A 72,089-nucleotide genomic window follows, 5' to 3' on the forward strand; every position below is an offset into this window, starting at 1 on the left:
GGCATTCCAGACAGCAAAACTCATAATACGCTGGGCGGTAGACTGCCAGTGCAGCAGTGTTCTTGACGAAGTGGATGCGGCATTCGGGCAGTCCGACAACCAAACTCATTATCAGACCCTCAATTATTTTGGATTCATGGGCATTCTTGTGGTGAGGGAGCTGCCTATGCAGATAAAACCACACCCACAAATACAACCAGAGCATTCCAAGGCCCTGAAGCATGACTGTACCAACAGAGAGGAGTTACCGGTTGGGGTAAGATTAAGGTACTTTGCCCAGATGTGGGAATAAAACATTAGATATCAATAAGCAGAGCAAATTGTAGGAATGGGACATCAACTAGAATTTAAATCTCACCCCAGGGAAATAAATTCATAATTACTCCTCTTCCATCAATTCTTCCAAGAAAGAGGCATTGTTAAATGCAGTGGAAAAGTCACAGTTGAAAGGGTTAGAAAGTCTTCAGGCAGATTAAGAGCAGTTCTGGATTTGAGAAGTCCAAACAAGTTATTAACAAAGCCACAGTTCCAGATAGTCTATTTACATGTAGTACATCTTCCTATATCCCAGGGAGATTTTTTTTTTAACTGTAGTCGATCTTCAAGACACATGTTTTCAGGCCCCATTTAAATAAAGCCTTACATGTTTTTCAGAGTTGTTGTGGGACTGATTCATCACCAATTTAGAACCACCCATTTGATATAATCAGTACTCTGTTGGTATTTAAAAAGATAGTTGCTCTGGTCATTGCATACTTTATTTTGAAAGGAATTCAGAATTTATCTTATCTGGATGTCTTACTGATTTCTGTTCTTTCCTTTCTGAAGACGAAGGGATGCACAGCAGTGGTCTACAGATCTCCACAATGCTTTCAATTAATATCGAACAAAGATACATTTAATTTAACACCAATGCTGCTGAGACTTCTTATGGGAGTATTATTTCAAACAAATGTAGGAAGGGTGTATCTTCTGGAGAAGGATTGTAGGATCTTCAGAGTTATCTACATTTGTTACACACAAACTGTGTATCATAGTGGTGCAAGGATTCATGCCAGCCACTGTAGCAGTTGTGAATTGCTTCTGAAGCCCTGTATTTAACACTTGCTAAAAATATTGGGATTCAGCCATACAGAGTATGCATACAGAGATTCCAATATCCATCCAACCCAGACCGATCACTATTTGGTGGAAGTTGGAAACTAATCTATTATCAACAGTGCCTTTAGACCTTCCAATTCCACATGCTATTACCATGGACGCCATCAGAACAGGTTGGAAGTGCAACTTTACACCAACAAAGAGTTCAGGGGAAATGGTCACCACCAGAAGCAAAACAGTCCTCAAGTTGGAGAGAAATAAATGCAATTTATTTAGCCGTAGAAAGCAATTCTCCTGAATATTCAAGGGAAAACAGTACTAATCTGTACAAACAACTAAGAAGTGAAAACGTACATCAAGGTACAGGGAGGTACAAAATCTCTCCATCTGGCAACTTTACCTTACCCATTGGTATAGGGGTGGAGGAGAACCTCTTGTCCTTAACTGTGATTCATATAGCCAGAGTACTAAACAAGGCAGTAGACAAATTAAGTAGAACATTTTCCTCAACAACATCACTACACCCAGTTATATTTCTGTGCATTATGGACAAAATGGAAATGCCTTAGGTGGATTTGTTTGCCTCAAAGGAGGATTCTCTATTTTTCATAGAAACAGGTGCAAAGAAGCCTGGAGGACAGGCACACCTTTCCCTGGACTCTAGGCGTCCTGTATGTATTCCCTCTTTTTCAGACACCACTATTTCACCTACCAGTGTCTCCTAGCCCTCTCCTTTGGATTCTTCTGCCACCGAAAGTCCCTGTTACTTCTAGACTTGATGGTATGGAGCTTCAAAGGGTAGCTCTTGGGTGTTTGGAAGTGGTCAATTTCAATCTTCAAGAAAGCCATAAAGAATCAAATGGGGAATCAAATTCTAGATATTGGCAAAGCTTTAAAAGGTGATGTGAAGAAAAAGATCTAGACCCTACTTAATGTAATTCTTTTAGGATCCTGGGATTTTTGAGACACAGATTTCAAAAAGATATTTTACTTTCTACTCTACAAATCCAGTGGGCTTATATATAAAAAAAAAACAACTTACCGGGATATTAAACATGATTAATTTACAAATAAATGACTTTTTACATTATTAATTCCCTTTTAATTACTTAGGGTGAGAAAAATAAGTGGAAAAACTGCTACGGCTACATTAAGTAGAGGGGTGAAGTTTGTTATTTTGAATGGCTATGAAACAACGAATCAACAGCCTCCCTTTGATGTGCTCGCTTCTTCAGCAAGAAGTATTGCAATATCTTGACCCAAGCAAAAGGTATTTCAAGACAGAAAATATACAGACCCCTGCCTGAACCTCATCTAATACCTTTGTTAATCATTACTATTTATAAGTAAATGAAAAGAATGTAAAACGTTTTTCGTTGCCTTGTAAATACGGCCTCTTTTCACGCAGCACGAGGGTGTTCCCACGCAACACCAATGGATTTTGCTGCATTCCCATGTGTCCGAATCCACCTTCGCCCCAGGGGAGACGTCCGGAGGTGCAATGAGGAGAAATACTTTTATTTCTCCTCATTTTTCTTCTTCCTATGGTTGCTGCATTATGCAGAACACATAGAAAAGCAATCATCCCTGTAATACAGGCAACCTTGCACCATGGTGCAAGGATGCCTGCGTTGGCACATGGCAGCCAATTGTGCACCCGCGCCGAAGAGAGCTCAGGGATACGTCATATTGTTGTGAATATGCAGCATCCCTTTGCTTTGAAAGTAATGCGTTTGCGGCGCAGACAAATGGCTTGGGGAACCAATCTGTGTTACTTTCTGGGACATAAGGCCTGTAAAACTAAGTAAAGAAACAATCTGGTAACTGCCAACAATCAATTTACAGGTGACTCCTTAGTTCTGGGAACAGTTTAAACGGCACACTAATTTGAAGCCTTTCTATTTCTTGCTACTCTCACAGTCAATAAGTGTGCTCTACAGGGCTTTAATTTAAATGTAACCACTACAATTGTAATATTTTCCAGGATAATAATTTATTTACAACATTTGAAGAGTTTTGTGTACTTTGGCAATTTATTTGAGCTAATCTCACTTCCAGCTGGCATTCTGTGCGCCACAGGTTCCCTGTAGGTGTACAGTTGGCTTTCTCCTGCATTCACGCCTTGATTAGAGAGGGCATCTTTTTGGAGGGGTTTGGGCAGCTGCTGAACAAGGAAAACAACATCATTTTCTCTGGGAAGCATGCACATCTTTCCTTGATGTCGTTGCATGTTTGTTGCAAGCCGAGGTAAAATTAGTGCTTATACCACTGTACTTAAAAATCTTAATTTAGAATGTTAAAAAAAACATGCTCCTTATCTCATTTTTACTTTGCTTTCTGTACAATATCAAACAATTTGTGGAGAATATTTTGCAGGTAAAAGCAGTATCATGCACAATAAATGTTCTAATGTTAAAAAGCTGTATCTATTGCTATGCAGATTGTGGTTACAATTCAGACAAAGGTGTTCTACAGACTTTGGGCCTCATTACGACAATGGCAGTCCTCCAGCGGTGCTGCCACCGTGCCATCCACTAGAGGACCACCAAGGCCATGGTGCCAGCCGAATTATAATTTGAATCCCTGGCGGGCAGGCGGTGCAGCTGCGCTATGATGGCAGTGGTCTGTTTGGCTCATGGGAGAGCCTAACATGCAGCGTGCTGCGTGAGAGCAATGACTGCATGTTCCTGCATGGGGTGGTATGCATACCATGCCGTGCAGGAACTGGGGGAGCAAATCCTTGGGTTAAGAACATGTGCCCCGCTGCATGAAGCCCCAGGCCCAGGAGTGTCAAAGGGCCCTAGTAGTGGCACTGACAGCAAATTGTTGCTCCTGACCTCTAGGATCCCCGGCAGACATAGAGGTCGTGCGGCAGTCTGACCGACACAATCGCAATACTATGAGCGGGCCCACAGCGTAGCGGTGGTCAGACCACCACCACGAGTGCAACGGTCCTACTGACTCCCATACTTGTAATAAGGCCCTATATCAAAGCACACCCTTTCTGCTCATGGAACATATTTTGAATTCCTTGTTTGAAGGTTTCCTCAAATTATTCTGGTGCCACTGCTAAGCAGCAAAAAAATAAAAAAAGCAATCCTAAAATATTCTTGTAAAGGAAAGTACATTTCCTTAAGAATCCATTTGGCGCATTATTTTGGCTAACACCAATTTTCATACTGTATCGCTAGGAGGTACATAAATAGACATCACATTGCGCTAACATCCTGTTGGTGGATGCTGATACTGATGATGAAGCAATGCAAATTATAAATTTTCTATACATTATCTAATTTTGAAGAAAAGAACGACCCTCGCTTAATGAAATACCAATTTACATCTGGTTTGTAACCTGTTCTTCACATTTTTGACTACACTCCTTAAGAGAAGTCTGCCAGGAAAAAGTTTGAGTCAAAATGCCCTCACCTTTCCATTCAAGAATCAGTGGTAATCTGGCTCCTGACTCAAAATTATTGATCTACTCAAAATATAACAAAGACTCATATAAGGAAAGATACAGGGAATGGTTGTCCTGCCAAGATCAGCATGTGCATTAGTTTTGGCCCATAACAAGCATTTTGAAGAGAGCAAAATAAACCAAGGAAGATGTTACAATTGTCCCGTTAAAGATGTCTTACTGTATACAAAGTTCATATTTTTATTTTCTATGATGTTTTTCAGCAACATACACTTAGTACATATTTTTCTAGATCTACATTGAAATAATGCCCAAATATCATAATTTTCTATACCTACACTTGCAATTAACAATCTATCTACTCAAATCATGGGCTTCATTGTCAATCTAGAAATATACATTCACTAGCAGCCCGTCCCGACGGTGTCCGGGTATGAAATAGAATGTGTGTAATGTGTGTATTTGGCAAGGGCAATTTATTTTAAAATCTCGCGGTAGACAACATTTTTTGTTTCATTAGAATAGGGATGGAGAAGGGCCAGCTGCAGCCCTGGTTGATGTTAGCCGGCGCATGTAATTGGTATAGTGATCCGCCGCCTGAGCCCCGCTACAGCCCTGGTTGATGTTAGCAGGCGCGTGTAATGTCGTTGAATAAGAGAGTTATCAGCCGCGAGTAAATCCGTTTAATGAGAGAGTTCATTGACAGCGAGTAGGAGAGGCTACAGTTATTGTCCCCGCAGACATGCTCATTTGCGTGTTCCCCCGCTTGAGGCCCAGATGCAGGCCTGTGTGATGTTAGCAGGCGCGTGTTCCCCCGCTTGAGGCCCTGCTGCAGCCCTGGTTGATGTTATCAGGTGCGTGTAATTAGTGTACTGATCCGCCGCCTGAGCCCGGCTAGAGCCCTGTTGATGGTAGCAGGTGCGTCTAATTTTGTTGAATGAGAGAGTTCAGTAACAGCACGCAGGAGAGGCTGCAGTAATGTCACTTACCAGGCCTCCAGCTGAATGCGTTTGTCATGCCCCCAGCACACGGCCACAGCAGACGATCTTCTGATTAATGTACGACCCACATGGCACGAAGGGCGGAACGTAGCACACGCCCCGAGCGGCGCAATTGCGTTCACATGGCATGAAGGCCGGACACACGCCCCCAGCGTTTCTCACGCCCCCAGCATGTCACGCCCCCAGCGTGCCCCTTGATGCTGCGCAGCAACGTAATTGGAGCTTGTATGTACGACTCACATGGCATGAAGGGCGAACACACGCCCCCAGCATTTGTCACGCCCCCAGCGTTTGTCACGCCCCCAGCACATGCCCACAGCCCACGATGTGATGGCCGTACCACACGCCCCCAGCGTTAGTAACGCCCCCAGCCCACGCCTACAGCACAAAGCAGACACGCCCACAAGGGACTAATTTGCTGGCACGGTTCTTTTACCTTTTAAATGTATATGGTGTCCTACGGTACAATTTTATGTCTTGCACTGTATGATTGTGATGAACACCACTGTTTCTTGAAAATGTAATAAAAACAATTAACAAATATATATATGGTGCTGTCTGCATAGCCTTTGTCCTTCTGCTGCAACGCTGTATTGGGTGTTGTGATTGGTGCTGTCATTAATGAGATTACCCGCCTCAAAGGTTTGGGCTCTCTCTTTATAATATTAGTATGGATTAGCCAGCTTAGAAAATAGAAATCCTAGTGAAACGTGTAGATTCTAACATTAAAATATCAAAAAAGCACTGTTCTATTTCATTCCCTTTTCCAACATCTCCCTGAGATATTTTCCAGAATACTGGGTCTTTGAGTCCTGTTCCATCCAATCTGTTGTCTTAGGCACTCTTTTTCATTGCGCTCTTCAAAGGCTAAAGTTACATCACCTATGAAAAACACTCACACATGCTAATATGGTCCCTTTAAACAATGAAACCAAAGAGTAGGTTTCACGGTAGATAGAATATCTCCAAATGTGAACTGACTATTTTCATTATTCAGATGCCAATCAGGGATAATACAGGCTTCTACATCCTGTACCTGCAAATTTTTCATACCCCAGACAGTTTTTGTCTCAATGTTGTCTTTCCAAAAGTCTAAACCTAGTCTAGACAGTTTGGCAAAGAAGGCTGCAGAATAAATCTGTTTGGTATTTGTCAACAAACTTTTCCTTCCTGTTCTGTTCACATTTCTAAAGTAAAATGTTTCTGGATTGGATACATTGTACCTTAAAAAGTATGGAAATTTCATAGCAAATGTTTTTGAGCTACCCTTTTGTGGCGTAGGACAATGTTCCCATTGGTTATACATTAATACATTTCTAGGACTTGCAGATTTGTGCAACAAATGATGACCATAATAGTAATAACAATACATTTGTTCATAGTCTGAAGAACCTTCTAAATATTCATGATTTGTGAATACTGCAGTCATTTCTAAATCTCCATCATATTATTAACAGTCTTGAAATCCCAATCATCAGAAAAGGTACTGGATGAAACAAAGTCACTCAATGGAATCTTGAATAAGTGTGGAATCTTTAACAGCTCAGACGGGCCAAAAATGTCATATTCTGTTTTGTTCCGGCTATACCATCAGGTATAGGAACGGCTGTGATGTTTACTGCTGACAAGTCTCTTTGTTCATGATGGGATGTGTTGTGTGGCTTAAGGAGTAAGTTGACGTTCTTACTTGCTTACCCCGAGTTATTACTAGAGTCAACCAAAGTAGAAGAAAAAATATTCCCAACACAATCCAAAGTTCAATCCATGGTGAAACCAGATAAGTCTATTCCAGGTGATGAAAAAGTTCAGTTGCTTGTTCTTCGAAAGTTCTTTTCGCTGGCGTCTTTGCAGGTTCACTGGGATCCTCAGAAAACGTATCAAAGTTAATGAAATAGCCACAGGCAGTTCTGTCAATGGTCGGAATTGCATCCGGATTTGTTGAAATTGCTGGAATCACTTGATCACTTGTTACTTCATTGTAGACAGGTGTATCAGGACAAACTGTTATTTGGGTTTCAAGAGGAACGAGTTCCATAGCTTTGTTGCTAAGTCCTTCTTTTCTCACTGCAGAATTTTCAATGGCGATGAGTCTCTCAGTTTGAACCTCTTGAACCTCTTGGATTGTAGCTAGAGGAGTGCGTCTGCTACTTGGTGGGAGTCCACATGGCCTACTCCTTAGTATTGGCCTCATAGTGTGGTTTGATCAGGTCGATAAACACAAACCTGTTATTCTTTTTACCAGCAAGGTGCGGCAGTAAAACTGTTCTTGTTCTGTGGATTGCTAGGACAGGTACTGGTTGTCTGTAAGAAGGCCCAAATTCCTTCTTGTCCACGATCTTTTCTCTGACTAGATCACCAAGCTATGGGATCCAGACAGGCCTTGCTGGAATGGTTGGTTTTTCCCCAGTGGTGTTTGGCTTCAGGAACACTGTATTCGCAAAGAAACAGGGTTTTGACTCACAGGGAATACTTGCGCTCTGCTCAGTTTATGACTGCCTGTCTGGCTGAATATTTATAAATGGTGGTGCCACAGGAAAGGGGAAACCCTCTCAACCCCATACAAAGGTATTGAATACAACACCTGACAATTTGAAAGCAAATTCCTAAGCACACACAATATCACATTTGACACATAGTACTATAATCGTTAGTTCGGTCAGTATGATCCTGGAAATGATTCTGTAATTCTTCTGATGAGAGCAATTTTCTCTTTATTGCTCAAACAATGTCACGCCAGCCGACACGTGTTTTATCAGAGTTCAGATTGCTCTGACTCTTCAGGGCTTAATTTCAATGAAGGCGTATATTGTACTTCCACTTACCCGGTGATAATTCCAACCCGGTAAGGGTGTCTGAATGGTTTCTTTCAGTGCCAAAGTCGCACTTCCGTCTTGATAAATCTTCTTAAAACAAAGGGTTACTCTGCAACTTAGTACGCCGTGATTACAGAGCCCCACGAACCCAGAACAAATCTTGTGTTCAATAATATCAAACTGTTATGCAAATACCATCTCAGCGCGCTCAATCATGATAGTTCTTCGTGATTACATTCCAAAAGCGTCCAGAGTCCGACGTCTAACTTCCCACTGCAATGGTGTGGAAAGAATAAGGGAACACGTTGTTTTGTTTCGTTCTTAGTTCATTTAAGTCCTGCAAAACAGCCAAACGATCTTTGATATCAAATTTCTTTTGTTCCTCCACTGATGTGTGACAATCAAGGTTTCCCTCAGGATGGAATGGACTAGAATACCGCAATGCAACGCCCCAACTGGCCATGGCCTCTTTGTAAGCTCGAGAGCTAAACGCAGGACCCTGGTCAGAATGTAGCGTGCCAATTGCGTATGTGCCGATAAAGACTCACAAATATTTTATAACAGTTTGAGCGTCAGCCGAGCGCTGAGGCCACATCCAAAGGAACCTTGAACATGAATCCACTGTGACCATGATATATTTATAGGTACCATCCCTTTGTAAGGGACCGCAGTGGTCCAGGTAAACACATGCTAATGGTTTATCTGAGATAAACAGGGGTGCCGTGCAGGACGCTTCACAGTAGAGACTTTCATTTTTTTACATATTTCACAATCCAAAATATAGTTCCGGGTTTGTTTCCTAATGCCTGGCCACCAGTACCATTGTTTTAATAATGATACTGTGGCTGAAACACCTGCATGAGCAGAGGCGAGCCCTACATGTGCTGCTAGGATTAGTCCTAATCTATGTTCCATGTTTGGTATTACACTATCCCCCACTCCAGGGATTCGAGCAAACTGAGCATTGTTTATATCAGTTATATATGAGTATTTGAGTGGAAATCCTTTAGGTAACACTGCACCGCTGCCTTTGCTTGTAGCATTGACAGCCAGCATTATTTCACTGTCTATTTTTGTTTTTGAACGAGTGATTGCAGCTACGGAAGCCGTTTGCACAGCTGCTTTTGCAGCTTCATCAGCCAATGAATTCCCTTCAGCGTGAACGCCATCACGTTGGAGACTCATAGTGTGTATCGCGTGAGTGTTTTGTAGTCCTTCTCGAAACTGCACTACTTGTTCCCAAAGCATTTTATGGTTGATATTAATTGTATGATCGGACACTATGAGTGTGGGGAATTTGCGATTTGTATCTTCAAGTGCCATTTTTAATGCTTGTAGTTCAGCTCGCTGAGCTGTGCAATCTCCTAGAGATTGCGTTTTTGTGACTATAGGTCTGAATTTGCCATCGCGCATACGACCTTTAACGATGACGCATGCAGCACTATAAGCTTGTTTACCCTCCGTAGCGGGTTGTGCTTATCCTTCAGTATAAATTATACATTCATACTGGTCTAGAGGCAGAATTTCAGTAGGCAGAGGACATTCTTGTTGGTATTGTAAAAAGGCTTGTGTTTTCAAATATGGATCAAAAGCGTATTCAACATCAGTTGCGGTAAGAGAATTAACCCATAGTATCCATCTCGGATGTAAAGCTTTAGCATTTGGAATGCTTGCTTTTTTCACTGCCTCTAAGGCAGGTACGGGAGTAATGACTATAATGCGTTTCCCTTGTGCTAGAGCTCTTTCTCTTGCTACAGCGGTTTGAACAGCTGTCAGAATTTTTTCTGTAGAAGTGAATTTCATTCCGCTTGTGTGTACAAATGTGATTTGTATGCTATTGGATCTTTTTCACCTTCGTTAAAAGTTAAGTAGGTGAATCCGCATTGACTCGGAATGATCCAGGTCACTAGATTGCGTACGTTAATGCGTGTTTGTAAATGTATGGTTGCTCACATGTCTGTATAGAGTGAACAAAACATTTCTGTGTGTTCTTTATTCCAATTAATTGTTTTGAAATCAGGTTTGATTAATTCGTAGAGAGGTTTGACACTTTCTGCATAGTTCAGAATGTAAGTTCTTCCGTAATTCAGGAAACCTAGAATGGACTGTAAGTTTTTCAGCGTTTTTGGATGTTGGAGCAGTGCATACTTTTCTAAAATGTTGGCTGCCAGGCTTTTGCCTTCACTTGATAGTTCATATCCTAGAAAGAGGACGTTGAGATGGGCAATTCTCTTTTTTAAATTGACTTTATGCCCTTCAGAGGCAAAGCTAAGTATAATGATGTTCACCCTGTTCAAGTGCCTATCCAGGTCATCGTTTGTCAGATATATATCATCGACATATTACAATGCCTCATCATCATAAGTTTCTACTCCTCTGTTACCCTTGCTGAAAATAACCCAGGACTATTCTTGAATTCCTGAGGGAGACAACAGAAGTGACGTTGTGTCCCCATTATTGAGAAAGTGGTCAAATACCTACTTTCTGTTGCAATGTGTTGACAAAAGAAACCATGTCTAATGTGGTTTTATATTTTTTACACACAATGTTATTTATTAATGCTGTACTGTGTGCATTTTGCACTGCAAATGTTTTGCAACAAGAGTTTAGATGTCTGTAATCCAGTACTAGACGATATGTATTGTCTGGTTTGGAGACAGGAAACAAAGGATTGTTCATTGATGAGGTGCAAGTTTCAATCACCCCTTGATATTCAAGTTGATCTAAGATCTCCCTTACCTATTTTTAGCTTCTTGCTTAACTGGGTACTGCCTTCACGCAGTTGGTTGATTTTTCAACTGGATTTTATGGTGAGGAGAATCTTCATCCCATCCTACATGATTTTTGTATAATGCTGGGGCTTGGGGGACTTCCTATTTCCTGGCATAAGTATATTTAAATGTATTGGAATATGATTAGAGAAGGCTGGCATAATGATGTCTTCTCCATGTGGGCACTCCCTGACAAATTCTGGTGGCCAGTCTTGGTCATCTAGAAGTATATCATAGCCTTTAGAAAGTCGCTCCCAAAAGAGTGCTTTCACTTTTCTTGGTATGTCTCCCTCCATCCGGAGCATTATTTCATGTAACCTATGTGGAGAATTAACCCTGGTATCTGCAGTTTCAACTGAAATATCCTCATTCAAGTCCACTGTCACCAGAAGTCCCTTCAGGTTCTGGCGAGCTATAGTTAATTCTGCTGCACTGTCCAACATTGTCTGAGCCCATTCTCTGTTCTTGAGTTGTTGTGTCCTCAAGATCCTCGGCATGTCTGATTTTTAGACCTGCTACCTTCTTTTTGGTGAATTGAGGTTTTTTGTTTTTCTGAACGTGTTGATCGTCTTTGGACTTCACTTTTTTATTCCTTGTTTTCTGACTGTCCTCTTCTTTTGGATTTCTGATCCGATGTCTGAAAGGTACAAGAGGATTATGTTTCAGTATCTTGATATCTATCAGGTTTTCTTAAATTATCCCTATTCCTGAGGTTGTACCTCTTTTCAGAGGGCTCCTTTTGAGGAGACCTACCTCGGGAATGAGAACGCTTCTCTTTTGAAGTTTGTTTGCTATTTTCCCACTACTTTTTAGAAGATGTAGAAGTGTTTTTAGAAAAGGCCTTTTCAGGACTTTCGGACAGTTGTGTTTTCACTGGTTTCCCACCCAAACTGCCTCTGCCTATTTCTTCATAGGATTTTTCAATTATTCTGGCTAGTTCTTGTGGTTGCTCTGTTACATCAAATTCCCTCAACTTCTGGCGGACCGCCACTGATGCTGCTTCTCCTTTAATATTTGATAATATTATTGATGAGACGTGGTTAAAAACTTTTCAGTAATTTCATACCTAAATTTAGAGCAGGTTCTTCACCCTATTTGTTTTGAATCTGTTTCAGTACGTCAGGTATTACCGCCATAGATGGAACACTGTGTGTTTTAGTGTATATTCCAGCGAAGACTGTATCCCAAGTGGGGCAGTCCTCCAGATGTGGCGTGATCCCGATTGGTTAACAGATTGTTACAATTCTGTGTTTTTCATTAGGGCTAGTATTAGGAAATACTGCTTCGATCTGAGTAATTTTGTGTGCTATCCAGAATGGAATTTGTAATTTACCCATGACCACGTGTAAAGTCTGTGGTGTAATTTTTAGTGTATTTCCCTGGTGAAAGGTTTGTTGTGGAATAACAATTGTAGGTTGGACTGTAAGAGTTTGCATGACATATTGGACCAATTGTCTGTAGATTTTGAGTAACTCTTTGAGCTGAGCTAGTAACTCTACGTCTGACAGGTCGTTAATGTGAGGATGTGGTGTAGAGCCGGCTAAAACCGGCAATGTTGCTCCTGGTCTACCTAGTTGACCGAGCCTGGTAATGTGATTTAAATGTTTTAGGGCGCCGTTAAACCAGAGCTCATGCTCCTGGTATGTGAGTGGAATTTCAATATCCTCAAAAGGGATATATTCCTCTGGTGGATCATCTTCTTTGTAGAAGTGAAACATACATGTTACTGGATTTGCTTCAGGGAAGACTTTCCTTGAATAGAATACGTCTGTCTGGTGATATTCATGTGCCTCTATCACAAAATCTGCCCTAACACCTCTTGATGTTAGGCCATGTTTTATAAGTTTTAGAGTGATGGCTTTCCTTAAATTTGGAGGAATGCTTATAGCATTCGCGTCGGTTTCATTGAAACCTGTAATGTTTAAAACTCTTTCAGTGTTGTCGCCTGTAGCTGCAGTCGAGGCGTTATCCTCGCCCGCCATTTTAATGAAAGTTGCAGAGCAAGTTTCAAGGAAACAAAGATAAAGTGCACACTATTTGGAACACTGTATCCTTCAACGTTGAACAAACCAAAAATCTAATACATAGGATTTTTCTTCCTACTCAGCTATGGCTGATATTATCCCTTACCCACTCCAGACGTCTATTGGAGTATTATGGGTAGGGGGTCTCCGAGAAGAGCACGACTGAGTTAGTTCAGTATCTAGTGTTAAATTAGTGCCTTACCAAACGTTGGGCGCCATGTAGTGTAGTTCCTACAACCCAAATAGGCTCTGCGCATTGGAATAATATATACTATAGATGTCACATACGACTGAGGTCAGTATGTCTCTATTGAGTAAATTAAACTTAATTGTGTGTGCCAGCTAACTTGGGGGTCAGTAGAAACTTTCTCGTATGAACAAGAAGGGATTAGTCCCTGACAACCGCATAAAAATGAGAACTTTGTTTCCCTTAGAGTCGGAACAATATCTTCAGAGTCATGGAAATCATTATTTCACTCAGTCAATTGTGCATGTTTCATTTCCACAGAGTTGCACAGAAATAGAGAGACAGGCGTTTCAATAAAAAGGGTTTATTGAATAGTCTTATTTCTCATGCAAGAGATATGAACTGCTACAATCGTAATACAGAATGCGAAGTATAATGCGTACAGCGTAAACAGTGATATAAAATAATACTGTAATAGCATGGTCTGATGCTATGACATCTATAAAAATACGTACACAAATAACACAGGCTAAAATACTCAACTGGTGCTTCTAAAATACGCCTACCCCTGTGTACCTAACCTAGGTCTAGTACGAGGGAAGAAGTAGGTGCTGGTTTAGCATAGGTTTTAGTTTTGCCAAGAATTGCCAAAGATTTCTCTAGGTTCTAATCAGCCCCATACCTTAGAATGAGAGAGGTTGGTATCTCTTTCCCGGGACTCGATTTCTCAACACCCCGCAAGGGGATTCTGAAACACTGGAGCTTGATTCTCGGTAGGAGGATGACAGTTTCTGGTCAGTGCGTCAGCTGGGGAGTTGGCTTCCGTCAGTACTTGCTGTGGCAATCTGCGTCGTGCAAGTAGGTAGTCGAACTGTACCGAACCACACCGTGCTTTGTAAATGTAAATGTAGTGCTTATATAGCGCACGAATCACCCCCGAAGGGGTCTCAAGGCACTGTACACATACCGCTGTGGAACCCTTCCTGGCCTTTCCCTGTGAAGTGCCCACTCCTGGGCACCCCCAAGGTGAAGTCAGGCATCCTAGCGCTGTTGGGGCCGTTGTGGAGATTAAGCAAGCTACTGCCCAGAGTTGCAGAGTGGGACCCATAATTAGAATAGGCACCGAGGCGAGAAATATCAGGTCCGGGAAATTGAGCTCAAGACGCGCCGAGGCGGGAATTGAACCCTGGTCCGGGCCAGACCTCTGCATCAGGGTCTGCCGCTCTAACCATTTGCCATAACAAGGGAAAGTATATTTATACCTTGAAGGTGTTTAGGAATGCCAGTATTGACGTAAGAGTCGGGCATATGAACGTCATGAATGACCCTTTAAGGAATAGATGTTCATGCATAATAATGAGTTTCTTGGAGAAATCAATATCCAGGCCAGGAGAAGTCCCTAACGGCTTAAGAGTCTGTTTTTCCAAGAAATCGTTGTGACGTATATGAATGGATGTAAGTAGCCATGCCTGTATTTGGGTAGCATGGGCAATGCCTAGATAAGGACTGGATTTCTAAGCCTATATAAGGGCAATGTGAATTGTACCTATATAAGGGCATGAATCAGGAAACTCATGTTATGTTATGTTGTATTGACTTATATAGCGCTCAGCTGCCCCAGCAAAGGGGCATCCTGGCCCTTCTGGCAGCACATGAACAACTGACAATGAAGGAGCTCCGCAAGACAACATCCGAAAGGCTTAGTGTAAGGGAAAGAGATGGGTCTTGATTGTTTTCCTAAAGGCCAGCAGATCTTCCAGTTCTTGTATGTGTGGAGGTAGTGAATTCCACAGTTTTGCTGCCATAAAGCGGAAGGAACGTCCTCCCGCTCGGCAGCGTTTGATCCGAGTTATACTGACCAAGTGTTGTTCCGCTGAGCGTAATGCACGGGTAGGAACATATGGGGTCAAAAGGTTACAGAGTAGTTTGGGAGTTGAAAGTTTTAGAATCTTAAAAGAAAGACATAGTGTTTTGAATTTAATTTGCTGGGCCATCGGGAGCCAATGCAGCCTGCGGATGGTGTCAGTGGCGGAACAGAACCGTGGAAGGCCAACCAAGGCTCTCGCAGCCGCATTTTGAATGCGTTGCATCCGCATGATCTCGGCTTGATTGGTACCCAGAAGCAAAGAGCTAGCATAGTCTAATCTCGACGAAACAGTGGATTGGACTATTAGCTGTCTAGTAGGTGCATCAAAGAACTTCAGGGTAGGTTTAAGGCCCCGAAGGATACCAAAACATGTGGCTGCTACTTTTTTTGTGTGGAGACAGAAGCTAAGAGAGGAGTCCAACCAGACCCCTAGGTTCTTGACTTCACTCTTAGGCTCCGGGACTTTACCCAGGGCCTCGGGCCACCAGTGACTGCCCCGGAGTGTTAGTCTTCTTGCCGACCAACAGTATTTCAGTTTTGTTTGCATTTAATTGCAAACAGTTAGATGTCATCCAGTCGGCCATGGCAGTAAGGCCGCTTTTGAACCTGGAGACATTTGGAGTTGCTCCCTCCGTTAGTGCCACCACTAGCTGCATGTCGTCCGCATATGACACTATAGTGAGGTCCCATTGCCTGGCGACCGCAGCCAGTGGCAGAACATAAAGGTTGAACAACGTGAGGCTCAGTGCTGAGCCCTGGGGGACCCCTTGCTCAATCGTGTGCGCCTTGGATGTAAACGGAGGCGTAGAGATGTGAAAGGTCCTTTCTGTCAAGAAGGATCTGAACCACTTAAGAGCAAGGCCCCTGATCCCTACCTCCTTGAGCCGGTGAAGCAGAATTTCATGAGAGACCTTGTCAAAGGCGGCACTGAGATCCAACAGGATCAGTGCCGCCGTTTGCCCATGGTCAAGAGTGGCTCTGAGGTATTCCGTCATGGCCAGAAGAGCGGTCTCAGTGCTGTGGCCTGCGTGGAAGCCATGTTGCGTTGCGTCTAAAATGTTATTAGAATGCAAGTAGTTGGTGAGTGTGGTATTAACATGGGCTTCCGTGACCTTTGCTGCCCAGGGGAGGAGAGAAATAGGCCTATAGTTTTCCGGGTTCATGGGATCCAAACTGTTTTTTTTCAGGATGGGGGAAACCCATGCCTGTTTTCATTTTACCAGAACAGTAGCAGATGAAAAGCAGGCATTGATTAGCTGGTATAATGGTGTCATACAAAGCAGAGAAGATTCTATGAACTGCGCAGGTTTGAGTGGATCGGCTGGAGAGCCGGTTTTAATTTTCCCTGTCAGCCTGCTAAGTTCCTCAAAGGAAATCTCGGGGATAGCTGTCAAGTTGGAAGCTGGGCCCGGCCTGATAAGGGTAGATGGACAAAGCATAGTCCTAGGAGGAAAGGATTGATGAATTGCCCGGATTTTCTCCACGAAGAAGGAGGCTTGCTCTTCACAGTGGAGTTCTGACACAGGTATAGGCGCCGGAGGTTTTTTGACACTGAGTTCCTTGAGGATTTTGAAAAATAAATTTAGCGGGGTTGGGGCTAGTTTTAATCCCGCTAGCATAGTACTCCGCTCGTGTCCTGCACACGGCTCGGTGATAAGCTTTAAGTTCGGCGAGATAATAAGCTTTTTTTCCAGGATCATAATTTTTCCTCCAGCTACGCTCATGTCTTTTACATGCCTTCTTCAGTACGGTCAGAGTGTCATTATACCAGGGGCTAGATTCCTGCGTACGCCCCTTGATCCAGGTTGCCGGGATAAGAGAATCGCATGCGCGGGTGATCCAGGCGCAGAAAGATTCATAGCCTGTCTCAATATTGTCAAATGGACCTAAAGGATCGGCTCTTAAGAGTGCATGGAAGTCGTCTAGACGAAGCTTGCGCCAAGGCCGTTTGTATGCCGAGCGTTGGGTGTCGTTACGTGGCGTAATTAATATGGGGATGGTCATTTTGACTAGGAGATGGTCGGACCATGCTATGAGGGTGGGGGTGGGTACTGTCGCCTCCTCGATGTTCGAAAAAACAGGGTCTAGCAGGTGGCCGCCTCTGTGTGTGGCGCTAGCAACTAGTTGATGAAGTTTTCAATTCAATTCAAATAACTTTATTTCGATTCGACAAAGGAATCATAAAAGTATACACTAATATAAAATACATAGATTGTCATAAAAGTTCATAAAATATACAATTCACAATCCAGATTATGTTAAAAACACTTCAAGAGACCAAGATACAGTACGGTAGGGTCCCAATCATAAAAATTATTTTTCACTGCAAGGTTTGAGACAGGATCATAGGGGTTCATGGTTAGTCATTGTTACATGTGCAGATGTTTTTCCAAAAAGTCATGGTGTATTTTATAAATCCTGCCACATAGGGTATGATTTCGGAAGAGGAGGAAAACACGGGATATTTGGATAAAAGTCATAAAAATCCCAAATAGATATTGAGCCATCTCTTATTTCAGGCGGCCAAGTTTTCAAATACGGGACAATGTTTCTATCTCTAAATCGCACAAGTACTAAGTCCCCAGTAACATCTTTGGGGAGGGAGCCCAACCAGTCCACCCTTCTGACACTCCTTATTGCTCCGTATAGATAACGAGGCAGTGGCCTATTTTTTGACAGCCAGAATTTGGTTTTATTGACTAAATCGTGTTGTCTCTCAGTTTTTCCAGGTGGGAGAGCAGGTACACCCGCAAGAATGCACACGTATGGGGCCGCTTCCGGCGGTAAATGAATAGAATTAGCTTTGTTGTGACCTACTCTAGGTGCGGTCAACCGGGGAAGGGAAACTTTAGCGGGGTATTTAGCTATTTTTTCCCCTGATACACTAGGGCCAGCAGGTTGTGTTTGACACCTTTTATCCTGCACGAGAGGTTTAGAGCCTAGGTGAGAAGGAGATGGCTTAGGGCGGTTGGGTGTGTCACTACATTTGTCAACCAGCGGGTTTGACTTGAAGGCTTTCTCTATGCCAGAGAGGCTTTCCCCTAACATGTTAATTTTTTCTAACAGCGGAGCTAACATGGAGCTAACCAGTTGTTCGATAAGGGGTAGTATGTGCAAGTGGGGAGGAGGTGTTATGGTCTCTGGATTTTCAACAGTCGGTGGAATCATAGAGGAATTAACAGTGGATGGACTTAGACACAAATTTTGGGGTCGTTTCCTCCTTGATTGACACCGTTATTTTTCCTTTGCACAGATAAGACCTGAGGGGGTTCAATGCTTTGAGTTTTCGGACTGGAGGTTTTATCAGACAGTATGGGGGGATCTAGGCGTATAGCCTTGTCTGATAGTATGCTAGCGCTTTTGGGCGGAGGAGGAGTTACCAATATGGTATAATTAGTTTTACATAGGAAATTTAACTCATCTAACAGAGAGAACATTTGCCCATTACCTGCTACGCTAGTTAAATGGTCCCCCTTGGAGGTCATGGTGATATGGGACGGCAATATATGTTAGACCGCACAAATATGAAGACAAACCGATTAGAGGGGGTCTTAACCTTTGTGATAGTTGACCTTCAGTGTGGCAGCCAAAGGGGGTGGCCCGTCCCGTCCTTATCCGGCCATTGACGGCCTCAGACGGCCCGCCCTCTGCCCGGGCTCAGCCCGGCGCCGCCCTCGCGCGTCCCGGGGGGGGGGAGGCACTCTTTGCTCTTGTGGCGCCTCCGGGCATTTCCAGAACTGGGAGCGGTAGTCCGCAGGTGGACACACAGGACACACAGGTGAGTTTGCCTGGAGCCGTTTCCCTCACGGCGGCGTCAGGCTCTGGAAATGCCCCCCAGGAGCGCTCGGCGCTCGGTGCTCTTGTGGCGCCTCCGGGCACGGGGAGAAGTGTCACGCCCCCTCTGGGGCTGCTGGGAGCGGTAGTCCGCAGGTGGACACACAGGACACACAGGTGAGTTTGCCTGGAGCCGTTTCCCTCACGGCGGCGTCAGGCTCTGGAAATGCCCCCCAGGAGCGCTCGGCGCTCGGTGCTCTTGTGGCGCCTCCGGGCGCGGGGAGAAGTGTCACGCCCTCTCCGGGGCTGCTGGGAGCGGTAGTCCGCAGGTGGACACACAGGACACACAGGTGAGTTTGCCTGGAGCCGTTTCCCTCACGGCGGCGTCAGGCTCTGGAAATGCCCCCCAGGAGCGCTCGGCGCTCTGTGCTCTTGTGGCGCCTCCAGGCGTGGGGAGAAGTGTCACGCCCTCTCCGGGGCTGCTGGGAGCGGTAGTCCGCAGGTGGACACACAGGACACACAGGTGAGTTTGCCTGGAGCCGTTTCCCTCACGGCGGCGTCAGGCTCTGGAAATGCCCCCCAGGAGCGCTCGGCGCTCGGTGCTCTTGTGGTGCCTCCGGGCGCGGGGAGAAGTGTCACGCCCTCTCCGGAGCTGCTGGGAGCGGTAGTCCGCAGATGGACACACAGGACACACAGGTGAGTTTGCCTGGAGCCGTTTCCCTCACGGCGGCGTCAGGCTCTGGAAATTGATGAAGTTGGAATGCAGCTAAGTCAGCCAGCAGCGTATGAATTGTAAGGTCGGCGCCCAGATCGAAATGGAGATTTAAGTCGCCAAAGATGCTAAAGTTGGCCGACTTCACAGTCAAAGTTCCAATTGTTTCTAAAAAAGCCTTTTTAAAACCTGTGGCAGGTCCAGGAGGCCTATAAATCAATAGGCCAGAGAGGGAGAGATGGGGGTTCACTGAAATGTTAAAACGGGCGCATTCACTTCCCCCCATACTAACTTTGTTAAAAAGACAGGTATAACAGGACCTAGTAATCACAGCAATACCACCTCCCCTGGTCTCTCTATTCATCAGAGAAATCGCATAATCGGGGTGTAAAGCCAGATTAACCACGGATGTCAGGTCATCACTAAGCCTTGTCTCTGTCAGGAAAAATATGTCAGGACTTTCATCAAGGATGAGGCCGTATATTTCGGCGTGGTGTTTCACTAATGACCTAACATTCAGCTGCAGTATTTTCAATCGCTTCTGCGGGAGAGTGGTTGACGAGACGACTAATGGCACGGGGGTATAAAGTACAAACTTGCCACCTGTGCAGTAGACCGGGACACTCATAGGATGGAGTCGCGGGGCATTGCACTCGAACGGTATAGGGCACAGGTTTAGTAAGGCCTTTCTAGAATAAGTATAAGTTCCAGGAGGTTTACGGCCAGCATTTCTGGCGAGAGGCGACGTACTGGCGCGGACGGGCGTAGACGGGCTTGCCTTTGGCGCGCCACCGGCGCGACCGCTGAGTGCGTCTGCTGTGTTTGCGCATCATGTTGGACATAAATAGGTGACGGGGGCGTAGAACAACTAGAGCGCCGACCAAAATGGCGCGCTACCGGAAGTGAGTGATTCCTAACTCTCGTCTATGCCCTCCACAACAATCAGCCACAGGGCTGCGGGGGACCAGAGCACAAGAGTAACCAAGCAATCAGGTAGGTGTTCAGGGCGATCATTCTTATTTTAAGAACCAGAGCTTCATATAAAAACAAAGTGACTCTCCACCCACTGATCTGGGGACTGAATCTCAGAGATCGTATATGCAGTGTTACCTCTTGTCAATCAGTTTGGGTACTGCTCAAACAGTCTGTCCATGCAATCACTACACTTTAAGTACTAAAATGCGGCAAAAACAACTACAGCGCCGACCAAAATGGCGCGCTACCGGAAGTGAGTGATTCCTAACTCTCGTCTATGCCCTCCACAACAATCAGCCACAGGGCTGTGGTGGACCGGAGCACATGAGTATCCAAGCTATCAGGTAGGTGTTCAGGGCGATAGTTCTTATTTTAAAAACCAGAGCTTCATATAAAAACAAAGTGACCCTCCACCCACTGATCTGGGGACTGAATGTCAGAGATCGTATATGCAGTGTTACCTCTTGTCAATCAGTTCGGGTACTGCTCAAACAGTCTGTCCATGCAATCACTACACTTTAAGTACTAACATGCGGCGAAAACAACTAGAGCGCTGACCAAAATGGCGCGCTACCGGAAGTGAGTGATTCCTAACTCTCGTCTATGCCCTCCACAACAATCAGCCACAGGGCTGCGGTGGACCGGAGCACAAGAGTATCCAACCAATCAGATAGGTGTTCAGGGCGATAGTTCTTATTTTAAAAACCAGAGCTTCATATAAAAACAAAGTGACCCTCCACCCATTGATCTGGGGAGTGAATCTCAGAGATCGTATTTGCAGTTCGGGTACTGCTCATACGGAATCTAAATCGATACACAACACTGCAGCAGCCCCGTGTTCCAGCCTCCAGGGGGCCCATCAGCGCTGTAGCACACACAGACAGCACTGCACTTCTCTCTGCATTGGTTGCACCAGTTAAGTTGCCTCATAGCAGTCCTGCCTCACAATAAATGGTGCGTGTGGTGGGTGCAGGTGACCCAAGCTCCCAGGCCCAGCAGCAAGGGGGTTGAAGGTAACTGTCTCGAGGCCAGAGACCATTTGCATATTTTTATTTGCATATTTACATACCTTTGTAAACTAGTTACTGAGGCTTAGTTTTTTTCAGGTTCCAGTAACCCCTGGGCCCCCAATCTGCCTTTTCCTTACATTTGAAATTTACAGTTACTGCTGTAGTGTGAGAATGCATTTCATGTAAAGGAATATAAAGTAAGGTTGCCAAAAGAAAAATGCCAGCAAGTTATTGTTTAAAGAGCCTGGAAAGACCTTGTGTTGACACTAAATAGGGGTATAAGTGAAATTGTATGTATTCATTTGTAATGTGTCATTTCTGTCTTTGTCCCGTTAATTATCAGTCATGGGTCATTCAGGCAGCCCTAGAACACAACTAAAAGTACTTTCTATTTATATTTGCTGTTCGAACTATGCACAGATAAGTACTGAAAATACTGCTATAGGTGACTGCTAATTTTTGTACCATCTGGGACATCAAAATAATGAGGTGGCAACCCTAATCATAAGACTGGAAGTTTGTTGCAGGATCAACTCATTGTTTAATTCCTCCACCCTCAATCTTTATTTCCTCCACCCTCAATCCCTGATTAATGCCATAATAGCAATAATTTAACCTATATCTGAAACCCTATGCCACTTTCAATAACATGCTGAGTTACTTCAAGTGTCTGGTATGCACCCTGCATTCAGACAACTCACTCCCCATTCTCGCCCTTCACTTTCACACTCACACTTCACTCCCAGTGATCACTGCACTCACAATGCACTTGCGCTGTTCACCCTGTACCTCACCCTGCAGTCACACAAGCACACTACTCACCCTTCACTCACCTGTCCCCCTCACTGCTCAATCTGCAATCTCATTCAAACAAGCCCATCACTAACCATGCGTACTTCGTCTCACTCTGCACTTAAATCCGCACCCAAATTCATATGGTCACCTCACTCACCCTGCAGTCACTCCTCTTACCTTACTCTCACACTGTTGCATCGCTCACTGTGCACTCACATGGCCACTCCTGCCACCCACAAAGCGCAGAGGGTAAATGTGTCTGCTACAAAGAACGTGTACCATGCAGATCACAGAACTGAGTGTGAGTAAACTATGAGTTATGCTACAAAAAAATTAAATGTTTGTCAGGCACGTGCTATAGTTAACCCTGGGCAGAGAACTTTGCTCCGCTGGCAGAACTTGTGGATTTTTGCATACTCTGCGTTCCACTGCAGATGCAAAGTTTATGCACAACTCCGATGCCGTAGCGGCGCGGAGTTCATCCCTGGACCCTCCCCGCCTCCACCCCACCTCAATAAATATTTTGAAAAGGAAAATGAAAATGAAGGTAAAAAACACACTTAACTTTATCGCGGTATCTCCGGGCTGCGCTCCTTCTCCACGCCGTGGTCTCTCCTTCAGAATCCCCTACGTCAGACGTACATCATGGTAGGACTGCACATGTGCGCGCAGTCCTGCCCACGACGGATGTCTGACGTAAGGGTTTTAGTTTGCAGAAGAGACCATAGTGAGTAGGAGGAGGGCATTCCAGAGACGCCGCGATAAAGGTAAGTGTGTTTAATTTTTACCTTAATTTTAATTTTAAAAATATTTATTGATGGGGTGGAGGCACGTACCTGAGCAGAGTTTTTGCCCAACTCTGTGGAGCTCCGCATAGAGCAACTACACCAGCTCTGCCCGGGCTTAGCTATAGGGAGATGAGGTGCATTGTTGGTGAGTGGTGGGGAGGGAATTAATGGAGAAGGAGAAATGGGGCAGGGGGTGCCAAAAAAGACTGTTGCACCATGTGCTACCAGTGCTAGGGCCAGCCCTGGCTGGGAGTGGTAGCCCCCCCCTGAAGTTCGAGTCTAGTTGTGCCCCTGGTTTCAATCTCCCAGCCAACTCAGGACTTTCATTCTCGCTTCTATGATTTGTTACCTGAGGCTTAGGTCAGTGATGGCCACTGAGGAAGCAAGGGGCAAAGCCAATCCATGAATGGGCACAGGTGTGCCACTCCAAGTGCCACATCTATTTGATCTCATAGTATAGATATGTCTATCTCTGGACATTATATGGTACTTTCTGCATTTTGAACCATGAGTGAAAGCTCACGGAGTTGAATATGGAATTAGATTTTTTTAAGCACACTGCTCTGCTAACACAGATTTGTCAACCATGTTGAAAATAACGAGTTGCTCGAGTTGAAAATGCATATTTTTGGGTGACAACATTGTGTATAATGTAAGGGCACATAAGTCTCCTCTCAGTACTGATGGTAATTATTCACGAAATGTGCTATACTCGTATGGATTTTTGAAGATCAGGAATTCATCTTCACATACCCTCTCTGTTGACAAAAGGATGTGTCCATGACTGCATACCCAACCCTTTGATATAGTTTGCTTTACTCCCTTCTAAAATTCTATTGCATTCATCGGCAAAGTGATCGGAATCTTACTTTTCCCTTTAACAGCTAACCACGTTATCATCTCCAGTTTTACTCTGAACATCCTAAAACACTTCAATATAGACTTTCTCAGACGGAGAACTGTTAGACGGGAAGGGAGTGTATTGGAAAAAACATTTCTGCACGTATTTTAACTACTATTTGTTTGAAATCCTTTACCGCTTAAGCAGATTTGGATGCTTCTAACTAAAATGTACATGGCTTTGCTTTTCCAAGTTGCAAACCAACACAGGGGGCTGAAAGACATCCTTTCAAATGATTTAGGTGCGCTGGTTTTGGTGCCCTTAGCCTGCAGGACTGTCTCTGGCCACCCTGTTACTTCCATTTACATGCCCAATATTTCGTGATGGGCTGCTATCTTCCCTCACAATACCTTTCATGCGCAGTAAATTCGCAGCTGCTGTTGCATGCCAGGGCCCAGGCCTGATTGTAAGTGCTCTTCCACGTATCGGAGCCATATCCATGGGATCACCTCTAGCGAGGACTTCCTTTACCTTCCCCAGGTCACAATTGCAGCCCCTTTAGCTGCCATTACTGGATGGGAGATTGTTGCACCCATTAAGTGCAGTTGCCATCCAGAGACGTTTTAAGGCATGGGCAAAGTGGGCTTCGGCTCCTTCTTGCACAAATAAAAAGGGCATTGTTTGACTGGACAGGTTTAATGTTTATGCTGCTAAATTGTTTTTGCTTTACCAGGCACTTTATATATTATTTATGCCTTCATGCACAAACAAAAGGGGAATAGGTTTGCTGCTGCTTGTTTTACTTGTTACTGTTGTGCAAGTCACTTTGAAATATTTGAGCCTTCAAAAAGGGAATTATTAGCCTAAACTGGTTTGGTTATTTTATGGTGCTGTAGTTGTTATTGTTTACCAGTTGCTTTGAAATGTGTGCCTTAATGCACACACCAAATGGAGAATTGTTTGACCAACGTAGCATCCTTTTTTTATACTGCTGGACTTGTTTTTATCATGCACTTTGAAAGTATTTTTGCCTTGATGCAAGAAAGTTGGATTGTTTTACAAAACATGCTTGATTTTTGTATATTGCTTGACTGGTGATTGCTTCATTATGCACTTTGGAAGTATTTGCACTTTTCTTTTGCTTTACCAACTACAGTTTGTATAGATTCTGTACTTGCTGATAAGGTTTGTTTTTATTCTTCATGTGGTGTTATTTATGGTGTTGCTTGCACTTGTCTGTAATACATGTGCCTTAGATCTTGTATTTAGCATTGTTCAAACTACAGAAATGATAAATTCAGACAAATATCTGCATCAATGTTCTGAAGCATCCAAACAGTTTTCATCTTCAGCCTCTTTTGCCTTCCTCTTTTGTAATGCTAACTAATAAAGACATGATGGTAGAAATTTAAAATTGCTTCCTTAGTTCACGGTATTATCATTCACAACACTTGACATTCGCTAGTTTGCGGCATGCAGATAATTAACCAGTCTATTTCTCTTGACGTTTGGAGGATACTGAGTTATATATTGTGTACTCCTCATGTATATTGTCAGTTGAGTTTTTATGGAATTGCACGTTTGGGTTTGTATTTTTAAATTTATTGTCCATTAATGTCAATTCTAATTCAGACCCTTCATAGTTGTTCCTTGTTCTTCAGCCATAGGCAGTTCGTCAGACAATAGGATCGCTCCTTGGCATTGTTGTGATTGCTGCCTCAGTAAAATTAATCTGCTTTTGACAGTATTGTTACAAATGGCGTAGCTTATATGTTAAGAGTTTTCCCCACTTTCTCATTAGAACTTTGAGTCGAGACAATATAGAGGCATTTCATTAAATATTGGAGGTTTCAAATAAAAAATATACCAGATTTTTAGGTGGTGGGGAAAAGTGGTGGGTGGTGGCCCTGCACAGAGGGTTAAAATGCCTGCTGCTCAGAGGGTTAAACTGCCTGCTGCTAAGAACGTGTACTATGCAGATAACAAAGTGCATATAATTTAAATAGGCCAGTAGGATAGTGCTTCAGTAAGAGAGTTCTTTTTGTAACTTTTTGTTTATAAGACAAAATCTAAATATAGAACATTAAGCTATTAACTGTCATCAAAGAACTGCATTCAACTGCAAGGTATATGTTAGAGCTATATGTTTTTCTGCCCAGTCTTTCATCATCCTAATTTTGCTAAAGGGGTTCATTTGGTTAGAAAACAATTCTTATTATTAAAGAGAAACCCCTAACAATGATAATATTTACATTTTGAATGTGTGCTTTTCCAGAATAAGTACTCTTAAAAGGTATTGCCTAAGAGTATCGATGACATGTCACTCCTACACCTTTTAGTCCTGTCTGATGTAACATTTCCTATACATTTCTTTACATACATATGTGTGTGTGCTGTAAAGTGCTCTGACACCTTACACTGGTATGAGCGGTGCTATTAAAGTAAATTAATCGGAGACATAGTTAATATGGAGATTTGAGGGGCACTGTTAAAGGGTGCTAGTGAGGGAATCCATAGCGGAAGTAGCCATTTGGGGGGCGCCAACAGGCATTGTAGAACAGGGCGCCACCAGTGTTAAAGCCAGCCCTGTCCTTTCTCAATAGATTTCTTTGCATCCCAGTTAAACATCCAACTTAATTATTATTACAAATAGAAACCAGAAACAATGGTCTTCACCCTAGATGTTTTTTCTCAATAAGTTATTCCCCAGGCCTAAATTATGCCTTTATTCATTTCTGATGTTATGTGCTCAAGTTAGGCCCACGTAGTGAAGCAGCTTATTTCATTGTCCTATTTTTGACAAAACATTTCTGCTGTGACTTTTTGCACATATTTGTGTGCACGGCAACATTGGATTTGTTTATCTAAAACTATTGTTTACACATCTAGCTTTGCACAACATTATCACGATGCCTCGGACATCATGAACAAGGCCCTTCTGAGCACTAGGTAAAAATGTCATTCTATCTTCATGCACGGGTTGACAGGGTTATATATAAATCCATAACATTGGTAATCTTTACGCACATCACAAGGCTGCTTTGTATTATAAATAAAGAGCATACTACGTGATTAGCAGACTTGAGCTGACACTGAGGCTCCCTGCATGCATAGAGTTTGTCACGCAGCGGACTGACATCTCTGTGAGGGGTGTCCAGTTCGTGACCAAGACAGGGCCTACATTCTCTCCTGCCAGATAATGGGGTTGGATCATCCCTTGGGAAGATTCTTGGCTTCATGCCTACACACACTCTAGCTACACCTAGATTAGGGTTTTGCATAGTAGGAGTATGCCTGATTACTGCCTCATTTATATGCCTGCATATATACACTGGTTTAGCACCATGGTAGAATTGTATCTATTATTTACGCTTTTGGTGCTTGTAATTACTTTTATGTGGTTCTTTCTACCTATTATCGCAGCACATGTATTCTATATAAGAATACCGTCGATTCAATAAATATATTGAAAAACGTCCCACTGTGTATTTTCCGTGTATTTCCGTGAGCACAAGTAAGCATGAGTGACTGAGTGAAAGGTTCTTATGTGTCAGGGTTGTCATGCTCAGTGATTGCCAGAAACCATACGCTCCCTGGGAAGATTAGGGGGCTTACAGTGGCACTGTGAGCTAGCTGGCGTCTAGCCAACTTATCCTGCGGGGTGCCTGAAATCAGTCTAGGCCCCTCACCCAAAGTTTGTTGTGCAAAAAACATGCAGGTCCTACAGATTAGTAGGAACTACATGGCAGTGATGATTTGGCATTGTTTGGACCTAGTCAGATGAGAACAATTAGTTTGATAATACTAACCGATTAGAACGACTAGAAACACACCTCGCACTCAACCCTCCGACCAGCCCCACCGACCCCGAGGAGGGGGCCCGCTCCCTCAGACGCTGGATGGAGGACTGCGCCAACACTGTAGCACCCATGAAACAACCCACCGACAGAGACACCAGCCAGAGAGCCTGCTGGTTCTCCCCGGAGCTCCTAGCCTCCAAGCGCACCTGCCGAAAACTCGAGAACATCTGGCTCAACGATAGAACACCCGCCAACCGCACAGCCCACAAAGACGCCATCCGCAACCATCACCACCTCATCAGGACCACCAAAGAAGCCTCATTCAAAGACCGCCTCGACAACAACGCACGCAACAGCAAAGAGCTATTCAACATCATGAAAAAACTCTCCACTCCCAGCTCATGCACCAACGACATCCCGCCTTCACAGCCCTGTGCGACACCCTCGCTGCCTTCTGCCACAGCAAGATCACTGACATCCACAACAGCTTCAACCCCCGGACGCAACCCACGGACCCCACCACGACGAACACCCCGAGCTCCACCAACCACGATCCCCTGGCCTCTTGACCAACGTGAGCACCGAAGACGTAACTAAGACCATGAGCACAGTCCACTCAGGCTCCCCGTCTGACCCGCTCCCCCACCACATCGCCAACAAAGCAGACAGCCTCATCGCACCCCACCTGCGCAACATCATCAACCTCTCCTTCGAGACCGCCACCTTCACGAAGAGCTGGAAACACGCCGAGATCAACGCCCTCCTGAAGAAACCCAAGGCCGACCCGAGCGACCTCAAGAACTTCCGGTCCATCTCCCTGCTCCCGTACCCCGCGAAAGTCATGGAAAAGATCGGACACATCCAGCTCACCCGCTACCTAGAACACAACAGCATCCTGGACCCCTCCCAGTCAGGCTTTCGCAGCAACCACAGCACCAAGACCGCCCTTATCGCCGCCACCGATTACATCAGAATCCTACTCGACAACGGCGAGACAGTGGCCCTCATCCTCCTGGACCTCTCTGCCGCCATCGACACCGTCCGCCACCACACACTACGCACACGCCTCTACGACGCAGGAATCCGAGACAAGGCCCTGGATTGGACCAAGTCCTTCCTCACCGACAGAACCCAGAGAGTCCTCCTCCCACCATTCCAATCCGGAACCACCAAAACCATCTGCGGCGTCCCCCAGGGATCCTCCCTCAGCCCAACTCTGTTCAACGTCTACATGGCCCCCCTTGCTCGCATCACCAGGATACACGCCCTCAACATAATCTCCTACACCGACGACACCCAGCTAATCCTCTCCCTCGCCAAATCCAGCCTACACCTGGGCATGAAGGCCGTCGCCGACTGGATGGAAGCAAGCCGATTCAAGCTGAACACGGACAAGACGGAGATTCTAATCCTTGGGCCCAACCCCTCAGCCTCGGATGACTCCTGGTGGCCCGCATCACTGGGAACCCCCCCGGCACCAACCAACCACGCACGCAACCTAGGGGTCATCCTCGACTCCAAGCTCAGCATGACCAACCAAGTCAACGCGGTCTCCTCCTCCTGCTTCCACACCCTCCGTATGCTCCGCAAGATCTCGGCAGATCCTTCTCTAGCACTGTCCCTCTGGCATGGAATCTTCTCCCGGTTGAACTCAGGAAGGAAACAAACCTATTGCTGTTCAGGAAAAAGCTGAAGACAGTGCTTTTTGCGGAGGCGTGGGGACCTCTGTGATCTGCTTTTTCACCTACTGATGTTGTGTATCCGCTGATAGCGCTTAGATACCCCTGGGTGATATAGCGCTCTACAATCTTATAATAACATAACGTAACATAACATCTACAGATGGATCCCGACGGACACACGCAAAACCGTCACACACGCCCTCGTCAGCAGTCGACTCGACTACGGAAACGCCCTCTACGACGGAGCTCCGTCCAAACTCATCAACAGACTCCAAAGAATACAGAACGCCTCCGCACGCCTGATCCTCAACGTCCCACACCAAGACCACATCACCCCGCACCTAAGAGACCTGCACTGGCTCCCCGTAGACAAAAGAATCACATTCAAACTCATGATCCACGCACACAAGGCACTCCACAATATCGGCCCTGCCTACCTCAACGACAGACTCTCCTTCTACGTACCCAACAGGAAACTCCGCTCCGCCGACCTGTCCCTGGCCACCGTCCCGCGCATTCACAGAACCACTTCCGGGGGCAGATCCTTCTCCCACCGCGCCGCCAAGTCCCGGAAGCCCCCCCCCCCTCCTTCTACGTCAGACCACAGACCTCCCAGCCTTCAGAAGACTGCTCAAGACCTGGCTTTTCGACTACTAGCTGCAGCCCCTCCCCCCCCCAGCGCCTTGAGACCCTAGCGGGTAAGTAGAGTGCTCTACAAATTCTTGATTGATTGATTGATTAATTCACAAACATAGGTGGAAGATTTTGAAATGTACACTAAGTCCTCTTCCCTCTGCTTTCTGCATAATCTATTAGGTCTCCTTCATGATCAATTCAGATCAGACTATCTCCAACTGATGGCTTAGAAAGTCTTAAAACAAAATGGTCAGCCTTTCACCAGAATCCATCCCCTCCTCAGAAAATTAGTGGGCTCCAGGTAACACCAATGTCTATAACTCTTGTTGGAATATTTGATCATCTTGGTGAGTGTAATTGAATTTCAACCCTATTCCAGCAGATGTCATGATTAATTTCCTGAGTTGTCTGGTTTCACAATTTAAATCTTACAAAACCACTAACACTCACTGACAGGCCATCTACCTTGAAATCCATTTTGTCATTAGAAACAAATTGGTGCTCCCCTTGGTGTGCAGACTCTTTAAATAAATCATACTTTCTAATCCTCCTTGCCCAAAATATCAATACTCCAGGAGGTAAATTAATGTTTCAATTGTTCAATTTTTAGAATGATAACACAGAACACTTTCTTACAGCACTTTCATTAAAGCTTACAATGGTTTGTTTAAAATAGATTTGATTGTTAGAGCCTCAATTATATTCCCGACAATGTACCTGTTATTTCCCAATCTATTCTTGTGTAACTTTATTTCTGTATCACATTATTTTTCATAAGCATTCCAAAGTACTGTGCAATTTGTTTTTTTAAAGAGTGAGCTGCACTAGTTGTGAAAGTACATCTTCTAATCATCAGCTAATTTGTTTCAGAAAACTCAACAGTTCTGTTACTTTTTGCACTTCAGCCGGATGCATTAAATGGGCCATGAATTTAGATGGTATAGACAATCCTTCTTTAAGGGTTCATTCCGACAGAGGTGTCATGGAGTCAAAAGCATTTTGAGCAGAGTCCCATACTAATGGCTCTCTGAGAGCAGTTGATGAATAGAATAATTCTGCATTTCATATTTTGAATTGCAAAAAGTTTACATTTATTTTTCGACATTAATAATTTTAATAATTTATAATTTTGAATTAGTTAACAAATATGTATGAATGGTATAATATTAAAAAACAAAATCAATGAAAAAGTATTTCATTTAAAAAATACAAAACAATGTTAACTATATAAACATTATTTTTAATAAAGTAAAGTAGTTATAAATATATACCATTTTAAACTTATAGTTTATGTAATAAATAAGTTTTCAAAATACAAACGTCAATTATTTTGTTTTAAATTTATGCTAAAATATATTTTTATTTTTTCAAATTTAAAAATTTGTTTTATAGATTTATTTTATGATTGCTTATTTTGTATTATATTACATTTTTTATATTATCTTTTAAAGTTTAGGAATGATAGTAAATATTTTAGTAGTAAAAACATGTTTTTATATCTTAAAGTTTAAATACGACTATAAAGGTTTGAAGCCTTGGTTAAAGTTTTTTAGATTACATTTTAGATTATTTGATAGATAAAACATTTAATGTGAGTCTGGAGTTGATTGTTTATATAAAATCTTTAGTTTATATTCATTTGTATAAAATATTTTAGATTGCAGTGGAATTAGAAAATTAAACCTCTTTAGTGTCCAAACCTTTCTTCATATAGGCTAGGGGCCTTATTACTTGCGCAACGGTCTTCAGGGTCACCACACTAGTGCACCGACCACCACCACACTGCGGGTCCACCTGCAGTATTCTGAGTGCAGCAGTCAGACTGCCACAAGACCACCCACTCTGCCGGGATCAAGGATCCCGCTGGTCCAACGATCTGCAACCGGCATGAATATGCTGGTGGTGCCACTGCCAGCATTGCTGAGCATATTGCAATATCCCTTATAAATGCCCTTTTCATGGTGGTGAGCCCGCCATGAACAAGGTGGCAGAGAGGCAACCAAGGGGGTCCTAACAGGCCCCCCTGCCGGATCGGAGCTTGGAGGTGTAAGCGAGATGGCTGCATGTTAGGCTCTCCTATGAACCTAATTGCCCATCACTATGGGACCACCAGAGAACCCCCCGGTCCGACCTGGATTCAATTCTGAATCCAGTGGATGGGAGCACCACAGCCTTGGGGATCCTCTTGTGGACCGAGTGGTGGTGGCGCCACAGGAGGACTGTCAAAGTTGTACTAAGGCCTTTCATTGATGTGAGGATGTAAAATATTACCACTTTAGTTTCGAAGACCAGCTACCCATTTTAGTTAGAGTGGGAATAGTAAATGTCACCTCCTTTATGTCCAACACCTTCCCAAATTGGTATACTGAGTAAGTGGGGATGGTAAAGGTCACTCCTTTAGTGTTCAACACCTTCCACAAATTGGATAAGATTGGAGTAGGAATGGTAAATATCACCTCTTCAGCGTCCAATAACTTCCCCTAAATGGTTAGATTGGGATGGGAATAGTAAATGTCAACTCTTTAGGGTCCCTACATCTTCTCCTCATAATATGGTTAGATTGCAGTTGTAATATTAAATGTCACTGTAGGAGGCTGCCTTAGTATATGGTGAACACTTATTCAAGTGAAGCACCTTGCACTAATCCAGACAACTCAAATGGTAATTTTAGTGGCCTTAGACAATCATAGAAAGCTCTCTAAGTGGTAGTTGTGGAAAGCAGCCTTCAGGCTTAGTCCAGAGGGAGTGTAAAGCAGCTTGTTTGACCAGTTTCTAATCTTATAGTATAGGTTAAGTGAAAAAGAACCACACAGTCTAGTTATAAAAATATGTATTTATTATAAATACTCACTAACACATTGCAACTTCCCCCAACAGGGGATAAAATCACAATACACACAATAAGTAGCACAAATACACAGAGGTTCCCAGGGGGAGAGCAAATCATATACTAAGAAAGTGAAATGCGAACCAGGACCTAAGTTGAGACTGGACCCAGAAGACTTAGAAGAGCCAGGGACCCAATAAACCACCCAAGGTAAGTACCCAGGAACCCCACGGAGGCCGTGTGCAGAGTGGAAGCACGACCATGTGTCAATACAAGTCAACGGGGAAGTCGCAGTTGCAGTTTTCAAGAAGAAGGACCCTTCCCAGTGGACCCTGAAGAAATCCTGTACAAGATGGAAGATTGGAGAGTCACCCTAACCGTGGATATATTGGAGACCAGGATACCTACACCAGAGAAGCTGGGTGCATAGGTGCGAAGTGACATCAGAAACTGCCGAAGACCACAATGGAGGGCTTCAGTAATGACGCCACTGGCAAAGAAAGTGGAAGAGTACGGTGGAACTCAAGGGTGGATTCAGGAAGAGAAGTACCTGCAAACTGAGGGGACAGAGTATATGCGCACAGGAGTGACCAGGAGGCACGGAACACGAATACCCACCAATATTATAGAATGCAGGAAAGTTGACAGTGACTTTGTCGCAGTAGCTGAGTGGACCATGCGATGCTGTGGAAGAACGAGAGTAATTCACAAGCTTTCCCACATCAGATGTCACGAGCCAAGGGGTCAGTGTCCAACAGGAGCGCCAACAACCCTTGGCAGCGGCAACAAACGAGGCAGAAGAAAAAGGTGCAATGTCGAGGCCAGCAAGGTTCAAGGGACTCACCACATCCAGGTAAGGCAGAGTAGGCCGGAGCAAATGGGGGAACCCACAGGAGCCAAGGAAGACCCTCAAGAGGACCAAGAGGCCAGAGGCACAGGAGTCACAAGAGGAGCCCAGCAGCTCAACAATGATGCAGGCCCACGGTTCAGAGGATGTTGTGAGGACAAAGATCTTGGTAGCAAAAGATGCTGGAGGTTGCAGCTTCTAGGAGCCCGAAGATCTCTGTTGAAAAGAGTCAACAACCCTTGGCAGCGGTAATTCAATGCGGTGCACTGGGGTACTGCTCTAGAGGTTCCAAAAAGGGATACTGGCTTCAACCTTACTGTGAAGACAGTGCAGACCTTAAGGGAATTACAGAACCACCACTTGTCTTACTGGACCTTTCAGAGTCCATGGGATCTCAGAAACAGCAGACTGGTCAGCTACATTGTGGTGCCTGCATATGCAGGGGAGTCACTCCTTCACAACAAGGGAGAGTCCCTTGTGTGTCTTGGACGCCCAAAAACCTTGAGAAAAACCTATATGGAGCTTAGGTACAGATAACGGAGAAGACTGGCATGACAACAAGATTAGGAGCAGCAGGAGTCTTCCCAGTGCAGTCTCAGTTCCCAAAGCGAAGTCCAACAAAGTCCAAAGTGATAGTCGGTTCAAGAAGAAGTGGTTTCAGATCTGAATCTTATCTCCCCCAGATGAGGGGCTCGACAGTGGTGAGGATACACCATGTCCTTTGTCCAGTTTTGTGCCAAAGCGGGAGCCAATGGCTCCCTCAACCGATTTCATCTGGAGTATGCAAGGAAGGCACCAAGTGTGCCCTTCAAAGCAGTCTGGTGGCGCCGGAAAGTTCAAGTTCAAGTTCCAGCATTTGTATAGCGCACTACTCACCCAGAGGGTCTCAAGGCGCTTGAGGGAGCGAGGTGTTTTACATATCGAATAACCACGTTTTTAGTTGCTTTCTGAAGGAGAGGTGGTTCTGTGTAAGGTGGAGGTGAGTGGGGAGAGAGTTCCAGGCTTTGGCTGCCAAGTAGGAGAAGGATCTCCCTCCCATGGTGGATCTGTGAATTCGCGGAATTGCGGCGAGGGCTTGATTGGACGATCGTAGCTGGCGGGAGGGGGTGTAGAAGGATAGTCGCGTGTTGAGGCATTCGGGGCCTAGGTCTTGGAGGGCTTTGTGTGCGTGGGTGAGGAGACGGAACGTTATCTCTTGTTGACAGGGAGCCAATAGAGATCTTTCAGGTGGCCGGAAATGTGAGCTTGTCGAGGGATGTCCAGTATGAGTCTGGCTGAGGCGTTTTGGACGCGTTGGAGTTTTTTCTGTAGTTTGGTTGTGGTTCCGGCGTAAAGGGTATTTCCGTAATCCAGACAGCTTGTGACCAGTGCATGGGTGACCGTCTTTCTTGTTTCGGTGGGGATCCATCGGAAGATTTTTTTGAGCATGCGTAGGATGTTGAAGCATGATGATGAGACGGCGTTGACTTGTCTGGTCATCGAGAGGGAGGAGTCCAGGATGAAGCCCAGGTTACGTGCCTGGTCCATAGGTATGGGTGCGGTCCCCAGAGCCGGTGGCCACCATGAGTCGTCCCATGCAGAGGGGGATGATCCTAAGATGAGGACTTCCGTTTTGTCCGAGTTAAGTTTTAAACGGCTCTTCGTCATCCATTCGGCTACTTCTTTCATTCCTTCGTGAAGGTTGGTTTTGGCGGTGTTTGGGTCATTGGCGAGGGAGAGGATCAGCTGGGTGTCATCTGCGTAGGAGATGATGTTGAGGTTGTGTTGGCGTGCGATGGATGTGAGGGGACTCATGTATACGTTGAAGAGGGTGGGACTGAGTGATGAGCCTTGTGGTACGCCGCAGATGACTTCGGTGGCCTTAGATTTGAAGGGGGGAAGGCGGACTCTCTGGGTTCTTCCTACAAGGAACGAAATGATCCATTCCAATGCTTTTCCTTGTAAAGAACCTTGGAAAGAGCCCCCAACCTGGCCCAATACACTAAATCCTGTTTGGGAGGTGGTCAGACCTCCCTGTGACAGGAAACCTATTGTCCTACCTCCACCTGACTGAATCAATCAATCAATCAGGGATTTGTAGAGCGTACTACTCACCTGTAGGGGTCTCAAGGTGCTCAGGGGTGAGTGTGAGCAGCTCCATCTGTGTCAATCAGAAAGTCATGTCTTGAGATCTTTCCTGAATTGGTGCAGTGTCAGACTTCGCAGGAGGTTAAGTGGGAGGGCTGCGAGGTAGGAGAAGGACGTTCCACCCACTCTGGTCCTGTAGAAGCATGGGACGGTGGCTCGGGAGAGGTCAGATGAGCAGTGGTTTCTCTCAGGAGCATGTAAAGAGAGGCGGTCATTGAGGTATTGAGGTCCGATGTTGTGGAGGGCCTTGTAGGCATATGTGAGCAGCTTGAAAGTTATTCCTCTTTCCACTGGGAGCCAGTGTAGGTTGCGGAGGTGTTGGATGATGTGATTGTGCTATGGGATATTGAGGAAAAGTCTGGCTGCAGTGTTCTGGATGGTCTGGAGTTTGCTGAGGAGTTTTTTGTTGATTCCAGCATAGAGGGTGTTGCTGTAGTCCTGTCTGTGGGTGAGGAGTGCCTGAGTGACCGTTTTCCTGGTGCAAGGGGGATCCACTTGAATGTATTTTCTAGTATGTGAAGTGTGTTGAAGCATGCAGAGGAGACGCCATTGATCTGGCGATTCAGAGTGACCTATTAGTGCAATATGATGCCAAGGTTACGTGCATGGTCCATTGGGGTGGGTGAGTTTCTGAGGGTGGGGTCCTCCAGGTTCATCATATGTGAAGGGGATGGAGCAGAGTAGATGACTTAGGTTTTGCTGAGCTGACTTTCAGACAGCTGTTCTTCATCCAATTTGCGGTGGCTTTCATTCTTGAAAGATGTGCCTGGTGATGCTGGGTTACTTGGTAAGGGAGAAGATGAGCTGGGTGTCATCCTCATAAGAGACGATGTTGAGCCCGTGGTTTCTGATGATGGATTGGAGGGGGGCTATTGTAGACATTTAGAAGGTGGGGCTGAGGGAGGATCCTTGGGGCACTCCACATCTGATCTCTGTCAGTTCTGAGAGGAAGAGAGAGAGTCTTATTCTCTGTGTTCTGCCTTTGAGGAATGAGCATAACTAGTCTAGGGTATTTCCTTGAATGCCGGCGTCATGGAGTCTGGTGGCTAGTGTGCAATGGGAAACAAGGTTAAAGGCTGCTGATAGGTCCAGGGGGATGAAGGTTGCTGTTTGGCCTTGGTCGAGGAGGGCTCAGATGTCATCTGTGGGGGTGGGGAGGGCAGTCTTGGGGCTGTGGTTGCTGCAGAATCTGAATAGAGAGGTATCTATTATGATGTTGGCTTTGATGAAGTGTGCTAGCTGGGTGTTTACGGTCTTTTCTATGACCTTGCCTGCAAAAGGAAGCATTGAGATGGGCCTAAAGGTATTGAGGTCTTTCATGTCTGCCGAGGGTTTCTTTAGGAGAGTGTTGACTTTTGCTTCCAGTTGTCAGGGAAAGTGGCGGTCTCAAGAAAGCAGTTGATGGTTCAGCACAGCACCGGTAGGATGGCTGTGGTGGCCATGTGGAAGATATGCTGTGGGCAGGGGTCAGATTGTGCTCCGGAGTGGATGCTCTTCATGGTCTTTAAGTGTGGTTTCTGTCGTGAGTGGGGTCCAGGTAAGAAGGGTTTATTGGGTGGTGTCGCTAGGGGTTGAGGTTGGGGTAGTGCAGAGGTCTTGGTCATCAACATTGTCATAGAGCATCTTGATCTTGAGGTGAAAGAAGGAGCTGAGTTTGTTTCAGAGGTCTTGGGAGGTAGGATGTCAGTTGTTTCGCTGTTGGGTTTGGCAAATTCCTGTATGATGGAGAAGAGTTCCATGGAGTTGTAGAAATTGGAGAGGATTCTGTCTTGGAGGAAGTTCTTCTTTGTGGATTTGATGAGTTGGTGGTGTGCCACGGTGGCTGTTTTTTTAGCAGAGCACACTTCCGGAGCTTTGCTGTTTCTCCAAGTCTTTTCCAGTCAATAGCAAAAGGGCTTGGATTCTTGGAGTGCCCTGGGAAACCAGTTTGCTTTCTTGTTGTGTCGTTGGGAGGGGTTTGAGTGTGTTGGGGCAGTTGGTAATCCATTATTGGAGTTTGCTTGTCATGGTGTTGGCATCTTTTGTACTTCGGATGGAGTGCAGGTGAGGGCAGGGGTTGCACGGGAGGTGGTGAGCATGCTTGTGTGCAGTGGGTTTACTAAAGGAGAAATGGATGCAGTGGTGGTCAGTTTCGAGCAGTTCCATGGTATGGCTGAAGAAGAGGCTCTTACCTCCTGCAAAGACAGGGTCGAGTGTGTGTCCTCCTGTGTAAGTGGGGGCCTAGATGAGTTACTTGAGCCCTATCTTGGTGAGGTTCTCTAGGAGTGCGGGTGTTGGGGTCATTGTGGTTGTCCAGGCGATGGTTCAGGTGTCTGAGTAGTATGTAGTCTATGTAGGAGAGGACATGGGGTGTGATGAGGGTGGCAATGACGTTGGTGAAGGGAGTGTGGGGGTCAGGTGTTCTGTAGAAGAGTTTTGCACAAAGAGTCGTTCTGGGGTTGGTCTGGATCTGCAAGTGGTTGTGTTTAATGGGGTAGAGGCGTTGTCCAAATCGGTGTTTGTCAATTGGAGGGACCTTTTGTGGATGATGGCGAGCCCTCTTCCTGGGTGGGTGGCGAAGTATTTTCACAGGATCTTGTATCCGTTAAGGATGGCAGTTGAGATGCCAGGTACGGATCATGCATTGGTCCAGGTCTCTGTGAGAAAGGCAAAGTCGGACAAGTGAGTGTTGAGGATGTCCCAGATTCCTATGCCATTCTTTCTGTCCCGGGAGCTTACGTTAAAAAGGATGCGGTAGAGTGGCTTCTGTGCGCTGGCATCCGGTGGGTGCTCCATTTAGGGATAAAATGTCCCTTTCTGTATGCCCTTTCATGGCAGTTCCCCCGCCATGAAAGGCAGACAGAAAGTGACTTTGGGGGCCCCTAGTAGGGCCCCCTTCTCCCCTGACCTCCGCTATGGGGCATATATGATGCCCCCTAAATATCCCTGCACCATCTGGCAGATCACGCATGGTGCCTGTTAAATGTGTTTATTTGGCATTGGGGTGAGTGCTGCAGCCCGCAGCACAAGCCACAATAGGAAATAAACACATTGTGACCCTCATGAAGGGTGTTGCATCCTAATACGTGCTGCGGATTGCCTTCTTCTATTCTGGCGGGCCTGCCTCTGCCACGGTGTCCGACCGGCATCGTAATCAGGCCCAAAGTAACTGCTTTCCTTTTTGTGATGTTATGTTGCTATGTGCTGGATTAAGGCCCTAACATAGGTGTGCCATTTCAGAGGCACAAATTCTTTGTGCCACAAAGATAGGCAGGCCTTTTCACCCACTAAAGGCCTTTACACCTACATTAGCCCATCCTTCACAATTACGAGCAACAGAGGCTGTCCCTTATCTGACGGGTGATCTGGGTGCAGAAGACGGTCCATCCTAAATACATCATCTCGATGTCCAACACTGACTAACCTACGTCACAAAGAATTCCTAGAAACAGACCCGTAAGCCCGAGGGATTTTCCCTAGCACAGGATTATTGATTTCTCCAAGAACTCATTAAATATGCATGAACCACTATTCCCTAAGTTTTCATTCCTGACGTCTTCATCTGACCGACTTTACGTCAATACCAACATTCAAAGGCACCTATCAGGTATAAAGACACCTCCCTTTGCCAAGCAAACCATAGGGGACCGAGACTTCCATGCCGACACTATGACCTGAGACGCTGCAACCCGCGTCATGCCACAGCTCCAGCTGGCAGAGGTCCATCCACCCATCCTGGAGTGTCCAGTTCAAGATCAGGATGAAGTCCCACTAAGGTAATGGGTTTAGGCTAAATCCTAGGGGATTTTAGGCTCTCTAAGACCTACACGCATGCTAGGTACACTTAGGTACATCTAGTTAGGCATCATAGGCATATAAGCTTTATCTTAATGCATACTGTATTTCATGTATGTGTTCATTACTATTGCAAAATGGTAAAACTATACAATGCCTTTTTATTTAACTGCACTGCTGGCCATATTTCTCTGCTACTGTCCAAAAGTTGTCGCAGCACATATAACCAGTACTAGAATAACAACTGTGCAATACATTTTATTGTAGATACACCCAACTGTTTCTTCTATGTACTTCTCTGAGATGAGTGACTGAATGAAAAGTAGTATATTGTTTCCACGGTCCTGAGGGATCAGGGTTTTTTGTTATGTGGTTGCCAGAAGCTATCCCCTTCTTGTCTTCAAGAAGTTTCTAGTGGCCTTTGAGCTAGCTGGTACACAGTAATTAAGTTTAATATGCACGATTGGGGCATAGTGACCTCAGTCCTATGCCAAGCCTATAGTGTATGTTATTCCAATGCGCATAACCTATCAGGCAAATAGGAACTACACTACAATGTATTCTATCTTGAGTACTTACAAGCATGTTCTTTTTAGATGTTTCACACTGTTTTGCACTTATCCATTGGGGTGTTCTAAGGTGCAGAAGGTACTTTCTTTTCTGTTGGATGAAAAAAAAGAATAATTATTTTTTTGAAATGTTAATTTTCTTGGTTTGTAGAGTTGACTTTGTTAGGTTTATTTCTATTCGCTATTCAGATGAGTTTATATTTTTTTTAAGTAAGCATAATTTCCATGTTATATCTTTTTGCTGGTTTATGATAGTTGTTTCTTTTCTGGCAGTTTATCACTTTTCCAAGTCATAATGTTTATTTTTTAGGAAGTCCATGTAAAGAGATACAAGTTGGAGAGGGTTTTATTATTTATTTGCTATTTTACATTTTTAGGTTAATTTACAAGTAAGTTTTATTTGAAATAAGGTTTACTTAGTTGGTTGGGTAGATGTTGACCGGTATATTTTACTTCTTTAATGGTATGTCAGAAAATCTGGAAGAGTTTCCTGACTTGCAGTGTTTGCTCTATATAAAGTATTCATGGGTCTATTACGATGTCGGGCTGATCTCCACCACCCGCATGGCGGTTGCGATCCACCTGACATAATTCCCCGCCCGCCTCCCGTTTACCCCGGCATATTATAATGGCGGGGGACCTGGTCGACCAGTCAACGGGGCGCAAAAGGGTTGAATATAGTGGCGGTGTCTGCTAGACGGGAGAAGGAAGCAGCTTTTCTGTGGAAAGGCATGCGTTTTTCACAGTTGGGGGACGGTTTCGGGCCCCCAGGATGTTGAGGGTGTGGGGGGGCACATGGGGGTACCTATGGTACCTCCCTACAGTTGCATGCACGACGTGGCATGCACCGCACGGTGCCTGCCACGTTGTGCATGCAAATGCACAGTGTGCAGCCCCAGCATTGTGGCTTTATTGCCGGTGCGGGACCGCTGCACCACTGGCGGCCGGTCCCAGCTCCACTAGGGTGACACCATCCTATTAGGCCCCTTAGTTACTTAATTTAGTGTACCTTTTATATTGTAGATTTAATGGCTTGTATGATGTTACTGGTAAGAGTTTTTACTTTGTTTTTTTTGTTTTTTGTTTAATTTTTTTTTCAAATTAACAACAATCAACAAAACATAGTTCACAAGGCAAAATTACAGTAATGGTGATCCTAAGTCCATGCGGGAGCAGCTCCGAACAGTACAGTATGCGCAGTATGGTTAAGATCAGTAACGAGGGGGGGGTACAGCGAGGAAACAATGCAATATACACAGTTGATACAAAACACTGGGAATGCCAATTAGGGGGACAAGGGAACATCAGGAGTAAAATCATGTGGGGGATATATATATATTTCCACGATAAGCAATCCACTATGACCAAATTATGTTCCATTTTCTGGGCCTGCCCCGAGACAAGTACACAGTCTTTTCCCTAAACATGCACCAGTCCATGTTCTCCTTCCACGCCAATACAGTGGGCGGGTTGTGGGAGCCCCATAGCTGTGCAATATCCCTCTTAGCAATCATGTTGCCGTGGGTCGCCCAGCATATCTGAGCAGCATTATAATCATTCGGTTCCCACACATTCAAGAGACAGCGCCGGGCCTCTGGTACAAGCGGAACCCCCGTGACCCTCTCCATAATCGCATGCACTCGGGACCAGAAATCAGCCACCTCGGGACATTCCCACAAAATGTGAAGGAAGGTGCCAATCACGCCGCAGCCACGCTTACACAGCCCATCCAAAGAATAGCCCATTCGAACCAGACTCGGACCAGTGACATACACACGATGAAGGATCTTAAGTTGGACGAACCGAAGGCGGGCAGGTATGGCAATCTCTTTAGGCGAGGACAATGCAGATTGCCAGTCCTCATCGTCCAATTCCAATCCATCGGCAATCCATAAAGCCCTGAGGTGCACAAGCAGGTCAATTCTAGTGTTGATCAGTTTTTTATAGATCAATGAAATTGTACTATCAGGTACATAGCCGTCCAGGATACGGTACTCGAGAGGCGAGGATTCGGGAATAGTAGTCCCAACAGCAAAGACTGACAGCAAGGCATGACGTACCTGAGCGTATCGAAAGAATTCCCTGTCTCCAAGCTCATATTCCGTCTTGAGTACCGCAAAGGTCTTCACATTTCCTTTAGACCAGAGGTCACCCACCTTGCTTAAACCAATCATATCCCATTTATCAAAGCCTTTCGTCTGCCACAAATTGCCCAAACCTTCGGAAGCATACAATGGAGTTGCGCGCGTCAACCTATCACACCATCCCAAGGCCGCATTTGCATCATGCCACACTCTTTCAGCAATTTTTGTGGGCCCGGTTAATGTCCTATGGAGCCCCTTAGAATATAGCGCTCTATTAAAATTCCCACCGGGCAAGAGGTGTTTGTCCATTTCAAAGGCCGGGGTAGGACCCTGGAGCGTAAGTTGCGTGGTTGACCGCACTTAATTGAGAAGCCCAATAGTAGCGCTTGATATCTGGGAGGGCAATGCCCCCGTCATACCACGGAAGCGTGAGCTTAGACGGAGCAATTCGCGCATGCCCGTCCCAAATCAGCAGCCTCTGCAGGTGCTCCACTTCACGAAAATAACCGGATGGAATGGGGTCAAAACATTTTTGGAGTGCATATAAAAATCTGGGCAGCGACATCATTTTGAAAAGAGCCGCGCGACCAAGTGGCGACAAAGGCAACTGACGCCATCGTGCAGCGTCAAGCTTGAGTCGATGAAGAGGGGGTAGCAAATTGCGTTCATAGCGAACTGCGGGATCAAGAGAAATATAAAGGTGGCAAAGGTGTCCTGCGGGTGAGAGTCGCTGCGGCGCCTCGCTGTTGGTCTTGTGCGCCTAGAGCGCTGCTCTGCATTATTTTAAAACAGTCCGTTTTTGTATTTAATTTTAATTTCTTTTCGCTTATCCCTTGTTTTTAGAAACGTTGTCCGGTCCCTTACCTGCACCATAAAATTGTTGGAAAACCACCGCAGTTTTGCGAGTCCGGTTCCGGGGAGGTTTGTGGTGGGGAGTGACATCTTGGGTTGGGCAGGGAGTAGCGGAAGCCAACTTGGAGCGTCCCTGCGTCCGGCCACGCTGAGAGCTGGCTATTTAGGGCGAGCTTACTGAGGGGGCAGTCTGGCAAAGGTGTCCTGCGGGTGAGAGTCGCTGCGGCGCCTCGCTGTTGGTCTCGTGCGCCTAGAGCGCTACTCTGCATTATTTTAAACAGTCCGTTTTTGTATTTAATTTTAATTTCTTTTCGCTTATCCCTTGTTTTTAGAAACGTTGTCCGGTCCCTTACCTGCACCATAAAGTTGTTGGAAAACCACCGCAGTTTTGCGGGTCCGGTTCCGGGGAGGTTTGTGGTGGGGAGTGACATCTTGGTTTATGCAGGGAGTAGCGGACGCCATCTTGGAGCGTCCCTGCGTCCGGCCACGCTGAGAGCTGGCTATTTAGGGCGAGCTTACTGAGGGGGCAGTCTGACAAAGGTGTCCTGCGGGTGAGAGTCGCTGCGGCGCCTCGCTGTTGGTCTCGTGCGCCTAGAGCGCTGCTCTGCATTATTTTAAAACAGTCCGTTTTTGTATTTAATTTTAATTTCTTTTGGCGTATCCCTTGTTTTTAGAAACGTTGTCCGGTCCCTTACCTGCACCATAAAATTGTTGGAAAACCACCGCAGTTTTGCGGGTCCGGTTCCGGGGAGGTTTGTGGTGGGGAGTGACATCTTGGGTTGGGCAGGGAGTAGCGGACGCCATCTTGGAGCGTCCCTGCGTCCGGCCACGCTGAGAGCTGGCTATTTAAAGCTCGCCTCTTAGCGCGCAGCGGTGACGCGCAGCGGAAGCGCCTTTCCTGCGCCTGAGTCGTGCCAGAGTCCTGCCCGTCTGCGCTCGTCAGCGTCTCGGAGGCGGACGAGGTAGGATATGGCCTATTGTTGTATTCTTTTGTTTGGGTGTATGTTTTGCATGCATGTTAACTTATTCATTCTCGGAGCTTGTTGCTCTGCGCAGACAGTCCTCCTACTGCCACTATGTTCTTCCGTGTGGTCGCTCCTTCAGGAAGGGCTGGGCGGCATGTGGCTGGCAGGCCTCAATTCTGACGGTTTCTGCCACGATGCCCCCTCCTATGCGTCATCAATGCTCTCTCCTCAACACCAGATCACTCAGCAGACATGCCGTTAACATCTGGAATCTGCTGTACGGCTCTAAAACAACTTGTCTGTTCCTCACGGAGACCTGGCTAGGAGAATGCTCAGGTCCTGATCTGGCGACTGCCATCCCTTCAAACTATAATATCTTCAGGAAGGATAGAGTGGGAGATAGAGGCGGGGGTGTGGCTCTGATTGTGGACAAGAATGTCCCCTGTCCTATCTTCGCCGTTGAGAATATCACTGGGTGTGAAGCCTTAGGTTTTACCCTCAGGCTCTCTCCCAGTCAAACATGCACTGGGATCCTTGTCTACAGAGCTCCCGGGCCCCTGGGCTCTTTCTTTGATGATCTGCAGGCGGCACTATCGGTGCCTTGCCTCAGATCGGAGCATTGCATCCTGCTGGGGGATCTGAATGCCCATATGGATAATGTAGCGGATCCTGATACCATTAAATTGCAGGATATTGTCGCTCCTTTGGGGCTGACTTCTTATATTACCAGCCCCACGCATATCAAAGGCCATACCATTGACCAGATTTTCTCGACCAGGATGATTGACGTGTCCGTGCCGCGTCCTGTGCTTTGGACTGACCATTTTTTAATTGATTTTTGCATTTTTTCTTCCGCCTTTACTGGTTCCAGAGTGCTGAAAGAGGTGAATCGGTCGGGTCGGCCTTTCCATCAAGTCACTGTGGAAATTCTGTCCGATGCTTTGCGCTGTCATCCTTGTCGGCTTTCGGGCAATCTGGAGGAAAATTTAGATTCTGTCCAGAAGTGGCTGGCAGCTAGATTTGATGAGCTGGCCCCGTGGAAACCAGCTAAATCAGTGTCCAGACTTGTCTCGGCCCCGTGGTTTCCTCCTTCTATGGGAAAAATGCGCCAGGATTGCAAGAAATCAGAGAGAATGTGGCGGCGCAAGTACGACCCGGTTGATAAATCTAAATACCGGGATGTAATTAGGAGCTATCGTAAGCATATCTCCGAGGGTAAGAAAGTTTACCTGGAGCGCAGAATCGACGAGGCGGAAAATAGGAGCAAAGAACTCTTTAGGATTGTAAAGGAGTTCATTTCCCCTCCTTCGAGCTCACCCTCCCATTCTCACTCCGAGGTCTGGATCAGTCAGCTGGGGGACTTTTTCATAAATAAAATTAAGTCCATTCAGGACACCTTCCCAGACGCCGGCCTCGGTTCTTCTGCTAGTCAACGGGCCACCCTCCGCTCGTCATTTGATGAGAGGAGTACAGTCCTCTCGGATTTCCCTTCCCTATCCGTAACTTCTTCCCTCGATCTTCTCTCACGGCTCCAATCTGGCTCACCGTTGGATCCTTGCCCTGCGAAATGTCTAGGAAAAATAGCGCCTGCAATTAACAGTTTGCTTAATCCGCTGCTCAACCTTTCCTTGACCATGGGCGAAGTTCCTTCGGCCTGGAAACATGCTCTGATCTTGCCACTACTCAAAAAGCCCACTTTGGATCCTCTTGTCCATGCTAACTACAGGCCGATCTCCCTTCTCCCTGCTCTGGCAAAGGTGATCGAGAAACATGTACAGCTCTCTATCTCCAACTACATAGAGAGCAATAACATCTTACATGATTCCCAATCGGGCTTCCGTGCTAACTGTAGCATGGAGACAGCTTTGCTCGAGATCACCGATGCCATCAGAGAGACGCTTGATCTGGGGGGGAAGGCGATCTTGGTTATGCTGGACTTGTCGGCGGCGTATGACACCGTCCCCCATGCCGGTCTCCTTTCTAGACTCTGGGAGATCGGCTTTCGTGGGATGGTGTGGAACTGGTTTAAATCCTTTCTGACCGGCCGTTGACAAGTGGCCTGGGCACCTCCGTTCTCCGCGGAAATGCCGCCGCTAGAGGTGGGGGTTCCTCAGGGGTCCATCCTGAGCCCCACCCTTTTTAATATCTATATGGCCCCGCTGGCGGCGGTAGCGGAGTCCTTTGGTGCCCGGATCATATCCTACGCTGATGACACCCAGCTCCTTTTTACATCTAAAAAGGGAGAGGCTTTTGACGGTGGTCTGATCAGGGAATGCCTGGGTGCGGTCTTCGACTGGTTTCGGCGGCACAGTCTGAAGTGCAACTCCGATAAGTCGGAGCTGCTTTTTTTCGGTTGTCCGCCGGATCCCAATTGGAAGACCTGGTGGCCCCAGGACATGTTTCCGCCTGACGTGGCCTCTGTGAAGGCTAAAAACCTTGGTGTGCAATGTGATGACAGCCTCTCTTTTGGACCCCAAATCATCGGTCTATCTGGGAAATGCTTTGGCATTTTGAAAATGCTTCGGAAGTTTCTTCCTTTGCTGTCTCTGCAGCACAAAAAAATCATTGTGCAATCTCTAATTGGCTCGCGTCTAGATTACGCGAATGCCCTGTATATCGGGCTGCCTAAATACTTGTTGGCCCGATTGCAGATTGTGCAGAACTCGGCTGCAAGAGCCATTTTTGGTCTCCCACGCAGGGCAAAAGCCTCAGAACTACTAAAGAGATTGCATTGGCTGCCCATTGCTAAAAGAATCACCTTTAAGGTGCTGACCCTGGCATTTAGGGCCCTCCATTCAATTGGCCCAAAGTATATGGAGAAGCGCCTGGCTTTTTATGTCCCGAGGAGGACGCTCCGGTCGGCCTTGTTAGCCAAAGTCGTTGTTCCCCCGATTAAACTGGCCCAGATCGGAGGGCGTTCTTTCCGATATTTGGTCCCGCGCTGCTGGAATGAGCTACCTGTCTCCTTAAGAAAGTCAAACAGTCTCCTTGCTTTCAGAAAGGAGTTGAAAACCTGGCTCTTTTCAGTATGATTTTTTTCTGGTTGGGCCTTTGTGAGCTGCTGTGTTGTGTCTCTCCTCTACAGTTCTCTTTGTTAAAGCGCCGGGACACCCCTTGGGGTAGCCGTGGGCTATAAAATAGACCTAAACATAACATAACATAACATAAATCCCCAAGTATTTAAAGCCAGTGTCAGCAACTTGAATTGGAAATTTACGAGGCAGTGGAGGAAGATCGCCGGACAAAACGTAGACGCATGATTTAGTCCAATTAATAATGAGACCCGAGTTCTTCCCGAAGGAGGTTAGAACATCAAAGAGCACATTAAGGGATTTCTGAGGGGATGTAAGGTATAGGAGGATGTCATCCGCGTATAGCAAGATTCGATCCTCAAAGTCGGGAGTCCACCGAATGCCTTTCATTGAAGGCTCCCAACGGAGCCACTCCGCCAATGGCTCCAAAGCAAGGGCAAAAAGCAACGGGGACAGCGGACAACCTTGCTGAGTGCCCCTCCCAAGTGTAAAAATACCGGAGACCTTCCCAATAACAACCACCTGGGCGAGGGGCTTTTCATAAAGAAGCTTCACCCAGGCGATGAATGTCGGACCAAACCCGAATTTGGAAAGGGCCGCCCACAGATAAGGCCATTTTATAGTATCAAAAGCCATAGTGGCGTCCAAAGAGGCCAAAATGGCCGGCTCAGTAAGAGTCTCAGCTCTCGCAAGAACTCCGTGAAGTCTCCGAAGATTATGGGCGGCATTCCGGTGTGGAATAAAGCCGGATTAATCTGGATCGATCAAGTCGCTAATCACCTTAATCAACCGATTAGCTAGCAATTTGGCCAGTATTTTGGGTTCGGCATTGAGTAATTAAATGGGCCTATACGAGGAGCAGCGATCGCGCGGCTTACCCTCCTTGTGGATTAACACGATGGTAGCTAGTCGCTGATCAACGGGGAGGGAACCAGAATCGAAAGCCTCAAGAAACATACTCCTCAAGTAGGGCACCATTTTGTCGGGTCCCAGCTTATATAGTTAAATGGGCAAACTATTGGGACCCATTGCCTTGCCAGAACGAAGGGAACGTATGGCAACAGCGACTTCATCTTTCGTAAAAGGCGCATCCAGTAGGTCTCTATCATCATCAGAAAGGCGAGGCAGTGCAATATCTCGCAACAACAATTGGGAATCCTCCTCGTCCCTATCACTGACCGAGGCGTTCACAGTTCGGAAATGGTCAACAAAGCACTCCACAATACCCGCTGGGTCAGTGACACACTCACCATCCGGCCTTACAATCACAGGGACGACACGATTCACTCTCTCTTTCTTGTCCAGCCATGCAATCAATTTACCAGCCTTGTCGCCCAAATCATACATCCCGCCCTGTTGCTCTCTATTTATCGCTTTTGCCGCGTCGGTCACAAGGGCTCTATAATCAGCTTGCTTCAGACTGAGGGAATGCAATTTAGAACGAGTGACATCACCTTCAAGATCACTCTCAAGCACAGTTATGTCGGTTTCGAGGCGTACAAGTTCCTCACATTTAGCCTTCTTGGAAGCAGCAATCAAAGACAAAGAATGTCCACGGATGACCGTCTTGAAGGCCTCCCACAGTGAAATAGAAGAAGAAACAGACCCCTCATTTTAATCGAAGTAATGGTCAATAGATTTCAGCAGTTCAGAGCGGGTTTTAGGATTGCGGAGATACCAGGGATTTATAGGAGCCACTCTACCCTCGCCACCCACTCCAGCCTCAACACAAAGCCACAGGGGGGAGTGATCAGAAATGCCCCTGGGAAGATGACGAATCTCTCTGATGGAGGATGATTGCGCTGCTGGCATTAAGAAATAATCTAACCTGGAGAGACTACCATGGGCCCCCGAATGAAAGGTGTATTGTAGCTGCATAGGTGCATCAACCTCCAACTATCTAGAAGGCCAAAGGTTTCCAGCAGGTCAGCCAGCCACAGTTGAGACCTAGCTAAATCCCTAGGTAGCGATCTAAAGTGCCAGAGACCACGGAGTTAAAGTCCCCACCCAGGATCAGAAGACCCTCAGGAAGCCCCAGTAAGAGCCGCCCTAGGTCAGCAAAGGTCGACGCCTGCAGGCCCTGAGGGACGTACATTGTGAGTATTGAAAGCGTCTTACCCTCCCATCTACCAGTGAGCGCAGTGTAGCGCCCCCTGTCGTCGAGTATTACCTCATCAATTTCAAGGGGGAGAGAGGACCGGATTAGAATACCCACCACTCTGGAAGTGAATCCAGAGTGAGCGACTAGTCGGTAGCCATGTTTATTCATAGCCTGGCACGCGTTACCAATTAAATGCGTTTCTTGAAAAAGAACAATATCGGGGGAATGACGTCTAAGGAACTGCAGCACAACCCCTCATTTTATCCTGTCTCCCAAACCATTGACATTCCAGGACAGCAGTCTTAACTCACCACCCCCCATCCCCGGGAAGGAAACAGAGCACACCCCCCATAGGACCCAATGATCGACATGGACAAGAAAACAATACGATGCCTTGTGAACAAAAACGAACACACGATCACCCCCCCACCACCCCCCAACTTAAGCCCGTTACAACGCCCCCCACCCTGCACCCCTGCGTACGACTCAAAAGCCACCCCAACTTGTAGTGTACCTGTCGCCCAATCAGAAAACTAATCTACACAAAGAACCCAGGAGGAGGAAGAGTCCCCTTACACCCCCGCCACCCTCGGGCCAACCTAAAATAGAACGAAAGAACAATTATCCAGACTCAGCTGACAAACAGGTGAAAAGTTCGGATGTCGAGAACCACAATGTTACTCTTGCTCCGGCGATCTCAGTCTGTATGTCCGTGCCATCAGTAGTCAGGCTGGAGGTCTTCAAATCCAACACCTTGACCCTCTCATTGGTCTTTGCCAGGTCCGCTCTAATCAGCGCAACATCGACAGCCACCGTATCAATCTTGGAGGTGAGGGCCACATACTGTTGTCCCATGGAGGCCTTCATACTGGTGATGGCGCTCATGACGTCCTGAAGCGATACCTCCGTAGGCGCAGCAGGATCCACCATGGGGTCTTCAGGAGTATGGCCAGTGCCACAGGGGGATCCCTTAGGATGGGTGTAGCGATCCATCACATTGGTTTGAGTTTGTCCCCCTCGGAGAGGCGTTTTTGTCTTGCGCTTCTCGGTGTCCGGTCTGGTGGCCATATTGGAAATAGTGCCCCGGAGGGGCCCTCGAGACCTGGTGACAATGGCCGATCTCAATGAAGCCAAAGGTATACGAAAGTTGGCCAAATTAACGAAAATACCAACAGGGCTGGAGGCCAAACGCTCAGGGAAGAAGGCACTCAGCAGTAGAGCTAAAGCAAGCCGGGTCCTGGGTAGATATGAGAGAAAGCCAGTCGATCAGAAGCCGGAGTAGGAAAGTGAAACTGAAAGTTGAAGTGAGGCCGCCTGGGGGAGGACCCCTCTGGCCGTTGTTGGTCAACTACTCCTCGGCCTGAAGATCAGCAGAGCCCGCAGCCCCGTCCCGGGGCAGGCCGTAAAAGTTCGAATCGATGTAAAAGCGGCTCCCGACGTCCGATTTCAATTTTGAAAAGAATATTAAGGTCAGCCAAAGGTCGCCTTCAAAAGCCCATCTTCAGAATCAGGATATAGTCAGGATATTTGCAAAGGGCGGCAGGGGTCTCGGGAGCTCTGTGCTCACGCGACCATCTTGGATGCCCGCGAAGCTCCTCCCCCTACTTTATTTTGTTGATTGATTTAGTTTTAGTTAGAATTTCTTTTATCAGTTATATCCTTCTATGGTAAACTAATTTATGTTTTATTTATAATGTATTAAATATATTTATTAATATCCAAGTTGTTGTTTGTAGGTAATTCTAAAACATTATTTTGGTTGTTTTGTTGTGATTTGAGTTATATATTTTACTGAGGTGAATTGTAAATATTTTGGTGATGTAATATGTTGTTGTTGAATATCTTTATTCGGTAAAATTTGCTCACCATAAAAGATTACATTATACACTTTTAAAAGATACATTTCATCAAGTTAAAAGAATAATGACTATCATCAAGAAAAAAACCATGATTAAAATATAAACACAGCACAAGATAATACAATTGATATAGGGGACAGCAAGGATTCTCAGCAATTCCTTTAAATAGATGGCCTTCAGTTATCCCCAAACTGATCAATTGGTAGCCTAGAGTTCACTTTCAGAATTCTTGAGCGTATAAGCCAGGCACTGCTCAGTAGTTTTGCCACCCCACAGATCAGGGTGGTAGACGATGAGTCCGAAGAGAGTACTCGTAAGGCCGATCTGTGGCACCTCAGCCTCAAGCCCCTGCAAACTGGTTTCAGCCAGATGTTCCGTGCCACTTTATAAGCGGGGCAGGCAAAAAATAAGTGGGCCACAGACTCCTTAGGAGCCGCACAACCCGGGCATGATCGCGATGGGCCACCATGGTTAGACCACCTTGTAGTGAATTCATGCACCAGGAGGGTCCCGTACCTTAGTTTTAAATATAGGGCTCTATCTAGCGGCTTGGTTATAAGGTCAAAAAAGGGTTCCAGTTTTCTAGCCCACTTAAACTCAAGAAAGCGCTCCGTGAGTGAACCCCCAGCCATGCTGCGTGTTGCCTCGGCCTGCACCCAATCCCAATATAGCTTCTTGATCACTAATTTGGGCGGGGGAGTTTGAGTCTCCCATACATCTCTCAGACCCAATTGTAAGACTAAGTGCCTCACGTTATTCAGCCATCCAATTTTGTTGCCGATATCAAGCGAGATTAGGTCATCCAACCCTTCAGCATATTTGGCCAGCTCCTTAGTCCTTCTTAAACGAACCCAGAAGAGCAGTGGGCGCAGCCTCACTAAGTCCTTTAGGGCTCGTCTACCAAGATCTAGCCGCAGGGAAATTAGCGGGGTAGAAACGGGGAGGGCCACCACATCTCTCAGAAACTTATTTTCTGCTAAGGTTAACTCAGTAACATTTTCGAACCCCCATAGTTTGGAGCCGTATAATGCAGCCTGGAGTATCTGACCCTCATAAATGGCCATAACCGGTGAAACTGGTTTGCTAATTGATTCCCGATACTCCCGCAGGGTCACCCCCGATACTCTTTTGTGGCCCAGTAACATTTTAGCCAGGTGATCCTTCCAATTCATTTGGCTATTTATCCGGACCCCTAAGTAGTCTAATGCGTCAACCAACTCCAGGGGGGCCCCATTAAGCAGAAAGTTGTTTTTAAATTTTTTGGAGGGCGAAAAGGCCATCAATTTGGCTTTCGTGGTATTGATGGTGAGGCCTCTATCTATACAAAAGGAACTAAATCGATGCAAGAGTTTTTGCAGGCCTATCGGGGATTTGGCTATCAGTAAGGTGTCATCGGCGAAGAGTAGGGTCTGGATCTTTTCCCCCGCCAGGGATGGAGCATCCATCTCTTCTCCTCTTAGGTGGTCCACCACTCCATTCACAAACAAGGAGAAGAGGGTCGGAGCCATGACACATCCCTGGCGGACTCCACTACTCACGGGTACCCTATCTGTCAACTGACCCTGGGCACCCCATCTGATCCTCGCATAAGTCTCCTCATGGAGCCTTACAATTAGACTCAAGAGTGTACCGGGGAAGCCCATACTTTCCAGGATCTCCCACAGTTTAGCACGAGGGACCAGGTCAAAAGCCGTCTTGAGATCTATGAAGGCCATATAAAGGCTGCCCTTTTTGATGGTAACTGTCCTCCAATAGATGCCAAAAAAGCGAAAGACCTGGTCCATTGTGCCCACCTTCCGGCGAAATCCGGCCTGGAGATGAGAGAGAATACTTTCCTCCTCCATCCAATCGCCCACCCTTGAGATGATGACCCTGCCAACCACTTTCTGGATTATATCTATCAGACTGATGGGTCTGTAGTTGGCAGGGTCGTCTCTTGCCCCCTTCTTATACACAGTGGCCACCTCAGCGCCCTTCCAAGAGTCTGGCACGGGGTGGCCCCTTACTATCAAATTCATTATAGTGGCAATAAGATTGGCCCAGGCCAAGGGTTCTGCAATCAAGAGGTCCCCTGGGATCCCATCCGGGCCGGCCGCCTTCTTTGGGGTCAAGTGTCTAATAGCCACTGCTACTTCAGAGGCCGTAAATAGACACTCAATCTCCCCGAGGGGTTCCCCTCCCCCACCGCTAGCTACCATGGGACAGGTTGTATCTTTACTGCCACCATATAGAGCTGAGAAGTGATTAAACCATTGTTGGCTAGTTATATGGGCTGCTAGAGGCTGGGATTTCCCCTGTCTAGCTCTGTTAATTAGGTCCCAAAATAACATCGTATCCCTCTTGCTCACAGCATCTGTTATATCCTTCCAGTGCTCTTCCTCCCAATCGCGTTTGGCCAGTGCTATTACTCTCAAATAATCCTTCCTAGCCGCTCTAACCAGTACTGGATTCTTTGTGAGTAGGGCAGCTGTCAAATTTTTCCTTTTCCCCTTACACTGGGCCGAATACCATGGGTTGCTAGAGATGGGCGGTGTGTTGTTCGGTCTACAACTTTTCCCTTTGGAAATAAAATAATGACTCACTTGGTCTATCGTGGCTTTATAAACAGAATCAAGGCTGAAGGTAGGGTTCGGGGCACTACCATCCTCCCGTTCCCTTATCTCCAAGTCTCGATGCAGATCTTCAACGGAGGATTTAATGATCCCTAATTGGTCTTCATTTAAATGAGCCTTATCCCATTTCAATCTTCGATTATTATTATAAGGGATAATCTCCTTAGTTATTTTCATTAGCGCACTCGCCCCCCTCTCTTTACATTTCCCCCATTTAAACTTACTGCATAGAGGATTATGGTCACTATCCAGAGTAGGTACCACCTCCATATCGATAAGGTCAGACCACATACTAACGTCCATTAAGATGTAATCTATTCTGGACGGGCCCATAAGCCTATTAAAGGTCATTGCACCTGTCTTGTCAGACAAGGTCCTGCCATTAAGAGCTCTTAGTTTGTGTTCCCTGGTGAGGGCATTCATTTGGATTGCCCTTGCGGACCATTTCCGAATGGGTGGTACTAACAAAAGTGGGATAGACCATTTGCAGTCTTCTTCCTCAGTGCCTAGGGGATCATCTCCAAGGAGGGGTTCAAACGTACAATTGAAATCCCCACCCACAATAATTTTAGCTGCAGGAGGGCAGTTAGCTAAAGCAGAATCTAAGCTCATTATGGTTGCAGAGGTGTTATCCCCCGGAGCCCCTCTAGCATACACAAAAAAATAGATCAAGCCTATTCCCCTCAATATGGCCCCTAGATGAAAGGTGCAGTATATCACTACACTCAGGGTCGTGAATAGCCATGTCCCAGTCCAGATCAATTCTTATCCAGACAATAAGACCTCCTGCTGGTCTGCCCTTCCCTCTACTTGCCGCTGGGGAAAAAAAGGTAGTATAACCCGATTTATCTATTGGTAGCAGACACCAGGTTTCCTGAAACAAACAGACATCGAACTTCTCGATGAATGCATGCCATTCCAGAATATCCATCTTCCTTTTTAGCCCTGCTACATTCCAAGATAACAGGTGTATTACTCGGCGGCCCTTAGGAGTTAGTAGAGGCACACCCTCTCCCCCCCCCCACAGTTCCCACCTTGTTCATACAAATATCACCCACACAACTAGATTGCTTGGGGGGTGCAATACAACCAGCAATATTATACACACCCAAAGCTTCAAGGGGAGTCACGTTCAAACAGATGCTAATCTTATTAAGATCTACTGGGGTACCCTCCTGGCATTTGTCGTCAGTTCCCCCTACTTGCGGGGGATCCACACCTTGTTGTCCACGACCCTCCTCCTTAGACTGTGAACATCAATCGCAGTCCTCCATACCAGAGAGCTGCGAGAACCTATTACAAGTGTCCAGAGGGGTGAAGGGTCTTAAATGCTCCATCCCGCTATTGTGACTTGGGTTATGTCTCTGTGGTATCGTAGTCCAACCAAACTGATCATTGGCCTGAGAGGGATACTGGCCATATAGAGGATAGATGTTACTATATACTAATTATGGGATAGGCCTCGGAGGATAGAACTCTTCCCGGTGGTTAGGGGGATGCAAAACCGACCTCGGGTAGAAATAGGTTAAAGCCCTAGGAGTGATACAATTTCCCCCACCTCCAGTGGGCCAGTTTAGAATATAATCCACTGCCCGAGGATCTCTAAAATTGACCACCACTAGATCCCCTTCAATATCTTTACGTGTACTGCCCAACCAAGTGATCCGCCTAACATGTACTATATCTCCATCCACATTTTGGGCTATAGGCCTGTATGTCCTCAACCAATGGATTATTTTATTTTTCAATTGGGCATAACCCTCCTTCTTATTCTCTGCTAATGGCGGAACCCCGGTCAAAACAACTACATAGGGCACAGCTTGTGGGGGAATCTCCACTTGTGGGACCTTAGTTACTGGGCATCTAGTGTATCTCCCTTCCCCCTGACCCTCTCGTTTATTTGCTACAGGTGCCTTTAACGCTACCCTTTGAGAGTCACCCTCTGTCCCTACTGCTGGAATATTTGTGTGTTTTAGGGGGTTTTGGTTTTTGAGTACCAGTCACATCCCTACCATGAGGCTGTGACATCTGTTTAGGCAACTGAAGTGGGGCAGTTGGAGTTTTGACTGGGGTTTTAACAATCTGATTAGTCGGAAGCCTAACGGCAGGTATGAGTTGAGCCCCCCCGCTCCCCTGGGCCTTGGTTAACGTAACCATACTGTTTATAGCAGACTCTATTAGTGTCAATCTAATTTCAACTTTTTTAATGCTCTCATTAATGGGTAAGAGCAGAGACCTCAATAGAAATTCCAAATTCCCCATTAGTGACGGGGGGGATAGTCTATTTGGTGTTGTGGGCCCCAGGTTAATATCAGAACCCACTAAGTTTGAATTTGAATTGAATTTAAATTTGAATTTGAATTTAAAATAATTTTTAAAGCGCACGTTCGCCAGCGGCTTCATGGCGCTACAACATACAGAAGCAGGGTGAACTGGCTGATGTAAAATAGAGCAGTTCAGGCTGTGGGGGAAACAAATTAATTAAAGGCTTTAGAAAACAAAAGAGTCTTAAGTTGTTTCCTAAATTGGGAGTAATGAGTCATGGTCCTGAGCTCAGGGGGCAGGGAATTCCAGAGGAGTGGAGCAAGAGTCGCAAATTTCGAACCGCCCCATTTCTTCCTCCGGAAGCGCGGGACCGTGAGAAGGGCCTGGGTAGAAGAGCGGAGGTCTCTGGTGGGTGCATAGGGAGTGATCTCAGAAGAGATGAAGGCCGGTGCCGTGCCCAGTCTCGCTTGGAAGGTGATAGAGGCCAGCTTGAACTGGACACGTTCACGAACGGGGAGCCAATGTAAAGATTTAAGGAGGGGGGTGACATGGTGAAATTTTGGTAGTTTGAACACCAGGCGGGCCACCTGGTTCTGGATCTGTTGCAACTGCCTAAGACTATATGCAGGTATACTGGCATATAGGGCGTTGCCATAGTCCAGGCGGGAGATGACCATCGCCAAAGTGATCAGTTTAAGGGCGTGAAAAGAAAAGAAGCGGGACACCTTGCGTATAATACGCAGTGAAAGAAAGGAAGAGGAAACCACAGAGCTAACCTGGGAGTGAAGAGTAAGTTGAGAATTGAGCTTGATACCTAAAGTTTTAACAGAGGAAGAGGGGACCGGAGGGGAACCAAGGGAAGGGGGCCAGAACAGAGAAGACCAGGGGCTGGATGAACCACCCGTCAACACCAGCTCGGTCTTATCTGGGTTGAGTTTTAGGTGGTTGTGGTTCATCCAGTCACGGATGTGGGTCATGATAGATTGGAAATTAGAGATAGAAGACAGAGAGGAGGACAGGTCAAAAATTAGTTGGAGGTCGTCAGCATAGTTATATACTGCGACCTCCATCTGCTGTAAAGAAAAAATAAGTGGGGCAATGTAAAGGTTGAACAGGAGGGGAGAAAGAGAAGAGCCCTGGGGGACCCCGCACTGAACTTTCCGGAAATCCGCAGTAAAGTCACCCAGGCGAACAGCCTGGGTGCGGTCCCTCAGGAAGGAGGATAACCAGACCAATGCAGTACCTCCGATCCCCGCCGCCCTGACACGGGAGAGTAAGATGGTATGGTCGACCGTGTCGAAGGCGGCTGAGAGATCAAGCAGGACCAAGGCCTGGGTCTTGTTGGTATCCATTCCCTCCCTGAGGTTATCAAGGACCGACAGTACCACGGACTCCGTAGAGTGTGCGGGCGGAAACCGGCCTGGCGGGGGGCTAAGACCCCATGCATCTCCACAAAAGTGCTCAAGGTGCGAGTGACGTGGCGCTCGAGCACCTTTGCTAAGAATGGCAAAAGGGAGATGGGACGGTAGTTGGCCGGGACCGAGGGGTCCGCACCAGGTTTCTTAAGGATGGGGACAATGATTGCAGTTTTCAGCAGGGTGGGCACCACACCCTGAGAAAGTGAGCTGTTAAGTAGGTGAAGAGGGGGATCAGAACATGTTTGGTACCATAACGGGCTGAATAACCTCTGGTGGTGGTGCGTCAGATGTTAATGATGCTGGCACCTCCACTGTTGCCCTTACATGTGTAGTGGGTAGTTTAGGCCCTTTGCCAAAATCAGAGTGGGGAGTTTTTGCTTTGCCTAACCCCACCGTTAATTTCCTCCTTTTTTTACTCGGTGGTGGGCCATTTATCTGAGCTACCACTAGTTGTTTAGGTTTCGTTTTCCTAGGCTTCGAAGGAATAGTATTGCCGCAAAGACTAAGAGTGGGAGAATCAATTACAATAGGATCTGGGATCATACAAGGGGTGGGGGTACAATCACGCAGCAGAAGAGGGAAACCTTCTTGGCTAACGGTTTCCCTCCCAATGTCAGTTGTATCCCCCTCCTGGGACATAGAAAAAGGAACAATGTCAGTAAGGGATCTATTTTTCAGGCTTTCAACTGAGCGTCGCCGTTCAGCCCTTCGCTCAGCCATGGTCAATTCCTTATCTCCCTCAGTCAAGACCTTGGGGAAATATTTGTCCAGTGACCCATTACGAAGTCTTCCCTTCTTCCCAGGTGTCCCCTCTTCGGATGGCATAGCCATTGGACTAACCTGTAACAAGGGGCTCCGATCTGCAGACGTTAAAGGATGGGCCCAGCCCAGCCTACTCTGGCCTAAGAGGGCCTCAGAGGGCCCGCCCTTTGCCCGGGCTTAGCCCCAGGCGCTCCCGTGCGCTCCCGCGCAACGGGATCTTGGCTTCCTTTAAATAACAAGAGTTGTGATAGGCGGGTGGGCAGGGCCGGCAGGGAGAGCAGCCCAGCTGGTCAAATTAGGGTGCGCAGGGACTCCTGGTCCTCGGAGTCCCTGCCGGTGCTCGCAGCCCTGCCGGTCGAGGTAAACTACCCCCTTCACAATGGTGGTGGCGCGGTTTGAACTGCGCTGGGGGACCCGCGAAGCGGGTCCGGCGAGGCGTCCCTGGCAGCAGAGGCAGGTTCAATGGGAAGAAAAAGGGCACAGTCAGCTTCCCGTACAGATAAATATCCCACTCGCTTCTTGGAAGGCAGCGCTTTTACACTGCAGGCGGCGGGCGGGCGGGGCCGGCAGGGAGAGCAGCCCAGCAGGTCAAATTAGGGCGCGCAGGGACTCCTCGTCCTCGGAGTCCCTGCCGGTGCTCGCAGCCCTGCCGGTCGAGGTAAACTACCCCCTTCACAATGGTGGTGGCGCGGTTTGAACTGCGGGACCCGCGAAGCGGTTCCGGCGAGGCGTCCCTGGCAGCAGAGGCAGGCTCAATGGGAAGAAAAAGGGCACAGTCAGCTTCCCGTACAGATAAATATCCCACTCGCTTCTTGGAAGGCAGCCCTTTTACACTGCAGGCGGGCGGGCGGGCGGGGCCGGCAGGGAGAGCAGCCCAGCTGGTCAAATTAGGGCGCGCAGGGACTCCTGGTCCTCGGAGTCCCTGCCGGTGCTCGCAGCCCTGCCGGTCGAGGTAAACTACCCCCTTCACAATGGTGGTGGCGCGGTTTGAACTGCGCTGCGGGCGAGGCGTCCCTGGCAGCAGAGGCAGGCTCAATGGGAAGAAAAAGGGCACAGTCAGCTTCCCGTACAGATAAATATCCCACTCGCTTCTTGGAAGGCAGCCCTTTTACACTGCAGGCGGGCGGGCGGGGCCGGCAGGGAGAGCAGCCCAGCTGGTCAAATTAGGGCGCGCAGGGACTCCTGGTCCTCGGAGTCCCTGCCGGTGCTCGCAGCCCTGACGGTCGAGGTAAACTACCCCCTTCACAATGGTGGTGGCGCGGTTTGAACTGCGCTGCGGGACCCGCGAAGCGGGTCTGGCGAGGCATCCCTGGCAGCAGAGGCAGGCTCAATGGGAAGAAAAAGGGCACAGTCAGCTTCCCGTACAGATAAATATCAGAAGCCGGAGTAGGAAAGTGAAACTGAAAGTTGAAGTGAGGCCGCCTGGGGGAGGACCCCTCTGGCCGTTGTTGGTCAACTACTCCTCGGCCTGAAGATCAGCAGAGCCCCCAGCCCCGTCCCGGGGCAGGCCGTAAAAGTTCGAGTCGATGTAAAAGCGCCTCCCGACGTCCGATTTCAATTTTGAAAAGAATATTAAGGTCAGCCAAAGGTCGCCTTCAAAAGCCCATCTTCAGAATCAGGATATAGTCAGGATATTTGCGAAGGGCGGCGGGGGTCTCGGGAGCTCTGTGCTCACGCGACCATCTTGGATGCCCGCGAAGCTCCTCCCCCTACTTTATTTTGTTGATTGATTTAGTTTTAGTTAGAATTTCTTTCATCAGTTATATCCTTCTATGGTAAACTAATTTATGTTTTATTTATAATGTATTAAATATATTTATTAATATCCAAGTTGTTGTTTGTAGGTAATTCTAAAACATTATTTTGGTTGTTTTGTTGTGATTTGAGTTATATATTTTACTGAGGTGAATTGTAAATATTTTGGTGATGTAATATATTTATCCCTAATATAAACATGAGTATGAAATATTTTAGGTTTATTTTAAATAGGTTCTTTATTTAAAAATGTTTGTTTTATATCATTATTTTGGTGAAATTATTGTAGTCCATATTGTGTGACTGGATATTTATGACATATTATGAGACTTATTTTGATGTCGGATGGACTCAACACTGTCGCGTTAATGGGTCCCAACCACCTAATCACGATGTAACCACACATTGTGCAGTTACATACTCCCATTCCTCTATGTGACCTTGTGGTACAGCTGTAAACCTGCTGTAACACAAGCACCCATAGAGGAATCGGAGTTGGTGTTCATCCCTGCACCCCGTGGCAGGCACTTTAAGGTGCCTGCCACAAGGTGCAGGGATCAACAAGGGTCACCTATGGCACCCACTTGCCCCCAACTGGAGGCCTAAAATAGAAAGGGTCCTTAGTGCCTGCCACAAGGTGCAGGGATCAACCTATGGCGCCCTCTTACCCCCAACTGAAGGCCTAAAATAGAAAGGGGCCATGCTAGGGGCCCCCAAAAACCCTTTCCGACAAGGTTTCTATGTTGGAAAGGCTGACATCCACACCCTGCCGAAAACCATGCATTGTAATCCAGAAGGTGAAAACGCCTACCATTTGCATTACGGGTAGGCCTCCGACTGGCAGATGGGCTCCTGGAGGCCGTCGGAAGTAAGCTGTAATGACCGTCCGGTGTTAATTCCGACCAGCTGTATTGTTCTCAGCCGGTCAGAATTTAAACCGACGATGGGTGCGGGAAAGCCTCCGACCTGAGGTCCGAGGCTTTCCAACACTCATCATGTCCAGCCCCAAAATGTTTATTTAAATGGGGTAATATTTTTGTTTCTGATATTTGACTATATATAAGTAAATATTGATATTTCTAACAACATTTGTAGTCTTGATTTTTGTGGTTTTACTAGTTAATTATAGGAAGTTGATATTTTTCTGAAGAATATTTATTTCTTGGTATGTTTATGTTTTGATATTGTATGCATCCTTTTACTGAAAGCCATTTACGCATGCTCTGTGACTGTTGTTAATATGTTAATAAAAGATTATAGACTTGGTATGAAAATTGCATTTTACAGGGTTTAATAAAAAAATACCTACTTAAAAAACATGGATTTGAGTAGCATCCTGATTATTTCTCTTTTAATATTTATTGAATTTCAAAAGATAACACTCACCACCTAAAGCACATTCTGTACTCATATATAGTACTGTTTTTACCTCATTCTTCATTTCATATTTTTCATTGCTTTAGTATTGGCACGATCAATACTTCAATTTTCTTTTTTTAATGGCATTGGTTAACATTGTAAGGTTGCGCACTGATTTGGTGGTCGAAAAGCAGCTGTAGCATTGTGTCCAATAACTGCTTCATTTTGAATTGCGATTGGTTTACTAATCAGTCAGAGTGCAAGATGCCAAATTTGCAGAAAATTACAATATTCTTGCCTCATTCATATTTCTGAAGGACAAGTCCTTTGGCGACTCCCTGCGAAACATTGTGAATGAATGGACAGAGGCCTGCGATGGGCAGACTACTTACATCACTGCCTTTGCATTATTTGCGCTACATAGATACAGGTTGCTTTCAAAAGAAAAAGTCAACATTGAGTGAATGACAAAGGGGTAGAATAATATGGGGCCCGATGTAGGTAAAATAGATTTACCGATTTTTAATTACCGAATCATACCGATTCGGTAATTAAAAATCGGTAAATCTAAGGGGTTGAGATGTAGGAACATCCAGATGTTCCTTCTACCGAATCGGTAAATATCTGTATTTACCGATTCGGTAAATACCGACCGGTAATGGCCCATTCATTCCTATGGGCTTCAAAGCCCATAGGAATGAATGGGCCATTACCGGTCGGTATTTACCGAATCGGTAAATACAGATTTTGACAAGGGTGCAGGGGGTGTCACTTTGACACCCTCTAGCACCCCCAAAAAAGATTCGGGGGCCATGTGGCAGGCATACCTGACCTAAGGGCAGGTCTGCCTGTCATATGGCACAGGTGTGCATGCACACATGTGCATGCACACCTGAATCGGTATTTTACCATCAAATATATTTGATGGTAAAATACAGAATCGGTAAGGGTTGTGGGACTCAGAAGAGTCCCACCTACATATCAAAAATACCGAATAGGTATGAATACCGATTCGGTATTTTACAGATTCGGTAAATTTACCGATCGGTAAATTTACCGAATCTGTAAAATACTGGGCCCTACATACCAATTCTGATTTTCCGGTCGGTAACGGCCGAAAATACCGATTTTCGACCGTTACCGACCGACCTACATCTGGCCCATGGTCTCCTACTTTATTCTCCTCTTAGGGCAATATCATGATATTGGTCGGAGTCGCCACTGACCGACACTGTCGCTGTCTCAGGACCGGCTGACCTCTGGTTAGCGATCCCGACACTGCAATTACAATGCGACCGCACATGTTGTGATTGCAAACACCCATTTCTCAATGGGAGCTTGTGCTATATCAGTAAACCTGCAGTCGCTCAAGCTTCAATAGAGAAATGGGAGATTATGTTCATCGCTGCACCGTGTAACATGGTGCCTGCCACAGGGTGCAGGGCTCAACATAGGTGCCTCCTCAGACCTCAACCGGAGGATGCAAGAAGAAGGGGACCCTGCTAGGAGCACCAAAACTCTCTTTCTGATAGGCTTTCTTTGTTAGAAAGCCCGGCATGGAAAGCCTGTGGGAACCGAGCATCATAATCCCAACTGTGGAAACCCATACATTGGAATTATGGGCCTGTCTGCAACCAGCTCCTTGAGCACGTTGGAATCCAGCCAGAATGACCGGCTAGTTTCAGGTCCAACCGCCTAAATTATATTTAGGCGGTCGGAAGACAAACATGCGATGAGTATCGGAAAGCCTTTGCAATGAGGGTTTCCAACACTCCTCGAAATCGGCCCCTTGATGTTAACTATTGGGTTTCACAGTTTGAAGGCTCTTCATCAAGAACAGCTTATGCTTTGCGCACGGATACGACCCGCTTTGACAGGTTGATATTCCATAAATGGCATGTATGTGTGCCACATGCCCCAGGCAACACAAGCCAGAATCAGGGGTGCAACAGGGTGTCAAAGTGACACCCTGTCCCCCTTGCAAATTCGGTAATTTTACCGAATCGGTATTTACCTCAAGGCCCATAGGAATCAATGGCAATTACCGAATCGGTAAATACCGAATGTTACAGATTCGGTAAAAATACCTACATAGCATTTACCGATTTGTAAATACCGAATTGGTAAAATTCGGTATTTACGAATCGGTAAATACTAATTACCTACACCGGGCCCAAAATACTATAAAAACACTGTATTCTACTTCCTGCACCCACAACACCGAATACAGAATTTGGATTATTTTACCCTAAGATTTTACATACTTACCTCTGGCACAAACCTATCACATTTCTGGAATAAGCATCTAGAATAGTGCAGTTATGCTGAGGAAAATAAGGAGAGGGGCATGATATCAGGGCAATAATGTTAATCATCAGAGAGTAAGCAGTCAGAAATTGAACACTTGACAGAATGTTTGTGCTGAGAGAAAGATTTATGGAGTAGCTCATCTTATCAGCTTAAGCTCAGTTGGTCAAGTAGCTCCCATGACGATGTCTCACCTTGGCAGTCTGTAGGTCACTGCAGGCATGGCAATGCAGTGACGCCACCCAGCAAAGAACACGGCTTGTTATCGCCTATATCCCAAATGCCATTCAGTTGGAGGTTGCGTGTGAGCTCAGCTCCTTGTTTCACACCAGAGGCCTATAATAATAACAATTTGTAGTTCAGTCATTTAGCTGTGAATTCAAATTTTAGAATGTGTCTGGCTTTTAGAAAGAACAGAATAAAGTCCAAACCCACCTCCAAAGTGGTGGGAAAATGTTTGCCCTTTCTCCATGTATGGGTTCACAAGAGTGTCTTGCTGGGAATAAGGCTTTAGCTACTGCTCCAGCAATTCAAGACAGCCTCTGTATACTCAACAGGAAATTGGCGTTCAGCATTAGAGTCCCACCTAAAGGAGATTATTTTTATGTATTAGGTAAAATGTTTGGTCATGCTAACATGCCAAACTGCTGTTTATAAATCTATATTTTAATACTCTACAAGAAGACACGTACTGCTCTGATGGAAAAGGAACTGAGAATACTACATTTTACAGTTGTGGACATAGGCTGAATAACATGTCAGTGGAATCTCACTGGTCCTTAGAAGTTGCCAAGTACTTGTGGGTATGTTGAGGGCCTACATATGATGAGTTCAGCAAGCATGACAACAGGAAGTGCGCTGTTGTTCCCGGCTGGCATAAAGCAATAAATGCAATATTGAGTCTATACGTGTATTCTTCTTCCTAGTACACATATTGGAGATGCTAGAAAGGGGATCAGGAGTGAGGTAGCTTATATGTCTGTCTGAGCAAGAAGGATGAAGAGAGATATGAGGAAAGTGGGAATAGAAAAAGAGAAGGTTGATGGTTTTTGTCTTCCTTCAGCTTGGGAAGAATAGTTGACGCTGTTGTTGGGCAACAGACTAGATTTCACACCAAATGTTATACTCAAGACATGGGAACATGGTGTCACTTGTTAGTAACAGTCAAATAACAAAAGCATTGTAACAGAAGAGATTGGGTGGCCCAGTCCAATAATCATCCCAATCAATCAAACTGTTTGGGAACCTAATTAACAAAGTCCAGATGTAAATATGAGTTAAAACATTTCTGCTGCTTCTATGACTTGACCATAAAACCTTGATACTGAATACATTTACACATTTTTGTATTGACTTCCACACTTCTGTCTTCTATCTAGGGCTGCCCAATAATTTCTTAAAATACTTTACAAAACATTCAGAAGTTAGCCAGATGTTTGCTTTTTAGCCCTAAAAAGTTGGTTTATTTCTGGCTCTGATCCACCTAGTTTATTGGTTACCGCTTTAAAAAAAAAGGATATTTTACAGCCAACTCTATTTGATGGATCACTATTATCACATCACAAAACCTGTTTTGTTTTTTTACAATTCAAGGTGCAACATTTGCTCAGTCTTTAGGTATCTCTTTTCAATACCAAAATTCAAACTAAGTATTTGTGGCAAAATATATTTTGCAGTGCAAGGATCATACCTTTAGAACCCCCTTTCTCCAAAATTTAAATCCATATCAAACCAAGTTCCCTATAGGAAACAAATCGAGCCTGTATTTTTGACAATCGGATTTAAAATTCAGCTGAGACAATGTATTATTTTGTGTCCCCCACAAACTCACTCTAATGCTCACCATCCCTTGCTGAAGTGAGTAGCATACTTTTAGATGCCATTGTAAAAATAGACATTGGCTTGCTATAAGAAGGGCACAAACTGGGCTCCACTCGTACAATTCTGAACTGTATTCACTGCTTGCTCTGCTTACTATGGATTATTGTCCATCTACATAGTAACAAAGGGAACCCCTGCCCTATATGAACGAACTTTGGGTTTGTGTATCACCACACCAAGAAGGTTGGCAAGAGATCCATGCCCCAGAATAGAATACATTTTTTTTCTAAATGTTTGCTTACTATGATCCCAAAAATCTGATTAATCCACCTTAAACTGTGATCACCAATATCGATTTAACTGCTGTAGTAAATGCATCAGCAAGTTCATTTACGGATATTATAGATTCTATGTTCCCTCTCGAAGTGTGTGACTATAGGATTCACTCCATCCTCTTCCCCGGGCTTAGTGTTATTTATCTATCCTAAGAAGTAAATATGTGTCACTAATGGAATGTCACTCATCACCACTTTACAACCAGCACGTATAGAGTGTAAAACCATCACTATGTGCTGGACCTAAGATTGCCTGCACTATTTCTAAGGTAATTGTACATATTGTAACCTAATGCAGGGAGTTACCTGGTTTTCTATCATCATTTTTTTTACTGAAAAAAGCCACAAAGAAATATCCAGTAATGCATACCCTTATTGCTAAGACACTTAGCATGAAAGATTTGATATTTCTGCCCTGTAGACTCTATAAATAGAGGACTTATATTTTGGGCAGTGATAGTATAGGTCCTTCTTCAAAATGGATGAAAAATGTAGACCCTATACAGGTGGAAGGTTATTAATAACTCCTATCCATTACTGATAACAACCTGTTATCATTTAGATTTTAATCCAGTCTAAGCAACCAGTAATACATCATTTGGTAGAGTTACTGAAGACTGTTTTAACATTTACCCATTTGTCATCAGAAGATAATGTCTTCCACCCACATAAAAACCCTTGCTCTCAATTGTGGTGGTAGTAGCCCTCTTGAACTCGAAAGAGTTCAAGTGCCGGAATGCCAAATGGTGAAGCATACCACACTATGTGAATGAGGTCCTTGAAAATTCCAGTGGCACACTTGTCCAAATGTGGTGTTAAGATGTAGACATATTCTTCTGTTTGTGAGTATGTACAATCCTGAGTTCACTTGAGGAAAAGGTATTGAAGTATTTATATCTTTGAAAATTACATGGTCAATTCCTAGATGTAAATAGGCCAAGGGATTTGTGTATTTTTCTCTGGGTCAAATGACGGTGAATGGCTCTGCTGTTGGTGTTTGTGTATTTCTTTCAGACAGTAACACAAGGGGGAATTAGGTAACGGCAGGATGACTAGGAGGGACCGCAATCAGACCACATTTCCAAAGGATCTGGCTCACGCACACACAAAGGAATATGACATAGGCATCTTGCAGTTTTCAGAGGGTAAGGAAAGTACGTTCCAGAGCCAGATTTGGGGCTAGGGCAGGGTGTACACCCTCACATAAAGTATGGTAACAGGTATACATATAGGACCTCCAGAAGCACTAATCGGAACACTCCTGGACCCCCGAACATTACAGGGGAAGGACGTCCCTGCTGCCAAAGGACTGCCCTTCTGCTTAAGGAGTGCCTTGCTGTCTGGGAAGGAAGACTGGACCTGCTTACTGTCAACACCCGCTAACTATAGTGACTCAAAGGGTCAGTTGGACGACCTCTTGCTTGAGCTACAGGGACAAAACAAGCTCCAGCTGCCCCTTGCAACTCTCCAGCTGATCATCTGCTGCTACTAGACCTGCCTGAGTCCTGCTAGCTTATGATGGAGTGAGTTCCTAATACCCATATGGTGCCCCTCAGATCCTGGACCCATGAATGGCATTAGTCTGTGCTCCTCCCAAGTAGAAAAGATGAAATCATGAGGTTTGCACTCTTCACAAACACAAATGGTGCCGCCCATCCCAACCACTAAAGCGACGCTGTGGTGAAGACCTGCTCTTCACACTACAGTGACTGCTAGTAATGACTGGCAATACGGCATATGTATTTCACGTTACAACAGCAGACCACGGTGACTGCTAGGGCAAAGCTGCAGCAATGACAGTCTACGATGCCTGACTGGCTTTCTGGGCGGTGCCTGTCACGTTGTGAATGCAAATGCTCCCTACTCCCTCATTACCCCAAGGGCCTGCAACAGGCCCCCACATTCAGATACCGCTTGCCTTTCCATGTCGGCAACGCCGCCATGGCAAGGCACATCTCCGCCTGTTTTGTAATAAGGACGGTGGTGTCTTGCAGACACCGCCACCATAAACAGCCCCTACAGCTCGTCGACCGGCAGAGAGGACCCCGGCGGATGCAAAGACCGTCCGCCGGGGTCCTCCCCGCCATGGTAATATGGTGGGGAGAAATGGGATGCGGGCATAGGAAAATGTCAGGCGGATCGCCACGGTGGCGATCCGCCCGACATACTAATAGACCCCTATGTTTTTACAATTTTAATAACCAACAATAATGTTATTTACAATCAAAAAGTATACCACAATTAAAGGATAACATAACAAATAAAACATTTTTTAAAACAATGAATTACTATTTTAACTTTATTACTTAAATAACTTCCTACCCTGTAACTCCAAAAAGTAAACAACACAAACAAAAAATATATATTGAATTTATGATAATTACAAATTTTTCATGATCAATTATCAATTAAACAACTAATAGTAGTTAACTAATCATAAAAAAAATACATTAACCCTAGAAACCAAAAAATGTGCACATAATATATATTTTAAAAAAATGTAATTACATAATTCACATAACTAATTTAATGAACTTTTCACCCTCTACCCCTACAAACACTACAACAACCTTTACCTCATTTATACCTTGTAATTACACAATTACATAATTAACTATCAATCAAATAATTTTTAACAACGTAAATCAATTAGTAATATTATAATTAATTTCCTTCGCCATCTTTACCCTTACAAAAACCACAGCCCACACCACAAATATCAATAAAACATTAAATTAGTTACAAAAGTATTATCAATTAAATAATGTGTAATAATAAAAAATGTATTATTCAATAATTATAAATAAAATGCTTTCCACCCTAAACCCCTACACAACCCACAACCTGCACCTAAAACTTACAGTCATTAAAAAAAATCATAATTAATTTACTTCTCACCCTGGACCCCTATAAAACTCACACCCCGCTACAGCACTAAATAGACAAATAAACTATTAAATGAAATTGAAAAACAACTAAAAATATACAAACTATATTAAAAAACATTAACAATAATTATACAATGTATAAAATAAGTAAATAAAATATCAGTCAGTCACTCAGAAAAGCTTTATTTCAGCTCAAAGCTATAAAAGCACAATAAAAACAAAGATATGCATATAAGAGTATAAAAACAATCATCATCAAAACAAGTATTTATAGGGTGGATTAAAAACTTTGGCAGTAATCCATCCCTTAATCATGCAGTGAAGTCCCCCAATTATTTGATTAACTTTATATGATAGAAAAAGTTTGCAGTTCATCAGGTTTCATGTCATAAAGTGCGTTGTGCATATTCAACCTTTCCTGAATAATCCACACCAAGGTGACCAAGTAAAATAGTACAATACAACGTCATAAACTCAGTTTGTGGTTACCACAATTCAGACAGCACTAATGTCATTCTGTAGAGGGGGAGGGAATAAACTTATTAGGGTACCTTCAAATGTCCTCACCACTAGCTCTGCCTGCTTATTCTGTTAAAATCTTTACATGCTCAGCAGGAATCTGCTTTCCCAGAATCCAATTTGAGGACCTACGTCATATCTCAATATCCTGTCAGCCACTTTGTGCTCTTTGATTCCCAGATTCTTGCACAGCGGAACAATCCATCTTTTCCTACAATTATGATTGAGGGGACAAAAAAGCAGGACATGCTCAACCATTTCTGTAGGGGCCCCACGGATTAGGCCCTGGGATTCCTGATTGTTTCTATGATTGGCCCTTTTAACTGTATAATGTCCAAGTGGCAGTGTTCCATAATGAAAATGGTGTTCAGTCATCTGGCTAATGGAGGTTTAATCTCATCTAAGATGCTCTCCTTTCTGTAGAAGTCTTTAAAGGCCACAAAAGCTTCTACCAGTACATAGTTTTAAATAGAGTATTAGAAATTGCCCCTGATGTGCTGGGTGAACTCCTAAGGCTCTCTAACCCTATTTCCTGAAGAGTGTTTTTGATATATCTGATCCATGAGTTATCAGTTGAAGCAAGTATAGACCGTATTTCCTCCAGACATTTACGGGATGAGAAGAGCTCTGGGGTGGGCCAGACTCTACTCCAATAGATAAAGGGACACAGATCTACCTTGACATTGACTGGTCTCAGCACAATAGCTAACGTGAGCAGAAGCAGGGGTTACAGGGAGCCAATGAATTGCAGCCTGGAGTGGTTTTCCACCTCTGTAAGGGGGACCACAATAAGGTGTTCCCACAGTTCTGCTTTATAACATGCCATTCCTAAGGCTTGTGAATTGTATATTTCTAGGGTCGGCTGAATTTGGCATGTAGGAAAGTAGCATCTGCTTCTTATGGTTACCCCCACTTGTTTGCTTGATCTGTCACTGTTTTTGACTAGTCTGACTGGAATCCTGCTACTCAGGACCCCAGTCTAGTTGTTTTCTCCCTTAAATTGACATACATGTACTTTGGTACACTCCAGATTGGATACTGGGGTAACCTTATCAGTCGCTAGTATATGGTACACATGCACCCAGGGCATGGGTACCCCAGAGGCCTCTCATGGGCTGAAGCATGTATTATGCCACCCATGAGAGGCCATGCAAAATAGAACTTGAGGTCTGCTACTGCAGCCTGTGTAAGATGGTTCACTATATTTAATTGTCACTACACTTAAAACTTATAAGTCACTCCTATAGCAGGCCTTAAGAATCCTGAAGGCATGGTGTTGAGTTTTATGTGAGAGGGTGCCCCTGCATGTGCAGAGCTCCTCAGCAGCCTTCGGAGACCATTCTCCCGGGTTGTCTGTGACTCAGTCGGACATATAGGTAGAGGTGCAATATAACATTGCGGTAAATGCTATCTAAAAAATGGCTGCATAGAAACATATTGTGTTTGGTATCAACTGGTGTGGTAGGTATGATTCCACCCTTGTGAAGCAAGCTTAGTGGAGTCACTGGTCTAACCAGTGCCAGCCTTCTCAACCCGGACAGCACAAAATGGATGCTGCCGACCAGAAATACATTTCTGCCCTACTGCTGATGAGCCAAGCTCGAGCAGAGGAAGACACACAATAGGCATCCTATCACAGGGAGGTGTGACCACCTCCGAGACAAGATTTAGTGTATTGGGGCTGGGTGGGTGCACTCTGAGAGTGCCTGAAAGTGTGCACTTGGGCCACGTTTGGTGTCCCTGTGCATAGTCCAGCTCAAACAAATTCTGGGAGCAATTGGCTCCTGCTCTGGCGCGAAACTGCCAGAGGACATGGGTGTAGCCACCCCTCTGTCCTGCCCCTCCCCTAGGAGGTCCCCCTGAATCTGTCCAACCCTCTCCTGTGGTACAAAAGGGCTTACTTGGCTGGAAGACTTTAGATTTTATGTGGACAAGAGTCTACAAGAAGAAACCACTGACCTTTGACCGTCTGGCCACCTTGGACTTCGCTGGATCTCGACTGGGCTCGAATTTGTCCCCCTTTCCTTCCTAAGATTAGTTTGTGCCTTTGCTCTATACAGGCTCTGTGCAGGACCTGTGGTGCATTAAAAACATCCTGAGCTCCTGCGGACTCCGAAGATTTCAGCAACACAGGAGGTGGGTTTCTAAAGGTCCCTGAGGTCGATCTGCCCTCTCACTGAGTTTGAGGTTAGTATCCCTCAAGGGGACCCCTGTACACCGCATCCATTTGCAGTTGCATATGCTTGTTGACAATTCCCAAGCTTGTGCATTGGTCTCCGTGTAGTCCTCACCCCGAGCAATATTTGCACCAAACAACTCTGGCCTCCTCACACAGAGTGCTCTGTGGTCTGGTACTTTGCAATCTGGCTTGAGGTCCCCTCACGACTCCTGGCTCCTTTGGCCTGTGGGTCCCCCTCAGGGTCATCTTGATTTCTTGTGGGCTTTCCTGTTTGCTCCCAATGAGCCCTGTCTTCCCATTGCTTGGTGAGTCCCCTGGACCTTGCTGGTCCACACCATAACCTGCTTGACTTTCCTGTGTAGGTGGCTTTTGCCAAGGCTTGTTGGTGCTCCCGCCGGACACTGACCCCTCAACATCCTTTATGGGACAGCTCAACTCTGGCTCCTGGTCATCTGCGACATCTCCTGGTCCTCGTGGCTGCAGAGTCAGGCATCCCATCTTCGCACCTAAAGCACCCAAGATCGGTGAGCATTCGTCTCCCAAGCCCCTGGTCACTCTGAAGTGACCCAGACTCTGTCCCCTCTGCTTTCAGGTTCCTTCCTTCCAGAATCGAGGCGGGATTCCACTGGACCCTTTT

The sequence above is a fragment of the Lissotriton helveticus genome, chromosome 3_1, assembly GCF_964261635.1.
Source record: "Lissotriton helveticus chromosome 3_1, aLisHel1.1, whole genome shotgun sequence".
In the NCBI taxonomy this organism is placed as follows: Eukaryota; Metazoa; Chordata; class Amphibia; order Caudata; family Salamandridae; genus Lissotriton; species Lissotriton helveticus.